This window comes from Capricornis sumatraensis, chromosome 5, assembly GCF_032405125.1.
Source record: "Capricornis sumatraensis isolate serow.1 chromosome 5, serow.2, whole genome shotgun sequence".
Lineage (NCBI taxonomy): Eukaryota > Metazoa > Chordata > Mammalia > Artiodactyla > Bovidae > Capricornis > Capricornis sumatraensis.
In genome coordinates this window covers 98,646,590-98,718,678 of record NC_091073.1, presented here as the reverse complement: position 1 = coordinate 98,718,678, position 72,089 = coordinate 98,646,590, and the positions used below count along the sequence as shown (strand labels likewise).

The window sequence follows — 72,089 nt, the reverse complement described above, 5'->3', positions numbered from 1 at the left end:
GGAAGTATTTGTAGCATATATTTTAAGGCTTAATATCCTTACTATGTAGATAGCACTTACAAAACTCTCCAAGTAAATATCTTGTAGAAAATGGACAGTCACAAAAATAGGCAGGTCAATCTCACACACATACAAATAAATGGCTAGTTTAGTCCAACATCTGTAGTAACCAAAGAAATGCTGTTTTAAAAACTGAGGTGCCATTTTCTTTTTTCACCAGTCAAGTTAGCAAAGTTGGGCTTTTGGCTATAGTGGATGCTGCTGCTTTGTTTTTAATGTTACCCAGAATTGATGAAGGTTTGGGGAAATAGGCGCTCGTGGAAGAGTGTACATTGTTACAGGCTTCAAGAGAGGGATTTAGCAATTCAAATCCAAAAACTTATAAATATTAACCTCTCACCTAACCATTCTACTTTTAGGAATTTATTCTAAAGAGCTCACCACAAATATACACGAAGATTTACCTAGTATTTATATTGTTTGAAATGGTGAAAAATCTTAGTGGCTTCTAACTGACAGTTGGTTAAATCAAATGGAACAAATCCACACCAACCAAAAATAAGGGGCCCATTAAAAATGGTGTATAAGAATAATAAGAAAAGGACTTTCCTGGTGGTCCAGTGATAGAAAATCTGCCTGCCAATGCAGGGGACATGGGTTCGATTCCTGGTCCAGGAAGATTCTACATGCCATGGAACAACTAAGCCTATAAGCCACAACTACTGAAGCCCACATTCTAGAGCCCACTATCTAAAGACTGTGCACCATAGGAGAAGCGAATGCAATGAGAAGCCCTTATATGGCAACTAGAGAGTAGCCCCCTGCCCTGCTCGCCACAGCTAGAGAAAGCCCGCAGGCAGCAACGAAGACCCAGCACAGCTGAAAAATAAAATAGATAATTAAAAAATAAAAGAATACTAAGAATATATATGGGAAATAGATGGGGAAACAGTGGAAACAGTGTCAGACTTTATTTGGGGGGGCTCCAAAATCACTGCATATGGTGATTGCAGCCATGAAATTAAAAGACGCTTATTCCTTGGAAGGAAAGTTATGACCAACCTAGATAGCATATTCAAAAGCAGAGACATTACTTTGCCAACAAAGGTCCGTCTAGTCAAGGGTATGGTTTTTCCAGTGCTCATGTATGGATGTGAGAGTTGGACTGTGAAGAAAGCTGAGCGCCGAAGAATTGATGCTTTTGAACTGTGGTGTTGGAGAACTCTTGAGAGTCCCTTGGACTGAAAGGCAATCCAACCAGTCCATTCTAAAGGAGATCAGTCCTGGGTGTTCATTGGAAGGACTGATGCTAAAGCTGAAACTCCAATACTTTGGCCACCTCATGGGAAGATTTGACTCATTGGAAAAGACTCTGATGCTGGGAGGGATTGGGGGCAGGAGGAGAAGGGGATGACAGAGGATGAGATGGCTGGATGGCATCACTGACTCGATGGACATGAGTCTGAGTGAACTCCGGGAGTTGGTGACGGACAGGGAGGCCTGGTGTGCCGCGATTCATGGGGGTCACAAAAAGTTGGACACGACTGAGCGACTGAACTGAACTGAACTGAAGAATATGTAAAGACATGGAAAGATGTTTACAGAATATTAAGGTGTTTTTAAAAATCCATTTATAAAATAAAACATGCATTCAAAATAATGATTATATAGGAAGGAAATACACTCAAAATTTAAACCAGTGATTTGGTTATATACTTCTATGAGGTTAACAGTAACTTTAATTCTCAATTTGCTTATAATTTACATTAAAAAAAAAAAAAAGACCAAACCTCCCTCTAAGTTGGGATGGGAAGAAACAGATCCTGGCGTCTTTCCTTATACCTTGGTCCCAACTGGGTTTGCCATCCTTACTGATACTGTGCTTTATAGACTTGGCTTTCCTTTTGGTCTGCAAGTTCTTGCTTTGGGTTCACCTTAATACTCTCCCATTTCCCACCTACCCACACTTCGGAACTCCTTAGAGCTCACCACCGTCTGTGCTGCCCTCACTTGCCACCAACAGACAGCCACTGCGTCAGCTCAGTAGGACCCAGTTTACACTGAGCCCTGGCCTTCCAAACACAACCTCTGCACTTGCTTAGGTCTAAAAGTCCATTCCACAAATTCTTGTTTATATTAAGTCAGGAAAAACAAATAGAAATTGGTAGATCATTTGCTGTTTTCAAACACCAGGCTCAAAAACCCTCCGATACAGTAACTATTTGTCTTTCTTCAGCTGGGAGATAACCACCCAACTCCATACTGTGAAGGTCTTCTCAGTCTGCACCAGGTTCCCATTGTGGTCACCCCAACTCAGGTTTATGAATGGATCCCTCATTTATGAAATAGCTACTATGTGACAGGCACTGATAAGCAGGACTCCGAAGATGAGCTGATTTTATCAGTTAAGAGCTCAGTGTCTGGACTAGCACTGTCCAGCAGAACTTTCTGCAGTAGTGGAAATCTATATTCGCACTGTTTCAAGTATGTTGCCACCAGCCACATGTAGCTATTGACCACTTGAAATATGACTAGTATGACTAGGGAACTGAATTTTTTATTTTTAATTAATTTTAACTCAAGTTTAAAAACTGAAGCAGAGTGTAAAATATTCTTCCTTTAAAAACAATGTAATGTTTCAGTAGGATATTTTAACTGTTGAAAATTTAGCATCCAAGTTAAGATATGCTGCAATATAAAGTACACACCAGATTTCAAAGACTTAGTATGAAAATTAGAATGTAAAATATGTTATTAATAATTTTTATATTCATTACATGTCAAAATGATAGTATTTTACATATATTGAATTAATAAATTATATTATTAAAATTAATCACGTTTCCTTTTACAAAAAAAGTTTTAAAAAACTACATTAAAAAATGTAGTTACTAGATAATTTAAAATGACATAGGTGGCTTGCATTAAATTTCTATTGAATAGCACTGATCTAGAGAAAAAAGGAAAGTGATATCTAAACAGTCTCTAACTAAAATACATTATGTGTTTACAATGTATACAATAGTCTAACACATAAAAGTTAAGCAATAGGCTTATCTGATATAACATGGTGGGGTAATGGTTTAATTCTCAAAACCTAAAAAATATTATAAAATCCATAATTTCAATATGCATTGAATAATAACCTTTTATTCCAATTGCAAAAGTAATTCATGCTGCTCATTAAGAATTGAAACATTACAGAAATAACTCAGAAAGTTGAGATATTTAACTAGATATAATTAACAATTTGAGCTATATAGAAACATATCATTATTATTGGTTATTTGTATAAGTGTGCTGCTGCCGCTGCTAAGTCACTTCAGTCGTGTCCAACTCTGTGCAACCCCATAGATGGCAGCCCACCAGGCTCCCCTGTCCCTGGGATTCTCCAGGCAAGAACACTGGAGTGGGGTGCCATTTCCTTCCCCAATGCATGAAAGTGAAAAGTTAAAGTGAAGTCACTCAGTTGTGTCCAACTCTTCATGACCCCATGGACTGCAGTCCACCAAGCTCCTCCGCCCATGGGATTTTTCCAGGCAAGAGTACTGGAGTGGGGTGCCATTGCCTTCTCCAGTATAAGTGTGAGATGATACTATATTTGGGGGAGAGCTAAACTGTACTCCATAATATGGATATAATTTATTTAACCAATCCCTTATTTATGACATCCAATTTTTTGCTATTTCAAAGCATAAGAAACACTTTTATATTGTATATTTTTTATGTATTTTTCTGCTTCTAAAATAATATTCTTATAATAAAATATCCATATATTGCTGAAAATTATAGCAAAAAAGTGACTACCTCTTATGTTGTCACCCACCTTATCACAATCTTCCTCTGATGATTATTGTTGTTGTTGTTTAGTTGCTAAGTCATCCAACTCTTTGCAACCCCATGGACTACAGCCCACCAGGCTCCTCTGTCCATGGGATTTCCCAAGCAAGAATATTGGAGTGGGTTGCCATTTCCTAATTCAAGGGATCTTACCAGTTGGTTATATACATTTTATCCGAATTATTTTCCATGTATATATTAACCAGGTTATTTTTTTCTTTTATAAAATTTTAGATAGACTATATATACTGTCCAACTTTTTAACTTAAAAATAAATTAAGCAACAAATATATACTATATATTTACTATAATATATATACTATATATTATGTTGTAATAACTTATAAGGGAGTATAATTTGCAAAAATACTGAATCACTATGCTGTACATATGAAATAAATGTAATATTGTAAATCAACTATACTTCAATTAAAAATGATAAAAAAAAAAACCCAAAGGTGAAGTCATTATTTTTCTCAACTCATAGGGAATATCAAGGGTTGAAACCTCAGAGGGCAGGCTTGGCCTTTATAAATCCCTGGGCTTAGTGTCCAATCCAGGCTCAGACATGGGTTCTGAAGGTTTCACTAAAACAAATAACTTGTTACATTTACTTTTCCACACTTCTTCCCGTCATATATGGAGAAGATCAGGCTCAGGGGAGAGCCTGAAACATGCTCAAACAGAAGATGCATTGTTCTAGGCTATTTCCCCTGAGAAAATCCAAATAAAAAAAGATATGTTTTTGACTTTCAGGCTAAGCTCTCATCTATACTCTCTTGATGAAATTGTCAAACAATGGTAATAGATATGTAATTTTTACACCTGTGGAATTTAGCAGTTGCTTTATTTGTATATAACATTTACAGAATTAAAATTTTTAAAAAGATGTCATTGACATTATTTCAATTAGTAATTTTCTTTCAAGATCTTCATCAAGACTATATTTTAAATGCCAAGAAACTTTTTTTGAAGAATGAAAAAAGCCTGATTTGCTCAAAAAATGTATTATTTGGGCAAAGGAGGTCAAAAGGTTTAAAAAAAAAAAAACTATAGTTGATGTAAAAGAGACATAGAATTGTTAATCAAATTTAAATTTAAGTAAGTAAAAGAGTGGATTTCTGGGTCCGAGGGTAACTCTATGTTTAACTCTTTTAGGATCTGCCAAACTGTTTTCCAAAGTGAGTGCTGAACATTTTTATAGGCATTTTGGAAAACACAGAAATGAAGACAATTCCTGCAATTTCAAAGGACTTACAGTTTACTGTAGATGGAGAGATGCAACTAACATGGACACATTAAAAGTATAATTATAATATATCTTATAATTAAGAACCAAACCATGCAACTCTAAAAGTTATACATTCTTGAGCTTCCCAGGTGGTACTACTGGTAAAGAACCTGCCTGCCAATACAGGAGACATAAGAGATGAGGGTTCAATCCCTGGGTCAGGAAGATCTCTTGGAAGAAGGCATAGCAACCACTCCAGGATTCTTGCCTGGAGAACCCCATGGACAGAGGAGCCTAGTGGGTTACTGCCTATAGGGTTGCAGAATCTGACACTACTGAAGCAACTTGGCACACACACATGTTTAAGAGAAATAGGACCTGACTGAAATTTTAAAACAAACCAAAAAACCCCAATACACATATTTATGAATTCTTAGAGCCGGAAGGGAAGACAAAAGAAATACATATACATTCTACATACACATGTATAACTCACTTGGACACTTTTCCATGTCAGTACATAAACTAAGGTTACCAAAAAATGCTCATCAATAAGAAACTCATTCAATAAATGATCAGTTCAGTTCAGTTCAGTCGCTCAGTCGTGTCTGACTCTTTGCGACCCCATGAATCGCAGCACACCAGGCCTCCCTGTCCATCACCAACTCCCGGAGTTCACTCAGATTCACGTCCATTGAGTCAGTGATGCCATCCAATCATCTCATCCTCTGTCATCCCCTTCTCCTCCTGTCCCCAATCCTTCCCAGCATCAGAGTCTTTTCCAATGAGTCAACTCTTCGCATGAGGTGGCCAAAGTACTGGAGTTTCAGCTTTAGCATCATTCCTTCCAAAAAAATCCCAGGGCTGATCTCCTTCAGAATGGACTGGTTGGATCTCCTTGCAGTCCAAGGGATAGAGCTATGCAATAGAATGCTTCTCCTGTGGCTTAGTGATAAAGAATCTGCCTGTAATGCAGGAGATGCAGGTTCGATCCCTGAGTGGGGAAGATCCCCTAAAGAAGGAAATGGCAACCCACTCCAGTATTCTAGCCTGGAGAATCCTGTGGACAGAAGCGACTGGTGGGGTACAGCCCACAGGATCACAAAAGAGTCAGACACAACTGAGTGACTAAACAATGGACTGCTATGTGACCATGAAAAAGATATGAGATAGGTCTTTATGAACTTAGATGGAATGATGTCAAAAATATATTTATAAGCAAAAAAAAAAAAGCAAGTTGTTGAATAGTATATATTAAAATTCAACTTTTGTGGAAAAAGATTCATACAATTATCTCTGGCTATCTAAATTTATTTATTTCTGAATTTAGACAGCAAGAATTAAAGTTTGGTTAGTAAATTTAGATAGTGAAGGATATTAAGCTTTCTGAATGTATTCAGCTTGTAAGTTTCAGATAGCTCATAAGAGTTGGGATGAGGAGAAATACATCTCAAAATATTTATCTGAATCCAACCCATTCCTAAGTTTAGAGAAAGCAAGGGTTCAACTTATTACATATGTTTATGTTCAAAAATGGCCTGGAAATAACATGCATTGAACTGTTAGCATAACTGTTAGTTATCATCTTTAGGGTAGAATTTTCTTTCCATTTTAACAAAATTGCATTATTTGAATTTCATACAATGCACATGAGTATTTCTAATCAGAAAGCACATAATAAAAATGTCATTTCTAAAAAGTAGATTTTGGGAATCTGGCAACCTAAGCAAGTATATAATACTTCAGTGAATATTCTTAAGTATGTATCTACATTTTTTTTTTTTTTTGCACATCTGAAAGGATGTTACCAATTCTTAATCATGGAACTGCTAGGTCACAGAGTATGATCATTTTTTATATTCCCAGGTTGTCCTCCAAACAAATTATACCAATTTTCTTTCCCACCAACATTGCTTTGAAAGGGCCTGCTTTCCACAGCTTCCCAATATTAGTATCATCACACATTAGGTCTACACAAATCTGAAATAAAAATATTTCAGTTTTAGTTTTTATTTCTTTAGTTATTTGTGAGGTTGAACAACTTTTTGTATACTTTTTTTTTGTCATTTGGCATTCCTCATCTATGAACTTTCTATTCATATACTTTGACCATTTTTCTACTAACTTGTTTGACTTTATCTTATTTTTAAAACTCTTTATATATTTGGGATATTAAGATCTGCCCTAATTTTCTTACAAAAATTTTCCCAGTTTGTCTTTTCATTTTACTTATTGAGTTTTTTTTCTTTTTTTCCAATTCTCTCTCTCTCTCTCTCTATGAAAGTTTAAATAGGTTTATTCAGTCCAAGTATCTGTCTTCTGCCTTAAGGCGTCTAGACTTTGTATTGTGCTTGGAAAAGTCTTCCCTACTTGAGATTAGGAAACTTTTTATTGGTGTGTTTTTCTAGTACTTTTGTAGTTTTCTTGTTTTGTCTTTCAATTTTGTTCCATCTGGACTCAATTCTCATATAAGGAATTAGATCACATCACCTTTCAGAATATATTCTTCAAGAATATATTTTCCAGCACCTTATATGTGTTCTTTAATTCTGACCTTTTTTTTCCCCACAAATAAGCAAAGTCAACAGGCTTAACCCCTAGACTGGAATAACTGATGCTAAAACATACCCCTTCAAATGTGTCCAGTGATTTCCAGCTTTGTCTCATGAACTAAATTTATGATATACTCTTCTTATCACTAACATCAACACATTCATTTTTTCATGTATAAATGTCAAGGAATAACTATTCAAATAGGTGTACAAATTACCAGTGCACCAAGATATTGAAATCATTGAACCTAAACAATGCATCTGAAATGTTCATTCATGAGCTCAAGTACAAAAATCCAAGTTCTGGGGTGTAGGAGTGTCAATGCATATTGTCCAAAAATTCCAATTTTTGAACATTAAACCTATGAGAGGAAAGATTGGGGGTTCATGACAACAAGATGGGCTATACATACACACATAGGGGTCTCAACTATGGGAACCCAACTTTCCTGGAAGATCCACAGGAAATGTTAGAGGAGTGAGCTTTGAGATTGGTCTTAAAATTGAGGGGCAGTTCAACATTTGAAGAGTCCAATATTTGAAGACTTGGTGACTGGTGTTTCAGGCAGAGCAATCAAGTGTGGGAAGGTGGCTAGGCTTGGAAGGGTCTTCTTAAAAGTCCTGATCCCATCTTTCTCCATCCCTCCCAACTTTCTATCTTCAAGAGGAGGGAAGGATCCGATGCCAGATTTACTGATTATTTGACCTCATTCACAATAAAGTCATTACTCAAACCTTACATATACATTTTATACCTTATCTTTAATTGTATAACAAAAGGTTTTTTTATCTTTAAAGGAACTTCAGACAAAAGCAAAGCAGGTCAGAAGATTTTACAGATTGTCAAATGACCTAATTTAGTCTTTTGTTGGAGTGGTGGCCAGGGGTACCAGGTAGCCTTAACTTTTCACCCCTAGGAGCCCTGTCCTCACTTGCAGAGGTGATTTTCTCTTTTTTATCAAGGCCTGTACCCTGCCATTACCCAGGTCACCCTCTTCCACATCTTCCCAGCTACACTCCCAGCCTCTTCCCCTTCCTCAGTCCAAGCTCCCTACCTCCCGCCTAGTGCCAACACACTCAAATCATTACAATACTTTAAAAAATATTTTTTTCAATATTTAAAGACTTAATCCTACTTCCTCTACTCCCTGAGTCCTAAGACTCTGCACATTTAAAATTAATGAAAAGATTTTATTACCAGAATTCCCAGCTTAGCAGCCTTTAGTATGTATCCCTGAACCTCCTGTTTAACATGGATTTTCTGAAAGGCATGCCCTATGATGTATTCGGTAGGCAGTGGCATACTAGAGCCTTCTCAAACCGGCTCACCAGAACCAAGGTGCTCATCTCTTCCCAACTCTACATTCAGTGATGTCTCTTTGGTAATTTGAAATAAGCTACAGTGGGTGTTTTCATATCATAGAAATCAGCAAGTGCTACAAAATCAAGGCTTTTAACAAAAACAATTGTTAAACATTTACCAGCATACCACTATTTTAAGCATTCTTTTAGTCTCTAGTAAAAGAAATTCACTCAAGTTAACATAAGCAAAAAGGGGAACTTATAAGATTCAGCTAGTGAAGTGTCATGATGCCTCTAAGTGGGCAAACAGATGAACCTTGGGAATTAACTGGAACCAGAGACTTGAAAACCATCAGAACTTTCCATTGCATCTCTCTGCCCTTCTCTGTGTCATTCTTTTGTTCTTGTTGCAACCTACTTTCCCTGGTTTCCAATCTACATAAAGGGAAATGTGAAAACTTGCTCTAAGTCCAGTCACCTAAAGAGACTGATCTCTTTCCTGTTCCCAATTCCAAATTCTCAGGAAGGAATTTTGATTGGAAGAAAGTTCTACTGAAATCAATACCTGGGTAAGATGAAGGGGTGGAAACAGGCAGGATCACACTGTAACAACATGCATGAGAATCAGGGCGGGGGTGGGAGGAAACTGATGGAAAAGAACAGGGATGAAACAGTCAACTCAAAAAACCCACAACATTTATAAAGATCTTTTCTCAGCTATTAACTGCTCTTACTAACACCACCACAGGCTCCATCAAAGGAGTACATGTCTTATTTAGCATTTATTTAATGTCTGAGCACTTTATAATAGGCAAAAGGAGTTGTTCTAAAAGTTATAGAGGAAAAAGATGACTAAGACTCCAAAACAGCTGCAAGAAAAGCCAACTTAAAATGTTTAAGGGAAAATTTCTTGCCCAACAAGAAGTCCAAAAGTAGGATGTTTCCAGAATGTAACTCAGCAGCTCGGGATCTAGGTTTTCCATAGTCTCACTCCAATATGTTTAGACTAATGTCCTTATAGAAACAGGTAGCTGTCACAGTTGAAGTGACAATTTCATCTGCTAAACAGAAAGGGACCATTTTGCCTTTTCTAAGACCAAACAAGCTTTTCCCAGAATGTCCCCACTAGCAAGTGTCCCTTTCCAGAATTAGGTCACATGCCACTCGGTGACAAGTGGAATGGAACCACCTTAATTGACTTAGACCAGCTGGGACCTAAGTCCTATGAGGAAAGGGGAAGAAAGGGACAAAATGGGAAGCTGCTAACAGAAGGAGAAGGACAATCAGTGGAGGCTACCACAGACTCTTGCTGTATCTGAAGGGGTGCAATCACAGAAAAGACACAAAAGACTCTGGCCCTAAGTCGCATTTCTCTAAGCCCTTTTGTCTCATTCAACCCTCTGACCTGCCACATCAGTCTTACTAACCCTGGCTGCAGCCCCTTCCACGGGAACCTGGTTTTTATCTCCCTGCTTCCCCCTTTTGATTTACACTAATTAGTAGCAGAGTTGGCTCCCTGCCTGATGTTCTCACTGCTAAATCAAGATTTTGAACACACGAAAACTTCATGGTGACAGAGGGCCCTAATAAACAAAGACAATTACAGACAACAGTCCCCTGTAATCAGGCAGACCGAGGATCTGCCTGTGAAAGAGGCCAAGCTCAGAAGATAAAAGATAAGAACTAGAAAACCGGATTGTCTGGGATTATAAAAATTTTAAGTATTTCATGCATTTCCTTTGCACACTAAGTGGAAATCTGCAGTGAGGGATAAGTTTTACAAAAAAAGAAAAGCATAATTTTTTTGTAATATGTGCTTTCTCTGCCAGCTTCTCTTGAACCCCCTCTAATAACTGCCGGAATGCATACAAAAAGGTTTAGTTTTCTATTTCCATCTGTAGCTTTGTTAAATTTAGATATAAATTGCAACTCTTCTTTACACTATAAAGTGCCTACAAATGAACACTTCAGTTGGTATATATTAGATACTGGAAAGAAAAAAAAAGACAGAGAGAAGGGGCCTTTTCTTCCTTTTGTCTCCTTTACTGCCCTGCATGTTTGTGCCTGATTTGTATTTCCTCTTACCCTCCAGTGCACCTCTGTGACCACATGTTCCTGACAGATAGAGAATATCCAGGTGGCCTGGTACTTGGAAACTTGTCAGATGTTATTCAAAGCAATAAAGAACACATCATACAAGTCTTTGGTATATTGTTACAGGGAAAACCTTGTTTAGAATTCACTAATTGGGAATTTGTGATAATTTGAGGAAGGGCTGGCTGAAGTTAACCTTTGTACTATCTATGGAAAAAAAAAAAGAGTTCACTGGAATTCTGAATAGTATAAACAAGATTGGAAAGGGAATAATTATCTACTTAAAAGAACCAGTTGTTTTGAAAAGCTTTAGAAGTATCCTTTTACATACAAACAGGGTAATTATGATTTAAACAAAGGCTGGCCTGTTTCTAAGGCTTCTTTGAAATGTCAATTACAAATTACTCCTGTTTATTCACCAAGGCAAAATCCACCCCAGTGTACCAAGCAACAGTTGGTTAGCTTGCTTTCACTTACTCTATTTGAAAATAATAAATCTCAAGTTCTTTCAAAGTCGTATAATTTAATTCAAGCTTTTCACTAATCTAGACAGTTGGTCCATCCTATAGGGTAAGTGAAGATTTACTAATTACTAGCATACAACAACCACGAATTCGTAGAGTGACACCTGCTTTCACTGACTTAGTGGAATAGCTGGCAAATACAGAAAATTGACCAAAAAAAAACTATTCCAGAGCAGTGGCTTTTATTTTCTATCCTACCAGAGGATAGAAATATCCAATCATTTTACAGTGATTGCAACTTGGTACACACACTGAAACAAAAACAATACTTATCCTTATTTTGTGTGACACTGTTACTTTTTGTTTATTTTTAAATAAATGTTAGTTACTACCAACTAAATTAATTTCATAATCTATTAATGGGTCACTGTTTTGGAAACACTACCCTAGAATCTGGTGGCACTAGTGGAAAAGAACCCACATGCCAATGCAGGAGACATCAAAGACGCGGGTTCGAACCCTGGGTGGGGAAGATTCCCTGGAGGAGGAAATGGCAACCGACTCCAGTATTCTTACCGGGGGAATCCCATGGACAGAGGAGCCTGGCGGGATATGGTTCACAGGGGCGCAAAGAGTCAGACAGGACCAAAGCGACTTAGGAAGCTCGCATGCACCCTAGAATCTGTTGGGAGATAGTATTCTTTTGTGAGAGAACTGGGTGAGCGGTGATGTCACCAGAAAAACCAGTTAAAAATTCCTAGAAAATAAAAATAAAATCTTGGTAATAAAGTCTAACCTTTTTTTTTCCCCACGTCTTTCCTTTCCTTTGTGCTTTGTCTAGTTTCACTTGCTCATGGAGTGCTGCCTCGCACCCATCACTTCAGCCGAGAGTTTCTATGCAAAATGGCTGCTCGGACACCTCAGCTCTGCTGGCCCTGTGCAGAAGCTCTGCTCCCAACACTGCAATTCAAGATGGCGGCAGAGTGGGCCGTGTGCAGACCCCCTGCTGCCGGCAGTGCAACCTGGAGCTTGGCGCACAGCAGCTGTACCCACGCTGCAAGATCTCCGCCCCATCACTGCTGACAAGATCCCTCTGTGCAGCCCCGCCCAGGGCCTCTTGGGAAGTGTGTGGACTCTAGAGGCACGAGTTGCCACCTCTCCATTCTTTGATGGAAGAGCACAGCGTCCCTCTACTTCTGAACCCAGCTCAGCCTCATTCTGTTGGTTCCAATGACACAAGGCAGGAGGACCCTTTTGGGGACCTGAGATAGGAGGGTCAGTAATAATAGAAGGAACTGTAGCTATCTGATTTTCTCCCCCCATTCTTCTCTCAAATCCTTGCCCATCAACCTCGCTGCTCTAGTCACTACTGCCTCCTGTTTCTCAACATTCACTAAAAAGCTCATTCCTACCTTCATCTACCCTTCCAGCTAAGTTTCTATTTCCCTTCTTTTTTCAAAAGTCTACCCTGAGTTTTTGCCTGATCTACTGATAGTCATCCAGGCTTACCCACTGCAGGTGAGACAAGATGATGCTGTCAGGCCTCTCCACTCAACAGTGTGGGCCCTTTCCTGCTTCACTTAATCGCTCCTGTCTCAGCTCAGTTTCTGGCTCTTGGCTCCATTTTCCATGAACAGTCCTTCTCTAGTCTCTGGACTCAGTTTGGTATTTGGTGTCTGGTCTCTCAAGTTCTTATCTAATTGCTCTCCATTAAGAACATGGATAATATGTTATCACCACCATAAAAACAAAATCTCTGGGATCAGACAAAATCCAAGACACTCACCAGCTACATGATCTTGGGTATATCATTTGATTTCCCTGAACCTCAGTTATATCATCCATAAAACTGGATGCAGGCTTGTGAAGGGTAAACTAACCCTTATAAAATGCTTACTTAATGCCTGGCATATAGCAAACACTCTCTAAATGCCATCTGTGATCAGTATTATTACTGTTGCTGTTATTATTGGTTTAACCTACTGGCTTGTTTCCCCTCCCACCCAAACCACAACATCCGGTCTTTGAAAGACAGAAAGGTTCAGAGTTTGAGACTACCTAGTGTAGCCATACTTTCCAGTTCCCCTACTCCCCAACCTCTCTCCAAACATCTCCTGTGTGTATGCTATCATTTTTCACTATATCTATCCCAGTTAGAATCTTCAATGAATCCCATAGTTCCCTCCTTCATGGTTCCTAACAAGAGTTGTGATGCTTGATGTAGGTGGACATTCCTACAAAGGTCAGTTCTGATCATTTAGCTGCAATGATGGGCGATAGATAGGAAGTAAGCCCAAGAATTCCACGCCTCCCCACAAGCAAGCCACCCAAACAGGTTACAACCTTCTACCATAAAAACCAGATGTGGCCAAATTTATCCCATTCAGCAAGGACAGACTGAAGAAGGGACTGTTCTAGAGCCCAATGGACACCCTGACAGCTCACACAGGCTCTGTGTACAATCAACACCAAGCCAAAACTAGTATTTGCAGCCTTAGTTTCATGAACTCTCTCCCACTTCACATGTTCTGTACCTCACTTATTAATACAGTTCCAGTGAGCCTGGCCATGCTTTTGCTCCTCACCCTTCCATGTCCTTGTCCTTGCCTTATTCCTTTGATTCAGTGTATTTCTCTCCTTGGCTTTGGCTGTCCTTCCAGCTATTTTTGGTCTCTGCTTTGGGTTTAATGTACTTACAAACTACCCTAACTAACTCCTTCATATTTATAACCCCTGATTTAACTTGTCCATGATTCCTTCTTCCAATATACAGCCATCACTCACCCCCAACTTTGACCTGAGACCATGAAAAGTAACAATCTTTGATATAAATGACTTTTTGGATAATAGTTCATCAGTTATATTTTTGGATCTACAAGCAAAACATCTGGGGCATGGTCACTTACTCTATTATCTGGAAAATTGTCATTGTCCTCCTTTTCCTGATGAGATTATATCAGCTTGGATATGGGGCTTCCCTGGTGGCCCAGTGAAAGTGAAGTGAAAGTCTCCCAGTCATGTCTGACTCCTTGAGACCCCATGGACTATGAATTCTCCAGCCAGAATACTGGAGTGGGTAGCCTTTCCCAACCCAGGGATTGAACCCAGGTCTCCTGTATTGCAGGCAGATTCTTTACCAGCTGAGCCACAGGGAAGCCCAAGAATACTGGAGTGGGTAGCCTATCCCTTCTCTAGGGGATCTTCCCAACCCAGGAATCAACCTGGAGTCTCCTGCATTGCAAGCGGATTCTTTACCAACTGGGCTATCAGGGAAACTCAGACGGATTGGTCAAGAACCCACCTGCAATGCAGGAGATCTGGGTTCGATCCTTGGGTTAGGAAGATACCCTGGAGAAGGGAATGGCAACCCACTCCAGTATTCTTGCCTGAAGAAACCCATGGACAGAGGAACCTGGCAGGCTATAGTCTATGGGTCGCTAAGGGTCAGACACAACTGAGTGACTAACACTTTTTTTTAAAATCACTTATGGCTGTGTAGGAGGTGGTAATTGACTTACCTTGAAATCAGGACTTTCCAGCTTCAGAGAATAGTGGTTAAGACCACAGTAATTAAGAGCCCAAATTCCAAAGTCAGATGACTCGGATTTAAATCCCGCTCCCGCAACTCACTACTATATTTTGAGCCTTTTATTTTTTCATTTGTTTTTTGGTACTTGGGGTTTGATTATTTGGGTGCTATTTAAATAAACAAGGTAACAAGCATCTTGATCATATCAAGTTAGAAATATCAGAATCATTCACTAAATTTTAGGTATTGGCTCCTCTGCTTTCTTTGCCTCTGCATTCCTCAGTTTCTCCTTTTTGCATTCATGAATTCCTTTGCATATTAATTCAACTAAATTATTTATCTATCATGTTGTTTGGCACTGTGCAGGGTCAGAGAGATACAAAGATAAGTCATGGACTGTACCTTTAAAGTTAAATATATATATATGTACATGTATATGTATATATATATGTGTGTGTGTGTATATGTATATATATGTATATGTGTGTATATATATGTATATGTCTGTATATATATGTATATATATGTATGTGTGTGTATATATATATATATTTATTTATTTATTTATTTATTTATTTATTTATTTATCTTCCCAACCCAGGGACATATATATAAATGACAGAGGGTCTTGCAAATAAATACAGGCATTAAAATGCTAAGAGTGATGAACTTCCCTGGTGGTCCATTGCTTAAGAATCCACCTACCAATGCAGGGGACACAGATTTGACCACTGGTCCAGAAAGATGCCATGTGCCACAAGGCAACTAAGCCTGTGAGCCACAACTACTAAAGCCTGCATGCCTGAGAGACTGTGCTCTGCGGTAAGAGAAGCCACCACGGGAACCCCATGCACCACAACTAGAGAATAGCCCCCACTCGCTGCAACTAGAGAAAAGCCCACACACAGCAACAAAGACTCAGCACAGCCAAAAATAAATTTTAAAAAATTTAAAAACCTCATTACCTACGAGCCCCCAATTTCCCTTTAAAAAAAAATGTTACAGGTGCTGAGATAGAGAACGTTTCAAGGTACATTGGAGCATAAGGGAGGGCACAGGTTACACCTGAGGGGACAAAGTGGAGGACAATATCAAGAAGTAAAGGAAGTCTTTGTGGAAAAGGTTGATTGCCCAGGTCAAATCTTGAAGCTGTCCTGCTTTTCACTTGCAGCCTCAGACCAATTCGAACCCTGAGGAAATATGATTAAGACAGTCTCTACAAAAAAGCTCAGAAATGTCACCCCGTGTCCTGGATTCCAGGGGCCTAGCTCCAATGGCTGGGGCTCCCACATCGCCTCCCTGGTCTCCTTGCTGGCATCAGTTAAGGAACCTGAAGTCATCAGGAGTAACTTCCAAGTCCACAGTCATAGCTCTGTTGTATCTCTCCCAATACCCCATAACTTGGTATTAACCTGCAGTCTTTATCAATGTGGTATCCAAATCTTTCCTGAACACTTAAGCCCTTCTTAAGTGAGCAGAGCCCTTGTGGCTTGTCTTTGTCAGATTCTTCTCTGGGATCTGGGTCTTATTTTGTATCCCAGTTGGAGTTCTGCCATCCTCCCAAATGGCCACTATCTACCATCCCTGCTTGAATTCCCGGCCCCACACTGGGGTCCCCACCTAACTGGAAAACTTAGCCCAAGTATATCTGGATTGAGACTCACTTTCAGTAAAGACTCTTTCTTTGACAAATTCTAGTTAGTCTCCTCTGAGCCCTCTTCTTACCCTGATCTCACCCTTGGTGCCCATCCTGCCTTTGGCTGCCCAGACCAGTTTTTGCAAGAATTCTGTTAAGTAAGTTTAGTGTTTCCCACCCTTGACATCTGATCAGTTCCTCATCCTCCACTTTTGATGTATAAGTCCTTGGTCTGCCTTTTGCAAGAATCATGCTAGGTCAATTTAGCACAAATTCTCCTACCTCTGGTGGCTCCTTGTAGGAATTTTCTATCCCATCCACTGATACTCTTCCCTTGGCTTCAAATCCCCACTTGAATTTGCTGATTTGGAGTTGAGCTTGATTTCTCTCCCCAGTTGCAATAAGCAAGGATAGCCCATGGCTCAGCTGTCCTTCTGGTCTACTGTAGGAATCAGGCCTCATTCCAGCTCCTTCTCACCAGCCCCAAGCTGACACATATGCAACAATACAGCTCATGTAGGGAATTTCCTGGTGGTCCAGTGGTTAGGACTCCATGGTTAGGATGCCATGCTCTCACTGCTGAGGGCCCAGGTCCAATCCCCAGTCGGGGAACTAAGATCTACAAGCTGCGCAGCCAAAAAAATATACAACTCAGGTAGACTCACCTGTAAATATGGATCTGGGGAACTGGGGCCAATTCTATTCCAACCAACATTCCCTAATTCATTCAGTCAACTGGATAATCAAAACATATGAATAAATTTAAGTGGTTTCTAAACATAAATATATTTTCAAAGACCTTCCTTATATGTATTACAGACATTAACAAAATACATACACTCAAGGCATAAAATATCTGTCTTGTGCTCTTTTGCATAAAAAAAATCATAGTGGATACAGATCTCTGATGCTTCAGTGGTGCCATAAACAAATTCACTGGCCTGTTTTTGGACAAAGAATTATCTGAAATTTTACCTCTTGGGTTCCAAGAATTTTTTTGTTGTTAGTAGAGAGACTTTATTGTAAAAGCCTCCTCATCTAGACCTCTGGTGACTTTTCATGTTTTATTCATCTCTTTCATTTGGCTTCAAGTGAGGTAAGGACTTGATAAAATTCAAAATTTACTGAATTTTGTCTTAATATCAGGTCCAAAATTTTCATCTCCCTTCATTGAGCTTGTTACTGAAGCATTTTGAAGGAAATGGCAAGTTAGCCATTCATTGGTTCTCATGGCTTTGCAGTGGAGGCAGGGCCTTTCCCTGATTCGGTAACCTCCCATATTCCTTTGCCTCTGAGTTGTTTTTATCTTCTTAATACTGGCTGGTGATGGGTGGGGTTCACTTTCACTCTCCTTCCATGAGGAGGCTCCAGAGTTAGATTCTTCACTGTCACACTCAGTTGTATCACCGTCATGTTGGGTCCGATTCACTTGATTGAATTCAGAATAGCGCCTTGCTCGTCTTTGTTCAAGACAGGCATTGACCAAAGCCACTTCTGAGTCAGTTACAGGGGTAAGTTGGCTCTGCTTTGGTTTTTTCATCATTTGCAAAGAATCCCAGGCACCCTCTTTGCCTCGCCGCTTATTGGAAATATCTTTGCTTTCTAACAACAATGAAAGAAATCAACAAGTTAGGCACATTTTTGGTTACTATAACCTCATCTTACCTAAAAAGGAAGCCTATGGTGTGGCTCACTCTTTGCTGCCATTTGCCAAGCCACCACTTTTCCCCACTCATTTGCAAGTGTTGGCAGCTGACTTCATTTTCCAGTGCCATACCCAAACTCCTAAAAACCAAAAGGATCAAACAGATGCTTGACATATTACCTTTGAAGTTTCATGGACCCTTGAAATAATATCAACGGAAAGGTCTCCAAACCTTTCTGAGGAGGACCCTTTTAACTTTTGCCTTGATGGTTTTTTTTTATATATTTTTATTTACTTACCTGGCTGCACAGGGTCTTAGTTGTGGGAGGTGGGATCTAGTTCCCCAACTAGGGATCAAACCGAGGACCCTCGTATTGAAAGATCAGAGTCCTAGCCACTGGACAGATTGAAGTGTGTATATGAATGTGATTTGGGTAGCAGAAAATGAAAAAGGATTTTCTCTGTATACACTGGTGTACTGGACTTGGCTTATACCAGCCAGCTCACAAGAAATGATAAACTTTCCAGAACTTTGCGAGACGGCTGTTAAATGTAGCCATTAGTAAAAATTAAATTATACATGCTTACCACTAAATCAATTTGCTACAAATAAATATAATAAATACTCAAAACTCATCACTTCCTTAATTATTTTACTACACTTCATTATGAGGTTTGCTCTTGAAGCTACTATTTATGTCTGTTCTTTCTGGATATTAAAAATACTATGTAATGATGTGCTGGTATACATCTCTTCCTAACTCCCATGTTCAGTGACATTATGTTGCTGCTGCTGCTGCTGCTGCTGCTAAGTCACTTCAGTCGTGTCCAACTCTGTGCAACCCCATAGACGGCAGCCCACCGGGCTCCCCCATCCCTGGGATTCTCCAGGCAAGAACACTGGAGTGGGTTGCCATTTCCTTCTCCAGACATTATGTTGGTAACCTGAAAGTAGTTTTGATGGGATAAAAATCAACAAGCACTAAGAATCAGGTCTTCATTTACGTAGATTTGTCTAGACAGGTTCTGTAGATCGTCTAGACAGGCTTCCCAGGTGGCACTAGTGGTAAAGAACCTGCCTACCAATGCAGGCGATATAAGAGACCTAGGTTCAATCCCTGGGTTAGGAAGATCCCCTGGAGGAGGAAATGGCAACCCACTCTGGTATTCTTGCCTGGAGAATCCAATGGACAGAGGAGCCTGGTGGGCTACAGTCCATGGGGTCACAAAGAGTCGGACACGACTGAAGCAACTTGGCACACAATGCAAAGTAGTGGAGAATATGTTACTGATGCAGATAACATTTAAAGGTATCATGTCTGCAGCTGCTATAATGTGAACAGCATCCAAAAATGAGGAAATATTCTTCCAGAGTATTCTAAAACTATTATCTAGCTCAGCAAAGAAGTCACTCACATCATTAACAACCAAGTTAAGTTCCAACATACCTCTTTCTGTTTCTTTCGTCCTATTCCTTAGTCATATTGGAACTAAACCCATTTATCTATTTGTAACTATAGGTTGGCTAAGGCTGAAAGTGGCCAAAATCAAAGAAGTACTTTGTGAGAATCAGTGGTCTATATGGAATTTAACATAAAGTATATTATATATTTTATTATTTGTAAATTATCTGATATACATACTTTATACTAGTAAAATTTTGAATGATATATACCACACACATTTTTGGAGAGCCAGTTGTTAAAGACTTATCAGCACACCACTGCTTGTGCGTGCTTAGTCACTCCAGTTGTGTCTGACTCTCTTTGACCCCACAGACTGTGGCCTGCCAGGCTCCTCTGTCCATGGGATTCTCCAGACAAGAACACTGGAGTGGGTTGCCATTTCCTTCTCCAGTGAGAAAGTATGAAGTGAGTGAAGTGAAGTTGCTCAGTAGTGCCTGACTCTTTGCCACCCCATGGACTGTAGCCTACCAGGCTCCTCTGTCCATGGGATTTTCCAGGCAAGAGTACTAGAGTGGGTTGCCATTTCCTTCTCCACCACTGCTTATAAGTTATTCAAAAAGATGTCATGTATAGCTCATAGTCTTCCAGAAACACTAGCAATAATTATGTGTGAAAGGCAAGCTGTGTGATGGGAGAATGCTGAGAAATGAAAAGACAGCTTGAGCTCTACCTACCAGTAATGTATAGCCTCTAGCAGCTCTGCTGAAGTAGCTAAGCTGTCCTTCTGCACCAAAGCAAAGTGCTCATTCATGGGCCACCAGAGGTCTGGGGAGGCTCTATAATGCTCTTGACTGTTTATCTCTGTTGTCCGCTTTCCACACCCAACACATATTTTTTTTTTCATCATAGTCCAACATCAAATAAGTACTGGCTCTTACCTTTACTTGGTGAAGTACTTGTCCCATTGTCTTCATCCTTTTTCTTCTCAGACATCTATTTCAGAAATACAGATTAGTAATAGTGATCTCAGTTGGTTGTTTTTCACTCATTTTTACTTTGACAGTCTAATTTTAAGCAGTCAGTGTGGTCCAATAAAAACTTATTGAGTTCCTATTATAGTGATCCTACTTCTGCAGCCCATTAAGAACCCCATGCTTTGACAGCATGATCTACCAAAATGTTTTGAACAGCAAAATGGAAAAAAGATTGAGAGAAAATAAGACCAATGACAACCTATAAGTTATAAAGTTTTCCTGAACTCACTGACATTATAGAGAAATACTGTTTAAATGTCATTTTAAAATGACTCAGACAGTAAAGAATCTGCCTGCAATGTGGGAGACTTGGGTTCAGTCCCTGGGTTGGGAAGATCTCCTGGAGAAGGGAATGGCTACCCACTCCAGTATTCTCATCTAGAGAATTCCATGGACAGAGGAGCCTGGAAGGCTACAGTCTATGGGGTTGCAAACAGTCAGACACGACTGAGCAACTAACACAAAACACAATCTTAAAAAAATGATAGTACTAGGATTAGTTTTAAATTACTTTTTAAAGGACATTTTATCAGGTCACATTATGATAATTCTTTAAGATCTTTATATGAATTTATAGACTTACTATCTCCTAAATCCTTCAGAAACATGCCTCCAAAATGCAAGCATAATATATTACTTGTGAAAATGGCAACCAGAAGAAATTGATTTCTTTTAATAATTCCAATTTCAAATATTCTGCCCCAATACTCCATAAATATATTTGTCCCATTTTTCAGATCAATATTCCACTTTTTGATGCTAAAAATTGTTTTGCCAAAAAATACACACACAAAGCAACTCTTTCAGAATATATCAAGTACTTTAGAAATACTCATAACACTTTTGGCACATAATAATTCTGGGAATCTATCACTCAGAAATAAACTCCAAAAGAAAGTTTAGTGTATAGACATATTCTCCCAATGTAATTAGGATAATATAAATACAAAATTCAAAAGTAGAAATAGTTAAATTATGATATAATCATATCATATACAGTTATAAAAATTATTATAATAAGGCTATGTCATAACATGAGGAAATAAATGTTATAATGTTAATCTAAAATCAAGATGCAAATTTGTATATGCAGTATGATCACAACTTAGCTAAAAAGATGAAAAGAAGAAATACTAAGGAATGTACACAAGAGTTAGCAATAGTGGCTTTGAGAGTTGAAACTGACTTTTTTTTCCATCTAATCCTTCCAACTGTCTACAGTTAGGGGAAAAATGAATGTATGTAGAAAGCCAAACTACCTTTGGATTGGAAAGTACCATTCTTGGGTATTTATAACTGCAGTCTGAGATCTTTGGCCCATTCTTTTCTTAATACTCCATCTTCACAAAGTTTGGTAAGTTTCTCTAATGAGGTACCTCTTTGTTTTTTGAGTTACTGAAATAATTTTCTGAGAATTTGGAGTGGAATCCTCTTTAAGGATACCTTTTGAAGAATGTTTTTGGGTGGGCTTATTTTAAATGTAAAATGTTTAGAGATGATTATGAAGATATTAGAAGTTTATGAACTTTTAAAAGTTAGGTTTATATTCTTTTCATGGAAAGCTTCCATATTTGAGTTGATGTCAAATCAAAATACAATCACAAAATCAAAAGAAAGATTTTACATCAAGCTAAGTGGAATCATATGAACTATGGTTACCAAAAGTATTTTATTAAGTGTCTCTGGGTGTGACTCAGTTGAGTGAAAACAGCAGAAGTGCCTGCCCCAAAGGGGAGGGTAGGACGGTGGGGAGCTCTGGGCTATAGCTCTGCCTTTCTACCACTGGGATTTTACCAAGCCACTTAACCCCTTCTAAGCTCCACTTCCACATATGCAAAAAGAGGAGCTTGGACTGGGACTGGGACTGTTTGGAAAAATACCAGCACTGTCTGAATAAACACTAAACATATACACTAAATATAGCATATATAGTCTATGAAAGCAAAAGGGTAAATGTGTCTTGCTGCTGCTAAGTCACTTCAGTCGTGTCCGACTGTATGACCCTATAGACGGCAGCCCACCAGGCTCCCCCGTCCCTGTGTCTTAAAAAGTGGCAAATCCAGAGGAGATCAGTGTGCTTTATGTTGGAGGATAATTATCACCACATTTCCATCATGATTTTACCATTACTTCAAGGTTTGTAAATAAAGGTTCATAATTTAGCAGAGAAAATTAAGTTCAAAGTGAAGGAAAAATTTCATCCTTTTTGACTAGCTCGAATGTGGTTCTCAGATTTCAAATCTGGGACCCTTTAAAAGAAGCAGTTGAATGGATTATAGCTGCCATAAGGGTATAAAGAGAAAGACAAAACCTCTAAGATAATTAAGGTTTTAATCAGCACTTCAGTTCAGTTCAATCGCTCAATCATATCCGACTCTTTTCGACCCCATGGACTTTAATCAGCACTGAATAGATATAATTCAACATTTCAACTATGCCATGAAACAAACAAATGATATGGCAGGAAACCTGGGTCTATTCTGTCATAACCACTCATGACATTGGACAAGTCGTTTAATCTCTTTGGGCTTTATCGATGGAAAAAAAAACAACAACAAACAAACAAAGGAAGGATACTGATATCTTCCTTGCCTACAAAGAGGAGGCTGGACGATATGCTCATTTGAGGTCCTTGAAGCTCACTGCTCTATGACTCCGAAAAGCTGGTGCAAGTATGGGAGCAGAGAAATAGCTTAGACCTCTCAAATGGTCTTCATGATGAAACTGTCAAGAGTCATTTTCAATTTTTTATTAATTTTCTAAAGTAGCTTTTCTTGTCAGTCTAGACAAATTCAGTGTAGTTAGCTAGGGAGTCTAAGACCTGTATAAGTTACCAGTATTCTGAATATTCTTTTGGCAAAATATCTACCTTAAGCATATAGACTGTAGATAAAACTTCTTTTTACGGGGAGGAGGTAGAGAATAGTCTTTGATTATTATAATGGAATCTAGCTGGCACAGACAAAATATGCCTCCTCCTCTCCATCCATCTAGAGCTGACATAGCACTCAGTCTAGCTGACCATTGCCAGACCAGTGCTCTCGCTGTAAGGCTAAATGGTAGTGGGTTTATTAATCATCAGCCTGGTAATAATAGCCAGCAAGGATTCCATATCAGTGACTTTTAAGACCTCGGTTACTCATAATATATGGGAGCATCAGAGCTCTGATTAAGTGGACTATCTCACTCATGTGTGTGTGTGAAAGTTGTTCAGTCACATCCAGCTCTCTGTGACACCATGGACAATAGCCTGCCAGGCTCCTCTGTCCATGGAATTCTTCAGGTAAGAATACTGGAGCAGGTGAAAGAAATAAATAAAGAAAGAAAGTATAAGTCACTCAGTTGTGTCCAACTCTTTGCAACCCCACGAACTGTAGCCTACCAGGCTCCTCCATCCATGGGATTTTCCAGGCAAGAGTACTGGAGTAGGTTGCCATTTCCATCTCCAGGCAATCTTCCCAACCTGGGGATCAAAACCAGGTCTCCTGCATTGTAGGAAGATTCGTTACCATCTGAGCCACACAGAAGGCCAAGATGGCATTTTCTTCTCCTTGTAGTGGTCCAGAGGGGCGACTTTAGCTCTGTTTAGTTTAGTTCTGGATCTTATTCTGTGTGGATAATGTACTGCCTCATTCCCACAACATGTATCCTATAAATATGACAACTTTGGAATCTTTGATTAGAATTACATGGTAACAAAGGGAATTTGGAGGTCATTAACCAGCAGGGAAGTTTTATCCCAGCTTACTTAGCATGTGGAGAACTTAGCAACTGAGAACAATCTAAATGTCTCAAAATTGCAGATTTGCTATGGTGCAACCATAAGACAAAATTATTCAGTTATTAAGAGTGCTTCTTCTGTGTGAAAATAATTTGATGAAGTATTACAACATAATGTTAAGTTTATAAAAGCAAGATATGAAAATCTATACAACATAATGCAAACCATCTAAGATAAAAAATAGAGATGAAGAGAGATATACTATGATACAAAAAAAAGAACTAGAAGAACATACTCCAAAATGTTAACAGTGGTTATCTCTAGGAAATAAGAAACAGTAGATAAATTTTTGTCATCCGTTTCTATATTTTTGGATCCTCTAGAATGATACTCCATTATTTTCAAAACTAGAAAACAAACTTGTAAAAACTAGTTTCACCACTGTAAAATTTATTTTATGGAAATTCCCTAGTATACAGTAAATTTATTTAAATATATATTGTTTAAAATGAAAAATCATATCCTACCCAGACAGAAGCCCGAGAGAAGAACATCAGGACCAGTATAATGACAAAATACCAAAGCAGGAAGTTCCCTATTACCCCACAAGAGTCATCCTTCCGGCATTCATAATCTTGATTTGGGATGGTAAAACTTATAGGAATGGCAGGAGGATCCACCTCCCAAAATAAAGAAAAAAGATCTCCCATGATGACTTCTTGCTTTGAAAACAAAACACGCTCATAGGGATGAAGATGACTAGGAAGTACTTGAGGTGTATGACAACTTCCTTGGCAACCTATTATGACATATATACTTCATTAATTGTGACAGGAACTGACAAACGTTTCTTGTAGTGCTAAATTTTTGGAAGGTTTGTGTAAGTCACATCTGTGAAAATTTAAGGTAATTCCCCATACCTCAATATGGTGTGTTCTGCCTTAATCGTTTTGTGTGTCTTGAAACTTGTATACATGGTATTTTCTTTACGTAAATCTAAGTCTCTAAGTTTCTAGTTTCATTTTTCAGTCTCTGTGATATATATCATACCATTGTAATTTAACATACATAGTTCTAATGTGTTGTAGACTGAACTGCGGTCCCCAAAAAGCCTATGTTGAAACCTCAAGCCCCGATTTGACTATAATTGTAGATAGAGCCTGAAAAGAGATAATACGGTTAAATGAAGTCATAAGGATGGGGCCCTAGTCCAAAATGACTGGTGTTCTTATGAGAAAAGGAAGAGACATCAGGAATGTGCAAGCACAGGGGAAAAAAGAAAAGGCTATGTGAGGACACAGAAGAGAGCCATCTGCAAGCCAAAGGACACAGGCTCAGGAGAAATCAATCCTGCTAGCACCTTGGTCTTAGATTTCCAACCTCTACAACTGTGAAAAGAATTGATTCCTACTGTTTAAGCTATGCAGTCTGTGGTATTTTCCTATGACAACCCTGGAAAACTCATACATAATGCCAACAATGTATCTAAATTAGGTAGTAGTAGTGTTCCTTTCTGGAGAAGGCGATGGCACCCACTCCAGTACTCTTGCCTGGAAAATCCCATGGATGGAGGAGCCTGGAAGGCTGCAGTCCATGGGGTCGCTGAGGGTCGGACACGACTGAGCGACTTCACTTTCACTTTTCACTTTCATGCATTGGTGAAGGAAATGGCAACCCATTCCAGTGTTCTTGCCTGGAGAATCCCAGGGACAGGGGAGCCTGTTGGGCTGCTGTCTATGGGGTCGCACAGAGTCGGACACGACTGAAGTGACTTAGCAGCAGTGTTCCTTTCTAAGCCTTGAATAAATGCACGGTAATTCACAGATTACATTAAGAGGGAAAACAGATGTGTCTGTTGTGAGTTACATCAAACATGTACAGTTTCTTTCAGACATGTGTTGGGGAGGAAACTGGTATTCCAATTTTGTGTGTGTGTTAGTTTTTCAGTTGTGTCCGACTCTTCTTTGCGATCCCATGGACTATAGCCCACCAGGCTCCTCTGTCCATGGGATTCTCTGGGCAAGAATACTGGAGTGGGTTGCCATTTCCTTCTCCATTCTAATTTTGAACATTTGAACAATTTTCAAGTTAGTTCATCCCTAAATCTAAAACTAGAGTAAACCACGGTTGCTGCTAAGGCAATCTAAAAATTATAAAAACTCCACTTTAAAAAAATTGGTTAGATCTTTACGAGCATAGCATACCTGCCGATTTTCATTAACATGCAATACCACAAGAAAACTTCATTTTCTTCTGTTGGACCTTAGAAGCATTTTAGGAAGGTTTCTGGCCATTGAGACGTGCTGTGACAATCCACTAGCTTATCAGGACACAGTGTGATGTTTTTATTAGAGGCACGCTTCTCTGCATCCCCACAAGCAAGTCTCCAGACCTTGTGCATCCTGAACCTTGACTGTTTCAGGCCCGCGTCCCCTCCTCCAGGAAGCTCGCGGGGATCTCTGGCTGGGCCCGCCACGCTTCCTTGGGGCTCACTGCACTGCACCTCACCTATCTTTCTAGTGCACCTTCCCGCCTCCCCATTCCACCCCAATCCCCTCTCTGAGCTACTCCAGGCAGAAACTAGGGAAAGTTTTACTTTCACATTATCCCGCGTGTGGTTCAGCGGCACATTATATTTGTTAAATAAAAGCAAACTGAACTCCCTGATGAACCTTTTCCTCAGGACCAGAAATTCTTCCAAAGAATATGCATGAAAAGTAAAGACTGTTTCTTTTTAAAACCTCAAAACCACTAACAACTTTAACAAAACACAATTTGGTTTTTCTTGTTACTACTGCAACCTCATTACACGGATATTTAAAATTTTACATGGGGTCAGGACACATAATTTTTTTTAACACAGAGGTGTGAAAAATGCTTTCTCATTGCTGACGGTGTCTGGACACATTACCAAGTACTCTGCATCCTACAATTACCCACATTGCTTAATAAAATCTGCTCAAAAATATGAGTCCATAAACGCCCAAAGGAAGCTAAATGATATTAATATATAGAAAATCAGCTTGTTATAGTTATTACTTTTTAACTGTGGGTTCAGAACCTGGTCTGAATTTTTGCTGCTCAGCTTTCTCCCCGCAGCAAAGTGGGAGCCACAGATGCGGAGGCTGTTTCCCTGGTAACGCTCCTAGCCTCCTTTCCCCCGCCCCTCCTCCTCTTCCCGCGAGAAGAGACAGTCCCGTCCTTCCGGTAACTGTAGACGCACCAGCGGGTCGATTTTGCTGTCGCGCTTGGTTTCGCGCATGTGCAGTGGAGAGTGGCGCGAACCCGCCGCTTCCGGCTGAAGAACACGGTGCGTTTTCGGGGTCATCTTTGTGCTTCCTGGACTAGGAGTCCGCGCGGGCCGTAGGAGTTTCGCGCCTGCGGACCTGGGGAGGGTTCAGCCAAAGGGGAATGTGGCCAGACCACCCACTGCCCGTAGTGGAAGGGAGGCAAGAAGTCATAGGAGTTGCTAAAGTTTGTACTGGGACAGCCAGGGAGGGAAGCTTTCTGCACTGGGGAATATTGACTCCTGGTCAGGGTGGCAGGAAGGGTACTGGTCTGTACTTAATGGGATATGACTCCCTAGAGCAGGAACAGGCCTTAACACTTGTCTGCAAAAGACTGGCCCTAGCGAAACAGAGGAAGTATACATCCCAATGTGGACCAAAACTGCTCACTGTCCCCACTCACCTTTACTCCCTTCACACCGCGAGTACTCGCCCTTCTAAAACTTAAATCCTTATACTTTTATTAGCAACACAAAACAGAGATGGCCTGGGTGCAGAGTTGGTAAAGATCGTAGGCAGTTAATGATTTCTGCACAAGCATGTAGCAGGAGAATAATGACATATTTTATTTGGAATATTTTCTCACCAAACTTGGTATTTTGGATTTCTTATAGGTCTTGGCCTGGTCCTTGTTACACATTCCAAAAATACAACACTAACCCTTGAATTGCAAAGTAAGACGGTTTTCTTTATTGGAAATGTTATTCTCTGAAGGGACCACCCAGTTCTCTGTTGAGTACACTGTGATGCCAATGAAGCTGTCATTTAGGATTCATTTTTCATATTAAAGGGTATTAATTAATATTAAAGGGTATTAACATTAAAGGGTAAAAACAACTTGGAAAAACATTTGAAAGATGAGGAAAAAGTATGTGCAATTTTAAGTTACCCACTGGGTGACTGAACAACTGTAATAGACACAAGTTTAATTTCTTACATGGAGCAGTAGTTCCGTTTGATTAATTCCTAAGCTTTTTGATTTTGAACAGATGCAAGGGGAGCCAAACCCAAGTGCTTCCCTTATTGACAGAACCATCAAGATGAGAAGAGAAACAGAAGCTAGGAAAGTGGTTTTAGCCTGGGGACTCCTGAATGTGTCTATGGCTGGAATGATATATACTGAAATGTAAGTTAATTAGCCAAAAAAAATGGGAAAAAAGTAAAAATTGAAGAGGCCAACAGTTGGTTCCACAGGTTTTGTGTTCTGATTTTTGGGGTGTATGTATCTTTGTCTTAATATTAAAAAGCCTTTCTGATTTTTTTCAGGACTGGAAAATTGATTAGTTCTTATTATAATGTGACATATTGGCCCCTCTGGTATATAGGTAAGTAATTTTCACTGTGATTTAGAGTTACTCCCAATGAAAAACTGCACTCAAGTTGAATTCAACTTAGTATTCATTCCTTCATTCAACACATATTTGAATGCCTGCTATGTTCCCAAAACTGGGAATACACCAGGAAGGGAACAAGGTCCGTACCCTCATGGGAGGAATACTCTAGTAGAAGAGACAATCAAGTTAATAAACAGTACAATTTCAGGTAATCATGAGTTCTGTGAAGAAAAATAAACTTTGGAACTGGTAAGATTTGTATTTGTTATTCTCCCTGAATTGCCTTCCTTCTCTACGTTTTCACCTTTCAAGACCAACCAAATTTTTTTCCCATTGATACCTTCCTCAGTTTCCTCATTCCTTCCTCTCTCTGTTCTTAAGTAGTCCTTAGGTATAAAGAATCTTTGTGGCCATTAAAATAAATTCCAAAGTCTAATACATACATTAAAGTCTGTGATAGGGAAGTGATGGGGCAAGTGGAAGAGCAAGAGTTCTGGAATCTATATACCTGAGTTAGAATCATGGCTTTAGTAACTAGCTGTGTGCTATTGCAAAAGTCACCTGACTTCTTTACAACTGTTGGCAGAACTAAAATAAAGGTGAAAATGTTTATTGTAAAAGGATTAATGATAATATTTTGAAACTCACTGGTAAATGCCCTACACATAATAGACATTCATTAAATGTTAACTGTTAATGAGGAATAAGAATATAGTTTTTAATTTTTTTGTTGTTAATTTGCTAAAGTATGCATGGTTTTGTTTCCCCCATTTAAATGTTCCACTCCCCTTTTAAAAAATAAATTGTTCTCTTTCAGAGCTTGCCCTTGCATCTCTCTTCAGTCTAAACGCCTTATTTGATTTTTGGAGGTATTTCAAATACACTGTGGCACCAACAAGTCTGGTTGTTAGCCCTGGACAGCAAACACTTTTAGGGTTGAAAACAGCTGGTAAGTGTTTTATACCTTTTGCAAAGGTGAGGGGAAAGTTTGGCAGTAAATCTCTCAATTTAATTTTCTCATAAACTCAGCTAGAAGGGATTTCTAATGCCATCTGATTCAACTCTATTAAACAGTTTTACAATAAATTGTCTTAAGATCAATGATTATATTCCTATTTATATAAATTAAATAACATAGCCTCATGGAAGTTTGTTCCATTGTTTAATTACAGTTAAAATTAAATGACTAATTTTTGCTGCGTTAAAGCCAGTTTCTTATTTTTAACTTGATGGAAAATGGTACACAACCTTTTGTGATATTTTGGTAATACTACTTTATGTAATTTAACAACCAAGTCACACTTACTTGCCATTTCCCTGACCAAAAAAGATTCAGTTCATTGCATTTGTTTTCATAGAAACTTTATTTACTGTATGTGTGCTCAGTTGCTCAGTCGTGGATACTTTCCAACTCTTTGAAACTCACTGGTAAAATTTTTGATCTATGGACTGTGGCCCTCGGGGCTCCTCTGTCTGGGGAGTGGGTTGCCATTTCCCCCTCCAGGGGATCTTCCTAACCCAGGGGTTGAACTCTCATCTCTTGTGTCTCCTGCCTTGGCAGGCGGTATACTTAACACACGGTTATTTGTTCCTTCTAGTTGTACAGACTACTCCTCCACGTGATCTGGCAGCAGCCCAAATCCCTCCCTCTCCACCTTCTTCAATTCAGGGTCAGAGTGTGTTAAGTTATAGCCCATCTCGCTCACCCAGTACCAGCCCCAAGTTCACCACCAGCTGTATAACTGGATATAGCCCTCAGCTGCAGGGTCTGTCGTCAGGTGGCAGTGGCTCTTACAGCCCCGGAGTGACCTACTCACCCGTCAGTGGTTATAACAAGGTAGGACTCTTATCTCCTACTATTTTACTTACTGCTTCTCTTACTACTACTATTTTGATTACTATTTTAGAAGTGGGAGGTTTGAATTGAAAATCACCTAGTGAGTCAAAACTCCTTTTTTTTTTAATCAAGAAACCCAGAACCAGTGGGTACTTGACTTGCCCAAATTTGCCTATTTAAGAGGCAAGAATAGGGCTTCCCTGGTGGCTCAGTGGTGAGGAATCTGCCAGCCAGTACAGGAGACATGGGTTTGATCCCTAGTCTGGGAAGATTGCCGTGAGACAACTAAACCTTGCACTGCAGTTACTGAGCCTGCCCTCCAGAACCTGGGGGCACAGCTACTGTGCCCATGTGCAGCCACTGCTTAATAAGAGAAACAACTGCAATGAGAAGCCCACACAGGAGAGAGAAGCCCCCACTCTCCACAGCTAGAGAAAAACCTGCTCGCACAGCAGTGAAGACCCAGCACAGCCAAAAATTCAAAAAAGAGCCAAGAATAGAACTCAGTTAGAAGTTCTTTATATCACATCTTAAAAGAATCCTCAAAAAAAAAAAAAAAAGATTTAGCTTTTGCAAAAGACAATGTACTGAGGGTAACCGTCTAGGATTTTTCTGCAGACTCTTTATTTATTTATTTGTTTAATTTTATTTGGGGGCATACAGCATGGCATGTGGGGTGATGGTTCCCTAATATCTCTTGTTAAATGAGGAGTGTCTGGCAATGAAAACAAGACCTGTGTGCAAGTCTTTGTATGGATATAGATTTTCAGCTTTTTTGGGTAAATGCGAGGGAGCAGGATGTTTGCTATTGTATGGTTTAGTTTTGTACAAAAGTGCCAAACTGTCTTCCAAAATGACTACTGTTTTGCATTCTTACCAGCAATGAATCCAAGTTCCTGTTACTGTACATCCTTGCCAGCATTTGATGTTGTCAGTGCTCTGGATTTTGACCATTCTAGTTGGTGTGTTACTTTTTGAAAGTTCAAAAACCAAAACAAAGACATATCAATTAAAGAGAAATAAAATGAAGTTCTTTTACTTTGTTCAGCTGGCAAGCTATAGTCCCTCTCCTTCTTCTCCGTATCCTACCACTGTTGGTCCAGTGGAGAGCAGTGGATTGAGATCTCGCTACCGTTCCTCACCCACCGTCTACAACTCCCCTACTGACAAAGAAGACTACATGACCGACCTGCGAACCTTGGATACTTTCCTTAGAAGTGAAGAAGAAAAACAGCATAGAGTTAAGCTGGGTATGGATATATTTTACAAATATACATATTTGGGGTGTTGTGCTGTTGTTCATCCATTATTTTTATTACTTTGGTCCCATGCATGTTTTAAGTCTTTTTACTAATACACCTTGTGTAGCTTAGCAGAGGAATTTATTTTTTGTTTTTGTATTTTGTGCTGTTAGAATCAAGTTCACCAAAATTTAAGACGTAAAATAGAACTGAGCTAGCAGAAATCTTAAACCTTTCATTAACGATTAAAACTTTTTCATATAACGTAATTTATAATTTGTTTAAAAGTTGGGGTTATAAAATGTTTTTGAATGGTGTCTGGCAGGGCGTGGTGAAGTGAGGGTGGTCTCTTTGGGGTAGTGCTTGCGAAGGTCGGTGTAGCAGGGAGAATGGAGGAAGCATGGGTTTACACCAGACATGCTGCTTTTCTTCAGAACATTTTTTAACTTGTCTCTCGTTTACCTTGGGAAACAATGTTAGCAAATCTTAATCTCTTTGGGGTGGATTTGATTATTACAAAGTCAATTATTTGAAACCAAATTAGGTTATCGAGCCGAGTAATGATTTTTCCCCCTCAGGAACTTGCACAGACAGCGCCCTCGGTGCTAAAGCACGGCCACAGCGAGGAAGCCCGTTATTGGGCCATGGCTCTTTGTGTCACTCGAAGTCTCTCTATTGATTTTTAATTTAATTGTGCCTGAAAGTGCCACAGATGTCAAAGAAACAAATCAATATTACCTTGTTATTTGTCGATACATGCTTTTTCTTCTTTTTAAATTTGGAAATATTTCAAGGAAACCGAAAATTGTAGAGTAAAATTCAAAGAACCCTGTGTACCCTCTACATTGCCTTTGTCACAGCCAGATATTTTCTGGCTTCCATTTTTATTTCTTCTTTGACCTATACAAGTTATTTAGCAATACTGTTGGGAAGTATGATGGGTGATTGGTGTTGCTTTGAATTTCCAAATATGGGAAATGGAAGGCTTCGTTATCTTTTTTTTCCCCTCTCCTAAGTTAATTGTACGGTGACTAGAGATTTTGGTCTGTACCCTATTAATTTTTTCATAGTTTTTGAAACTTGTACCTAGGGCTGCTATTTATGACCACTTTTTGTGAGTGGATCTTCGTGTGTTGAAAAGAATGCATAGTCTATAAATATTGGGTTTCATGTTTGTTCGTTGAGTCAAGCTTCATAATGGTATTCTTAAATTCTTTATTAATTTTGATCTGCTTAATTTGTTACTAAGAAAGTGTACTAAATGCACCCACTGATTGTTTCCCAATAAATGTCTCCCTGTAACTGTCAAATTTGCTAAATATTTATGCGATTATGTTACCTGCATGTAAATTCAGAATATCCTTCTAGTCAGTTACTCCTTTTATCTTTATCTCTTAGGCTTTTTGCCTTTGAGTCTGTTGTGTCTGACATTAACAGCTATACTGATTTTCTTCTGGGTATTTGCCTGTGTATCTATGTCCATCTGTATACTTTTAAGCCTGCCGGGCCCATAGGTTTTAGGTAATTAAGTATTTTGTATGAATTAATCTGTATTAGTATTTTGTGGAAAACTACTTTGAAACTATAAATGTCCTTTTCCTTATCAGATTTTCACTTAATGGCTTTAATACCCTTTTAAGATTCTTTTCAAAGTTAATTGTTACTGGTTGTCATGGTACTTCTCTAATTTTTTTCATTCCTTTTTTTATTTATCCCTTTTTTGTTTTTTATAAACTTTTTTTGTGTGTGTGGTTAAATTTACAAAGAGTTTCCATTTTAAACATCTTAAGTGTATCATTTAGCATTATGTACATTCAGTTTGTTGTACAGCCACTTCTTAAATATCTATATTTGTTAGTATTCTCCTGTAAGGTAGAGCTTCTTTTCTCCAGTTAGGTTATTTATTTTGATGCTTAGATTGTCTCAGATTTGGCTAGTATGATTGTCTAGCTTCTGTGTTCTTCTGGTATCATTCTTTGAACACTCCTCCCCCTTTCCCCAACCCTACCCCCAGCCCACCTCCCATAAGATATTCCAGGCTCTTTCTCTAGTAACTAGCTTTGGAATTAGTCTGTTTTTCCAGGGGGTCATGTTTGCTTCTAGTGGAGAAAGATATCTCGTAATTAATGTCTGTGCACTGGATATGCCATGGTTAATCTTAAGTCCACTGAGCAAGACAGTTAGGAAACATATGGAAACACACTCACACACACACACTTGTATATTTCTCCATCCATCCATGAAAGTGAAAGTGAAGTCGGTCAGTTGTGTCCAACTCCTTGCACCCCTACAGACTGTAGCCTACCAGGGTCCTCTGTCCATGGGATTTTCCAGGCAAGAATATTGGAGTGGGTTGCCATTTCCTTCTCCAGGAGATCTTCCCGACCCAGGGATCGAACCCAGCTCTCCCACATTGCAAGCAGACTCTTTACTGTCTGAGCCACCAGGGAATCCATCTATCTAAAAACCATGAATTCCTATGATACCTCCAATTCCAGTCCAACTATACAGGGTTTGTCTTAGCCTCCTTCCTTTACATATTTATAACTCCTTTCTCCAGTAACGAGAAAATGGACACTCACATATACTCTTTGTTGTTCAGTCGCTAAGTTGTGTCCGACTCTTTGTGACCCCATGGACTGCAGCACGCCAGACTCCTCTGTCTTTCACTATCTCCTAGAGCTTGCTCAAATTCATGTCTGTTGAGTCAGTGATGCTATATAACCATCTCATCCTCTGTCATCTCCTTCTCCTTTTGCCTTCTGTCTTTCGCAGCATCAGTCTGTGCCGTTGAGATAATTCTTTGCATGAGGTGGCCAAGATATTGAAGCCTCAGCTTCAGCATCAGTCCTTCCACCGAATATTCAGGGTTGATTTCCTTTAGGATTGACTGGTTTGATTTCCTTGTAATCTAGGGGCCTCTCAGGAGTCCTCTCCAACACCACAGTTCAAAAGCATCTGTTCTTCAGCGCTCAGCCTGCTTTATCATCGAGCTCTCACATCCATACCTGACTACTGGAAAAACCACAGCTTTGACTTATACACACCTTTGTTGTCAAAGTGATGTCTCTGCCTTTTGATACACTGTCTGGGTTTGTCATAGCTTTCCTTGCAAGGAGCATCTTTTAATTTCATGGCTGCAGTCACCATCTGCAGTGATTTTGGAGCCCAAGAAAATAAAGTCTGTCACTGCTTCCACTTTTTCCCCTTCTGTTTGCCATGAAGTGATGAAACCAGATGCCATGATCTTCACTTTTTGAATGTTGAGTTTTTAGCTAACATTTTCACTTTCCTCTTTCACCCTCATCAAGAGGCTCTGTAGTTCCTCTTCATTTTCTGCCATTAGAGTGGTGTCATCAGGATTTATGAGGTTGTTGATATTTCTCCTGGCAATCTTGATTCCAGCTTGTGCTGCATCCAGCCCATCATTTCACATGATGTACTCTCCATAGAAGTTAAATAAGCAGGGTGACAATATATAGCCTTGCCGATTCCTTTTGCAATTTGGAACCAATCTGTTGTTCCATATCTGGTTCTAAACTGTCGCTCCTTGACCTGTACACAGGTTTCTCAGAGGGTAGTTCACATGCATCTCCTAAGAACAAGGACATTTTCCTTTCTGACTACCATATGATTTTCATATTTAAGTTACTACTGTTCTTCATGTTTACATTTCCTCCAGTGGACCCAATAATGACCTTGGTAGCTCTTTTATTGATGGAGGATCCAGTCAGGGACCACATATTTCATTTAATTGTCAGGCTTCTTTAGTCTTTTTTCATCTGGACCGTTTATGAATGTGTGTTCTCTTTTTTGTCTTTTATGATATTTACATTTTGAAGATACAAGGCCAGTTTTGTAGATTTGTATTTGTGTGATGGTTTTCTCATTGTTAGATTCATTTTAAATATTTTTTGGCAAGAATAAAACTTAGCTGGTGGTATGTTCCTTTCAGTGCATCACATCAGAGGATACATGATATCATTTGTCCCTCTATTGGCAAAGTTAAATTGGATCTCCTGGTCATAGTGATGGCACAGTTTGTTCACAGTAGCTTGTCCCTTCTGTAATTTATAAACAATCTATAGTATGATGCTTTTGAGACTTATGACTATCCTGTTCCCTTAAGCAGTCTTTTACTCCAGCAGTTTTAGCATCCATTGATGATCCAGTGAGTTACTACAGTAGTACTTGCAAAATGGAGACTTTCTAATATTTCCGTTTCTTCAGTGTACATTTAGTAGTTTGGCATTCTGCTATAAAGAAGAGCATTCTGTTTTACTCCTCACCCCACAATTTGTTTTATCCAGTTAGGACCGATGGTTCTGTCTTTTTAATTTAAACTTTAAACTGCTGTTTAACTCACTGAGTTTTTTAATTTGTCTTTTTTTTTTTTTCCTGGTTTCAACATTTTATTTGCTTCTCTTTGATATATGCCTGATTTATTTTAGAGTATCTTGCTTTGTTCTTATGTTTTCCATTCTTTTTCTTATCTCAGTCACTTTAAGCATACTTTAAAATTCCTGTCCAATAGCTCCATTATCTAAAGTTCTTGATTACATACTAACATTTTTTTTCTTGTTGATGCATTTGCTTGGAGATAAGTTTCTTTGTGTTTTACGCATTTTTCATTTTTGGTAAGCTCGTCTTCGGTAGAGTTTCATCTGTGCTTTTTTTGTCCTAGGCAGGCTGGATGGAAGCCTTTCGTTTCCTCCTAGCAGTTTCATATTTGCCTCTTTCTGGTGATTGAGGAATATCATTGATCCTGAATTAATTTAAGTAATTTCTGGGCTTGGAGGTTCCTGGACCTTACAGGGAATGTAAATGGGTGCTGTAAACCCACATGAAGGCGGATCTGTAATTTTTAAATCTCTGAGGATTTCTTTTTAAAAACAACCTAAGAGAGACAGGCTTCCTTGTTACCTGCTGGTGTCAGTGAACAGATGTTCTCTTCCTTATCCACTGAGAATACAGCCCCTTGAGGTCCTCAGCTGTGTGCCAGGTGCAGGGAATAGAGGTGGGAAGGAGGTCTCAGTCTAGCCCGATACCTTGTGCACGTTTCCAGTTCCCAGGCACTGAAATCCACACTGATAGGTTTCCCAAAGCCTACAAAATTCTCCAGAGCAACCGCAGCGTCACTTCACACACAGACCACTGGCCACTCTGATTTTCAATTCCCTCTTCATTTTTAGCGGCTATTCCCATTACATATCTGCAAGCTCCATTATTCATTTAAATTATATATTTTATTATTCTTACGTCTTTGGGGTTGTCCAGCTACGGATTTTGTGCTGTTTTGGTGGTGATGGTCATTACAGAGAGGCCCTATTGTGTCGCTTCTTGCTATATCTTTTCCTTGTACTTTAGCTCATGTACAACAGATATAAAAATGTATTTCTGTCATCTACATAGAACTTTTGTCATCTAAAGCCAATCTTCTTTGAAATTTTCCTTAAGTTCAGGTTTCCCCTCAGAAAGCTTGATTACCATTTTTAAAGTTAACAGTCTAAACAGTTAGTCAAAATAGGGTAAACTGTTTGCTCTTATCATGACCCCATGTCTCTTCCTTTTTTATTCCCTATTTATTCAGTCGTTGTACTTGTTTAAAACTTTTCTTGACATTAATTCATTCCGCTAAGTCAGTGTTGCCAGAAGTTCTACTTGGAAATATCATACCAGGTGTGATGTTTCTTTATTATACGTAGCTATTATTTTTATGCCAGTATGGAGCATACTTTCACCAGTGCTACCAGCATAAGACTGGCTCGCCTCCAAGGTTTTGATGCTGTGACTTGAAACACTGCCACATGTCCCTTTCACGATTTCTCATCCTCCATGCCTCTAAACATCAAAAGGAAACCAGTTGTATTATTTTACAGTCATGCCTTTTAAAAATACTGCTAAGATTAAAAAAACTAGTCTCTATTTGTGATTTCTCTGTGAGGGTATGAAATATCAATTGATATTTTGACATCAGTTAAACTTCGAAAAAAATAAACTCTTCCTAAGTATCAATGGACGTGAGTTTGACCAAGCTCTGGGAGATGGTAAAGGACAGGGAAACCTGGGGTGCTGCAGTCCATGGGGCCACGAAGAGTCGGACATGACTGAGTCAGATAGGACTGAGTGACTGAACAGCAACAAAGTATCATATGATTGTCTTGAAAATTTGCTGTTTGCTGAGGAATTGTGCTAGATGCTGGGCTTCCCAGGTGGCGCAGAGGTAAAGAACCCGCCTGCTAGTGCAAAAGACCTGGGTTCAGTCCCTGGGTTGGGAAAATTCCCCTGGAGTAGGAAATGGCAACCCACTCTAGTATTCTTGCCTGGAAAATTCCATGGACAGAGGAGCCTGGTGGGCTACAGTGCATGGGGTTATAAAGAGTCAGACATGATTGAGCACACATGTGCTAGATTAAACTAGGGAAAAAAATACTCCCTGCCCTCAAGGAGCTCAGATTTTGTTTGGGAAAGGAGATAAACCTTAAAGTGTGGTTAAGTACTGTGGTAAAGTCCCTAAATGTGACTGTTTATGTTTCCTAAAAGTAAAATGATAAACTTAGAAGTGTAATCAGCAGACAGTCTCTTTTAATACAACACAAGAATTACTAATAGACCACAGTGTAGTGCTGGGAAGAGTTAAGTTTAGCTGCTAGCCAAAAGACTAGTATATTAATAGGAGGCTGTAGTTATCCCATTCAGAAAGAGCTTCTAAAAATTCAAGCAAGAACTTAGCCTATTTATTTCCTGATGAAATTTGTCTTTTGTTTCTCTCTGAAGCATCGGAAAGTCTTAGAGAATGAAACAAGCTTAACTTTACAACAAAAATAAGCAGACACTTTCAACCACTTAGAAATCTTATGGCTGTTAAAGTGATACTGCTCAGGAAAAGTTCTTTTTAATGTTTAGCACAAGCACTCCATTTCTCTAAAGATAATGTTGGGAGGAGAGAAGGCTTTGTCTTGGGTTGCCATTGCATAGGTTCCTAGATAGCCAGAGCTCATATACCAGCCCCTGGTATCAAAATCAGTACGCAACACTGATACTCCTTACATGCATCATTGTAGGAAGCCCAGATTCTACGTCGCCGTCCACCAGTCCTACTTTCTGGAACTACAATCGTTCTGTGGGGGATTATGCACAGACTTTGAAGAAGTTTCAGTATCAGCTTGCCTGTAGGTCTCAGGCGCCATGTGCTAACAAAGATGAAGCCGATCTCAGCTCTAAACAAGCTGCAGAGGAGGTAAGTGGAAAATAAAAGTGACTTGATGTTTGTGATTTACAGGTTGTTCAGAAGTCTTCTTTACTACTTCTGGAAGTTGTTTTCTGTAACATCCGCTTTTACTGGCTAGAACTGTAAATCTGGCACATGTTATACACTAGAAAGGGGCTTTCCTGCTGGCTCAGATGGTAGAGAGTCCACCCGCAGTGTGGGAGACCTGGGTTCAATCCCTGGGTCGCAGCATCCTCTGGAGAAGGGAATGGCAAACCACTACAGTCCATAGCGTCTCAAAGAGTCGGACACAACTGAGCGACTTCACTGTCAACTTTCTCAAACACTAGAAAGACCCCTAGCTAACTTGTGTACTGAAAATTGAATTATATTCTACATTTTACTCTTTACGACACAGAGTTAACATTAGTGTCCTACCTAAAACAAATTTTGTGGCACTCATTCATAAAAAGATATCTCAGGTATCTATTTGTACTTAACATATATAAGATTCTTGCTCTTAAAATAACATTTGGATTAGAACATTTGACTAGAATATACATTTGATACAGAATATTTTGTAGTTTCATCAGTTTAGTAGCAAATAAAGGATTTTGAATTTTCTTCTTAAAAAAAAAAGAATGTTTAAACATACCAATGTAAGGAATTTTGAATGTATGTGCATGAATAGCAGCTACTGCATGTTAATCAGGTCAGTATTGATGATCATGAAGTTTTTTCCAAAGTATTCAAAATATTTCTGAGGTTGGGGGAAGGGATGACTGATAACCTGGCAAGACTTTTCCTTACTGATTCTAAACTTTTTTTTTTTTAACAGGTTTGGGCAAGAGTAACTATGAATAGACAACTTCTTGATCATATGGATTCATGGACAGCTAAGTTCAGAAATGTGAGTTTTGACATTACTCTGTGGACAGTATTAGTGCCTCTTCATATACAAAGTATGTTATTAGCATATCAGTTAGAGATGTTAGTTATTAGACTATCAGAATTAAATATTACTAAAACTGCCCTATGGGTGACACACATAAGGATAAACATGACATTTACCACATGGTATCTGCATTCTTGGGACTTTTTCCCCCTCACTACTTAGCAAATCACCGTATTTTGAGTGGATAAAGGAACAGTATATTTAGTTATTAAGATCTTCCCTTTCCCAACATCTCAATTTTGCTTTTCAGAGAGCTTTCCTATCAGAGCCTGTTGTGTGTCTAGACATGTGAGGGAAGCAAAAATGAGGTCATTATTCTCTGAAAACTTCAGTGTTAAAGACCATAACATATACTTGAAGCTACTTCAGATTGTATCCTTTTCTTCAATTTTTCATGAGAAGAGCGTTCTAATCTTTGGCCTGGAGGTTGGCAAAAGCCAGCTCTCCCACATACAGAGTGAGTGAGTTCCCTGGTTTCAACCCTACCTCATTCTATTGCTCTCTGTGGTACCCACATGTCCCCCGGTCTAGGGGGTAAATTGGCCCCTCCTCCACTACGGGAAGCTCCACTTAGACTCTGTAGAAGCTTATTCCACTGTTTCATCCTCCACCATTTACTCACTGACTCCCCATCTTCTAGAAATATTATATATTGAAGTCATTTGTACTCATTTTTTGTTCTTTTGCTATAATTTACATAGGGTGTCAAGAGAAGGTATGGTGAAAATAGTAGGCTACTTTATTGAGCCAGAAGCCTGGTTGGCTTTTTTGAATAAAAATTCCAGAGCCAGCCCTAGAACTACTCAGTGAGGCCTTCTAGGAGTGAGGCCTGGATCTCCCTCCTGCATCTCAGACAATTTTGTTGCAGCCTAAATGCAGCTGGCAAGTAGGATACATTTAATAAATGTTGGAAGAATGAACAAGTGAAATGATTTCCTAGAACTGTATTTCCTTTTATTTCCACTTATAGGCTTATCTAAAAATGATAATATATTTAAAAGACAAAGCCTTGGTCAGGAGTATTAGCTTGGAAGAAATGCAAACACAATCCTTGATCTGAATTCCTTAGGCTACAACGGTCTGAAATTTAGGGGATTTTGTGTAGTTTCTTTTGAAAAGCAGTGTATACATATACCATATATTTTATAATACACTAGCAGGATCTTTTTAGTACTCAGTAATCAACCACATTATTGTTTCTGCAGCAAAACATATGAGCAATCATGCTGAGTAAGATAAAGTCTAAAAATAGTTCCATAGGAATTCAATTCAGGTCTTGCCAATATATCAAATTTTCTTGCTAACTAAATTATAAAAACACATCATTTTCAGGGGTTTTTTAATTCAAAAATTTTATTAAGAATTGTATAACTTGTATTTGATCTGAAACTTTTTCTCATCCTTCTGCTTTATGGTTAAACAGAAATGTGGAAGCAGAAAGGGTAGTTGAAGTTGGTGTTGCACACACACCCAAAACCCATAACACACAAACCAGGTTGGGTGTGGATTCTTTGAACAGTCTTTTCACATACCAGGATGAGTTTGATATCAGGCATGCAAAGTGGTGTTTGAAATTCCTAGTCCTAAAGTGAATAGTATAATAGTCACAAACTAGTTTTAATATAATATCAGTTTTCCACATGGTTAGGGAATTGAGGGAGCCTGCTGAGAGAGAATCAGTTATGCTCGTTTTAAAAACTATTATACTAATCACAAACCAGTAAAAAAATGCTACATGCATAAATATGTGACAGATTACCCTGGAAATATAAACTAAAGATGATCCTTTTAGCTAAGTATTAATATATAATCATAGAAAGAAGAATTTAAGAAAAACTTAACATGTAACCGTAAATTTTATATCGTCAAAAAACAGGCAAACAGGCATATCTGATTTAAGAGTATAACTTCATTAACTTACATTTTGTTAGCATATTTACTTAACTCTGTAGACTCTGGGTGCTGTTACTTCCATTCTCTTTTACTATGTGCTCTATTAATATTAGTGTACAAGACAGTAAAAAAACTTTCATGAAAATAATCTTTTGAGAAATGCTTTAAAATTATGTGTGTAAAATTGTTCATCTCATTTCTCCCTAGTGGATCAATGAGACAATATTAGTGCCGCTTGTGCAAGAGATTGAGTCTGTCAGCACGCAGATGAGGCGAATGGGTTGTCCAGAGCTGCAAATAGGAGGTATGTGAGAACAGAGCCCAGCATTTGAGTTCCTTCAGTGAATCTGCCAAGTGGAAAATTTCTTCTTGTAATGGGCTATTTAACAGCATCCTTTGTTACCTTTTTTTCTTTTCTTTTTTTTTTACATTTTCCTGATGGCTAATAATACTGAGCATCTATTCATGTGCTGGGCCATTTATGTATCATCTTAGGAGAAAATACCTTTTCAGATCTTTTACCCATTTTTTTTCCCCCTTTACCCATTTTTAAATTGAGTTGTCTTTATTATTGAGTTGTAGATGTTCTTTATTTATTCAAGTTCTTTCTTTATACAAGTAGCTTATTAGATATTAATTACAAAATTGTACAAAGCATAAAAAATGTATAACAATGCTAATTTAAAATCCTCAATTTTCAATTTATCTGCTAAAAATAAAACTGTTAAAGTTTAGTGTAATATAATTTGCCTAAAGTATATATACTATAACTTACTTAGTGCTAAGTAGTGAAGTTTCAAAAATACAAGGAGTATTTTAGTCAACCAGATCTTTCTAGAGAACGGATTTCTCTTTGAAATATGTAAAAGCTTTGGATTGCAATTAACACTTTCCATTTGCTTTGGGTATCTTTTCATCCGTCTTTATTCTCTGGGTTAAGTATAGAATTGTACATTGCTAAAGTACTGGCATCATTGACTCAGTGGACATGAGTTTGAGCAAACTCTGGGAGATAGTGAAGGACAGGAAAGCTTGACGTGCCGCAGTCAAGGGGTCACAAAGAGTCAGATACAACTGAGCGACTGAACAACAACATTTACTGAGTACCCCAGTTTTTTTGTTTATTTATTTATTTGGCTATGCTGGGTCTTACTTAGTTGCAGCATGTGGGATCTAGTTCCCGGACCAGGGATCAAACCTGGGCCCCCTGCATTGCGGAAGTCCCCAGATGTTTTATATGTAATGTACACAACATTCACATTAACCTTGAAAGCTAGCTTTTAGTGCCTATTTTATGGAATAGGCTGCTAAGACTCAGAGAGGTAAAGTAACTAGCCCAGTGTCACAGAGCAGTGATTTGAGGCCAGAGCCCTCTGACTCCAAAGTTGGAAGGGTTACTTCCTAGGTCTTGGTAGTATTATTTGAACTTACAGTTATCTTTTTTGAGATTTTTTATAAGCTATGAAAATAAGTATCTTTCACATTTTACCAGTGTGATGTGCTTTTTAGAAAAGAACAGCATTGTTTTATGACTGCAAAAACAACATGTGTATGTTCATTGTAGAAAATTTGGAAAGTGGGCTTTCCTGCTGGTAAAGAATCCACCTGCCAGTGTAGGTTCAATCCCTGGTTTGGGAACATCCCCTGGAGAAGGAAATGGCAACCCACTCCAGTATTCTTGCCTGGGAAATCCCATGGACAGAGGAGTCTGGTGGGCTATAGTCCATGGGGTCACAGAAGAGTTGGACACAACTCAGCAACTAAACAGCAACAACATAGAAATACACAAAGAATATTACCTGTGATTGTACTTCAGGAGATAACCACAATCTGTCAGTTGGTTTTTTGTTTTGTTTTTTACTTTAATCATGAAAACTGTTCAGTTTTAGTTTTCATAGAAAGATCTTTCAAGAAGGAGGGGACATATGTATACCTATGGCCGATTCATGTTTTTATATGGCAGAAAGCAATAAAATTCTGTAAAGCAATTGTCCATCAATTTAAAAATAAATTAAAAAAAAAACATGGAGAATCAGTCAGTTTTAGTTACAATTGTATATTCTTTTTTTGGAGAAAGATACTATGATACTGTATATATCAGTTGTATGTTATAATTTAAGAACATTAACATGTGGAAAGTATGTATTTGGGAGTTGAGCAAATAGTATGTATGTGTATATATCTTTAATTGAATTAAAGTCATACCTCCTTTTTTCCCTCCACTTTTTCTTTTTGTTAAGTATTCTCCAGTACTATTTTTATGGCTAGTTTATATTTCTTTTCTATGGATGTAATATATTGTATTTAACTGATCTTTGTTATTTAATAGAAGATTTTCCCCTTACTAATAGTGCTGTGAGTAAATGTCCTTTTACTTAATATTTGTGTACATTTATAATTACTTCTTTACAGTAATTTCTGAGAGGTAAAGTTGTAAGTTCAATAGGTATAAATGTATTAAGCCTTTGTACGTAATCCTTCAAAAAGCTTAAAATGAATTTATATTCTAGCAATAATGTCACCTATAAGAAAGCCTCTTTTCTCAACATTGTATAATAAGGTTGGACATTTTGAAACTTTCTGTTGGTTTATTAATTTCTTTGGATAGTAGTCTTTCATGAAATGAAGAGAGAAATCACTGTCATAAAGTTTTCACTTGTTAGTGGCATATAGACATCTTTTAATTCAATCTGATTTTGAAAGCTATTGTGTATCTTTTTATTAATATATATACCCCGCAAGAATCTCCTGTGTATTAGTTGTTTATATAATTGCCACCTTGCCAGAAATGGTCAAGTAAATTGTAGGTAAAATAGATAATGCAGGTTGTTAAAATAAACTATCGTTGCTTTTATTTATTCCTTCAACATCTATTCAGGGAAGAGCATTTGAAGTTTTTTTGAAGGTCGACATGAAGAATAACCTGTGTGTCCTGTGTGTTTTAATTTTAACAGAGGCTAGTATTACTAGCTTGAAACAGGCTGCTTTAGTCAAAGCTCCACTTATTCCAACTCTGAATACAATCGTGCAGTATCTAGACCTCACTCCAAATCAGGAATACTTGTTTGACAGGATCAAAGGTAATTATTGATTTGAAGAGGGAAAAAAATGAGAGCTCTTAAAAATGGTCAAAATAATGTGGTTATCCTTGAATACAGTAATAATTTTGTCCTATATAGGGAAACTTAAATATGACTAAATGGGTTTACGTGAATATTTCATTCATTTTCTATTCTTAAACCACCAAGAGTGGATGCCACAGTGACATTCTTTATAATTTTAGTATGCTGATCTTATTTCTCTCAGTTTTGATAGGTCATGTGTAATATGTTGCTTCTTTATATTTCTGTTATATCCTGATTATTTGGGGAAAATAACCCTGGTTATTTTCCTGGGTTGGGAAGATCCTCTGGAGAAGAGAATGGCAACCCACTCCAGTATTCTCGCCTGGAAAATCCCATAGACAAAGGAGCCTGGGCGGGCTGCAGTCTGTGAAGTCTCAAAAGAGTCAGACATGACTGAGTGACAGAGAGTGTGCACATATACACACGTACACAATCTTCTCAGGAGACTGACTTGAGAATCAGGATATTTAGCCTCCCTGATACCCCCACATACTCTGTTTATGGCTCCCTACATTTGTCTGGATAGACTCTGTAAAATGGTCTCATCACTAAAACAAGTTTTAGAAATATTATTTCACTTTTTAGGTTTATCATAAATCTTAATTTGCAAGTGTTATGTTGCCCCTTCTGTATTCTAGGCTTAGACTAGGGTTCAGGAATAAACATGTATCATGACTTTTTTTTGAGTATAATTGCTTTACAATGTGTAAGTTTCCGCCAGACATATGAGCCTCCCTGGCACCACTCCCCGCAGGTCTCACCCACCTGGGTCGTCACAGAGCTCCGAGCTGAGCTCCCTGCGCTGTGCTGCGGCTTCCCGCTGGCCAGCTGCTTGACAGTGTATGTCAGTGCTACTCCCTCATTCACCCCATCCTCTCCTCCCCAGGAATGTTCTGTATGAGGAGAATCCAGACATACTTAAAACTAGACACGAGAGTCTGCTCAGCCTTCTTCTACCCAGCACCCAGTTCTAGCAGCCATCAGTCCCTGCGCAGCCCTCACCCTTTCCATAGTCCCATCTGCCTCCTCCCTTCCTGCATTCTTTGAGGCCAGTTCTGTATGTCATCATCAGATTATCTGCAAGGATCTTGATATGTATCTGTAGAAGAGGATAAGGCCTTTTAAAAAGAGAACCACAAACAGTGATCACACCTCATACTTTTATATTATGAAAAATATAGCTTATATACATAGCCAGGTGGTGCAGAGATAAAAAATCCGCCTGCCAGTGCCGGAAGGCCCAGCTTTGATCCCTGGTTCGGGAAGATCTCCTGGAGGAGAAAATGGCAACCCACTCCAGTATTCTTGCCTGGAAAACCCCATGGATGAAGAAGTCTGACAGGCTACAGTCCATGGGGTTGCAAAGAGCTGGGCACAACTGAGTGACTAACTCTTCACTTTGCCTCATAGTTAACAGGATAGTTATACATCCAAAAAAAGATGTGTGTGTGCACATATATACAGAGTGTGTATACATATATATATAAAGTTTTATATGTCAAGTATAAAAATGTTTAAAAAACACAGTGAACATTTATATGGGGCTTCTAGATTGAACAGTTACCATCCTTTTACCATATTTGATTCTCTCTACATATACGTACACACATGCATTTTATATATACACACACACTTTTTTTGCTCTTAACATTGTGGACATCATTACTTCTCAGCACATGAGTTCCTAAAAGTAAGAACATCCTGAAAAGTGAAAGCGAAGTCGCTCAGTCGTGTCCGACTCTTTGCGACCCCATGGACTGTAACCTACCCGTAATACAATTATCAGACCTTAAGAATGAATATTTCTATATCTGATGATCCAGTTGATATTCAGATTTCCCCTTTGTCCGGAGACTGTTACATGCCCTTTTTCCCCGAGTGGAATAGTTTATGCTCACACATTACATTGTGCTGCTTTCTCTTTTCTTTTCTGTCTAAAACATTTCTGCCAGCTTTTCTCTCCCCATGTGACATTGCCTTTTTTAAGAATCCAGAACAGTAATCTCGTCTTCCACTGGATTTATCTTATTCTTTCTTCATGATGCTATTTAAATTAATTTTTTATATCGTGTATTTCTTTGTTGGAATGTTTTGATTGGGTTTTTAAGATGACATACTTTCATTGTTGTAACCCCTTAGCCTGTTTCTTCTTTCTTATACATTCTTAGCTTTTTAAATTTCACCTATGTTGCTACAGAACTTTCTCAGGGAGGCTGTATGAGCTCGTTTCGATGGAATAGAGGTGGAGACTTTAAAGGTCGCAAGTGGGATACAGACCTGCCCACGGATTCTGCTGTAAGTCCTCAGTTTTATTTTTATTTTTACTTATTTTATTTTATTTTTGTTTTATTATTTATTTATTTTTATTTTTCTCAGTTTGACATTTTTGTTATGGGTTTATTTTTCCATTATAAAATAAGCATTAAAAGAACATAGAGGGAATTCCTTGGTGGTCCAGTGGTTAGGACTCACTGCTTTCACTGCTGTAAGCCCAGGTTCAATCCCTGGTCAGGGAACTAAGATCCTGCAAGCTGCATGCCATGGCTGAAAAAGAAAAAAAGAAATTTTTTTTTAATAAAAAAACTTTAGAAATTAAGTAGAAATAAAAAATTAAAATTGTACTGGCATCTTAACCCAACCACTGTTAATATCTTGGTGTATTTTCTTATTTTTTCTTTACTTAGATTGTGCTATTTTTAATGTTTTTTTATCATAGATGTAATTGTAAAATTTGTGTCCTGCTTTCTTTCACTTTTCAGTGTTTAAGTATTTGCATTATTACTCACTGTCATTTAACTGACCTGAAAGTTTTGGAAATATGTAGTGGCGGGGGCAAGGGGCAGGATTTTTGTTTTTCTATCTTAAATACCGTTGGGAGTAACATAATGCATGTTTCCTTCTAATTTGGGGTTATGACTTTAAGAAACATTCCTAGAATTAGATTTATGAGATCAAAGATTGTAAAGTTTTGAGCATTTAATAGTTTCTCAGAATTATGTTTGTTTTCTTAAAATGACTGTTGCATGTGAAAATGAAGTTTTAAATGCTGATATTCAAGAATTAAATATATGTGTATTTTATCTTGATTTTGCTGTTAATTAACTATATGAGGGTGAATAATCCACTTACCACAACATTAGGAATGTCTTTTATCTTTTCATTTTATAGATTTCATCTTACAAATATAACCACTTAAAAGCATTTTTGCTAATTCTTTCTCTGGGGAACAATTTAAAAATTGCAATCATTATAAACAGATGTTTGAAAAGTACCACACATAGGTTTTCATGCTGACTTTGAAAAATTATTTCCTTGTCTTCAGATCATCATGCATGTATTTTGCACCTACCTTGATTCCAGATTACCTCCACATCCTAAATATCCTGATGGAAAAACATTTACTTCTCAGCACTTTGTTCAGACACCAAATAAACCAGGTATAAACAACCTCTCCTAAAAGAATGAGTTGAGCTTTTCACGTAAAATAATGTAGTGGGGGCTTTTCGTTTGGTTTTTAATGTAGCCTGTTTCCTTTACAGATGTGACAAATGAGAACGTTTTCTGCATTTATCAGAGTGCTGTCAACCCTCCCCATTATGAGCTCACCTACCAGCGCCATGTCTACAATCTTCCAAAGGTGCTTCTAAATAGAGCAGTTGCTATTACTGATGTCATGGATGACTTACTTTGATATTTCTTTTAAAATTAGATTCTCTTTATGAAATAGGTAAACTTCTTAAGTTAGGGGGAAAGTGCTATTTTTATATCCCTTTTTTAAAAAAATTCTGAAAGTAATATATACTTAATTTGGAAAAGTATGAAGAAAAGGAAGAAAAATTCATTCCATTATTTAGAGGAAGCTGTTACTATTTAGTGTTTTTTTTTTTCATTTTGGTTTTCTCTGTACTTTTTTATGGGTTGAAATCATATTATTTGTATAGTTCTATATCCTTTAAAAAATTAACATTATAACATAATTTTCCATGACTTCAAAAGTCTTCATAAAAACACTTTTTAATGACTATTTTAAAACTTCATAATAAAGATATAATTTATGCAACCACTCCCTACAGTTGGACATCTTGGATGTTTCTAATTCTTCATTGTCGTAAATACCTTTATGCATATAACTGTCTATATTTTGGGTAATTTTTTAGCTCAAAGTCAAAAAATGGAATTCTAGGTAATAGAATATTTTCAAGGCTGTTAAAATATATTATCAAATTACTATATGAAAAAATTTATTGTACCAGTTTATACTTCTATCCAGGCATTTTACTCTTAATTATAAACGTCAGTTCTGTTGATGACCTTTGTGGTTATTTTGTTACCAGCATCTTTACTAAAGAAATTTTACATAGACTAAATCATAAATTATATTCTTCATTCTGTCAGATACCCAGGAGAGAATATTTCATTTTTTTTTAGTTTAATATTTCAGCTTTGTAAGTGTAAATAATTTGGGCCATTTAAAGAAACACTGTCTTTAAAAATCATATATCCTAAAGATATTTTAGGCAAAACACTTAAATCAGAGTGGACAGGTATAAGTTAATCAGTAAACTGAAAATCTCGATCAGGAGCTGTCAATAGTTTGAGTTTAGTGCTAGCAAAATACTGCCTTGTCCCTTGTAGATAAAATAAATTTACATTTAATATATTACTTATACTGTTATATATCATAATATATTTTAAAGTGTGATTAAAGGTTTTTTAATCTCAAAACTTTTGTTTAAACTGTTGCTTTTGGGGGTAGTGTTTTGTGTGTAGGATACAGAGGTACCAGCTTCAGAGTATCTCTCATCCAGTCCTTCGTAAATGCTGCTCCCCTCGTGTGGGAACTTCCCAGTGTGTTTATTTCTGCTTATCTTTCAGGTCTCAACTTAAAAATATCTCTTCTCAGGGAGGCATTGCTTCACTGCTCTAGTTTTTATGTATTTGTTCCCATGGCACCCTGCACCTCCTCCTCTCTCATAACATTCATCACACGTTAGTTCTGAGTTTCCTGTCTGCCTTTTCCTTCTGCTAGACTTTAAGCTCCTTGATTACATGGATCCTCTCTGTTTTATTCACCACAGAAGTCCCACTTATAGCACAAAAGTAGGTACTTTGTTTAATGAATGAATGAAAGCCTGAATTACATGGAATTCTGAATTAGTAGAATATAAATTGATAGGATCCACACTTACCACTCAGACTGAATTTTTGTCCTGGTTTGGTTTAAATCTTGGTGGGTTTTTTTGTCTTTGTTCCAGGGCCGAAATAATATGTTTCATACACTGTTGATGTTCCTCTACATTATAAAAACCAAAGAGTCAGGAATGCTTGGGTAGGTATTAATGCTTTAAAAATACAAGTACTTATTTTATACACTTTTTCTTATGTTCGGATTCTGCAGAAGGCAGCATCATATAGTGAAAAGATTTGTGGACTAAACAATACAAGATATGGTTTCTAGTACTAGCTCAGCGCTTTCACTAACCATTTCTGCCATCTTGAGCAAGTCCATTAATCCATTTCCCTATTGATAAAAAGACAATTCGACCACATTATTGGCTTTTACAGTGGTGTTTCCCCAGAGGGAAAATTCAGATATATCAGGCTCTCGCCACTTTAAAATTAAAAAAACAAACAAACCAACTGGAGTCCTGTTTGTTTAGGCTATCCCATTTCAGACACAGAGCCTTCTGCAAAATATTTACACTTCCAAAGAGACTGAGTCAGCACCCATTCCATAATACTGTTAATTGGAATGGAAAAATGGTCAGTTGAAATTATTTACTTTGTGTCTTCTAAATACTTAGTAATGAAGATCACATACTGTTACAGTAAACTCAAAATTGCTGTCTTGTCATTTTGGTGATTTGAAATTTCAGCGCTTCAAAACAGTATGTGAAGTAAATGGACCCCAGCTAATGCTGGGTAAATCTGGTAATGCATGGGCTGGAAGTCTGAGAATCTGGGTTCTGGGTGCATCTCTGCCTGCACTAAGTAACCTGAGGCTAAAAAAATGAAAAGGAAAGAGCTGAGTAGAAAGCATCAGTCTGTTCAGCTCTGATCTGCATGTTTCTGTTCAGTTCTATTTACGTGTCCTATTTAATACAGGTTTAGAACGGCACTGTCCCACACAGCAGCCACCAGCCACATGTGTGTGGTATTGAGCATTTGAAACATGACTAGTCTAGACTGAGATGGGCTGTCAATGTAAAAGGTCCCCTGGAGGAGGAAATGGCAACCCACTCCAGTATTCTTGCCTGGGAAATTTCATGGACAGAGGTGCCTGGAGGGTAGCAGTCCATGGGGTTGCGAAGAGTCAGACACAACTGAGCATGTGCACACGCACTATAGTGTGAAATATGTAGACTAGAATTTAAAGACCTAGTATCAAATCATAAAGTGAAATACCTCTTTAATAATTTTGTGTATTGATTACATGTTGAAATAATATGTTGGATATACTGAGTTAAATGAAGTATAAAATTATTTTCACCTGTTTCTTTTTACTGTTTAGTTTTTAATCTTTCTGTTGGACAGCACTGCACTGGAGAAAGACAAATTCCTATCTTTCTGTTGTTTTTTTTTTCTATCTTTAATTAAACATATTAGATGCAAAGATTTTAGGACATAAACTGAAATTTATAAACAGCTTTCTAAGAAATTTGTCAGCTTCCTATAGCATGTATTTTTTTAATGTAAGAAAGATTAAATAGGAAACTCACTTTTGTCAGGCATCTCTGCTACCATGGTTCTTTTTTATTTTTTAATTACAAAAATAATGCATGCTCAATATAGAAATATTTAAACAGTACAGCAGTGTATAAACTAGAAATTGAAAACTCCCCTCTGATCAACTCTCTCTCAATGCCACTCCTTCAAGGTATCCACTGGGTTATCAGTTTGAGGTGTATGTTTTTCCAGTTACTTTATGGGGAAAGTTGATTCTGTTTTTCTTTCTCATATTGTTTAAAAATATATTGTACCCAAACATATTACCCTGTGAGCTGCCTTTTAATCTTATGGTGTAGCTTGGATATTTTTCTGTGTCAATAAATAGACTTTTTTCCCTAAATTTTCTAGCAGCATTTGGTTATAGATACACATATATTAGAAAGATGGGATGTGCTATGGCTTTGTAATTCTTCATTTAAAAGTGTTTCTGGAAGGCTCTTTTGAAGTGGGGAATTAATTTAGCAGTATTTTAAATAGTGAATATTTTAATTGAAAATTTATCTTTTCCTCTAAAAATCTAAATTGATAACTGATACAAGTTTGTGTTGAATGCCATAGTTTAAAGTACTTAGTGGGACAGTGATTTACTCAGAGGCCCAAAAGAATTGATACAGTTCTTAAAGTGCTTATTTTCTCTGAATGAGCCCCTTATATGTGGAAATATAAGTGAAACATTTTAAACTAAAATTAATCTGTTATTTATTTGATTTTTTTCAATCCAGGGGAAAAAAACTGAAATTACTAGCTTTTAAAATATGATTGATCTTTTTAATACATTGTAGAACAACCAAATGTTAAAAACTGCCCTCCTGTGTCATAAAGGAAATAAGCAAGTGGCTCAAATATAGTCCACTTGGGATCATGCCCATAATACAGCAGATTGATACAAATACATTACCAATTCAGTGCCACGTATTTGTGCAGTTACTAGAATGATATGAATGTTTTACTTCCAAGAAGGAAAAAAATCTAGACAGAATTGACTGCACAGTAAAGTGTCCTGTTTAGCAAAAGACACCATAAATAAAGTTTGAAACTAAGTGACAAACTGAGACAAAGCATTATAATTGTAATTTTTTTTTCCCTATCATACTGAAATTTCTCATTTGCCATGTTGTTGAGGGTATGGAGAAAAACACAGTTGATGAAATTACCCTTTTTGAAGGACATTTTTGGTATATTTAAAATTTTTTTATTAAAAGTAATACAAACTCATAATTTTAAAAGTCACAGTGTGCTAAAATTTCATGACAGAAATAAGGCATTCCCAGTATTCCCCAAGCCCACCTCCCAAAAGCAACCACTTAAAACTCTTCTAGCTCCAGATAGTGGAGATGTGTAGTTCTCCTTTGTCATCCTGTTGGATGAGTCACTGTTCTCTTTTGGCCCTCTTCTGCTTCCCTCTTACTTTGAATACAGTTGTATTACTCTAGGGAGTAGATTTTTCTTTATATTATGTGCAGTAAGGCTTAATTTAAGCTGTATTAGTAATACCTGTATTTACTGAAGCATCCCAAATAATTAGAAAACTTCTAATTGAAATCAAGTATGTAAAGTTCTCTAAAAGGCCTAGCATCTCTAAATCTCCATTTTAAAAAATTTAATTGACACTTTTACTTACTTGCTAAAATTGTCCTGTTAACTCCATCTGTTATAGTATTTCTTGAGTTCCACTGAAGAATTAATTTTCAACACTCCATAAACCATTTGTTCTAAATTTGGGTTTTAAGCACAGGTAAGAAAGTAATAACTGTTACTAGAATTCATCTGATAAACCATGTATAACATAACTGCAGAAAAGCACTAAATGTCAATTAAACTTGTATTCCTTGTAAAGACTCCTGTTATTTGGGGGGGGGGAAATACCTTAAATGCTTTGCAATCAATTTCACTAATTTTTTTTTTTTTCTTTTTTTAGGAGAGTTAATCTTGGCCTCTCTGGTGTGAATATTTTGTGGATTTTTGGAGAGTAGTGGATAATTTAATTCCAAACATTTGGACTTCATTTGACTGAATCTAAGCATCTGAGTCACTGCCTCTTCTGAAATAAGATACTATGTGTATGTTACAAACTCTTTAGATGTAACAGAAAATAGCTAGTGTGAAACATATTCTACACCAAGAAAAATTACCTTCAATTTTTTATCATTTCAGAAAAAACTACAACCCTTCAGATTTTTGTTGACACAAAACAGTGTGGTTACCCCTTAATTAATTTGAGTACTTCTTCATTGTAACCGCCAAATAAGAATCATTCACCGTATTGTTCCCCACAAAATTGTTTTTTCAATTGAATTATTTAGTATAAATAATTAAAAAGAAACAAGCAAATTGCTCACTTTTTTTAATGTCTATATTTCCCCAGTGTTTGGCAAATCAGCCCAAGGCCCAGATTTAAAGAAATGAGATAAACTTCTAAATAATGTTAATTCATGTGTATTTTAAAAATATTATTGAAAGAATGGTATGAATGTTTAAAAAGTCAGCTCTCTATGAAGTTCATAGTTTTTGAACATGGATTGAAAAATGCTGCATGGTCTTCTCTGTGATGCCCTCAACCCCTTCCACTCTAGTCTTGCCTTGCCTCTCTCCTTCCCTGCCCCAGCCAGACTGGCCCTCTCAGTGGCTCCCACGCACTCCCACTGCCTGAGACATTCCTGCCCCACTCTTGGTCTTTCTGACCCTCCTCAGCACCCTTCTAAGTTCTGCCTAAACGTTGCTTTCCCAGGGGACTATCCCCTCCCCATCCCCTTTCCATTCCCACCACCGCCACCCAAGTCCCCCAGACCCTCTGACTGTTACCTCTCCTGGTACCTGTCAACTTAGCTTCTTATCACCAAGAAGTGGTTTGAAATCACATGTGCACATGTATCTCTTTATGTCTCTTTACACCTGAGCTGTTCAATTACAGCAGCCACCGAAGGCTATTAAGCACTTGAAACACACCTTGTCTGAATTGTAATGTGCTGTGAGTGTAAAATTACATCAAAGACTTGATGTGACTAAAAGACCGTAAACTAAACAGAAAAATAAAAAGTCAACTTGGGTTAAATTTAGCTGATAGAATTAAACTATTTAGGTCTTAGTGAAGAGACTGAAGACATCAAGAAAACAATTGCCTTGGTTTTAATAACTCAGTTTCACTATTCCCTAATATTGAGTTCCCTTCTTTAAGATCATATTCTATCTTATCTGTTTAAATTTCTTAGATGTGTTCAAAATATCTGGAAAGTAGGAAATTACCAAATTTTGTAAGTTTTGCTTGACTCTCCATCTATTTTTTTAAATGTATAAGTAGTATATCTAAGGCTAGCTAGCATCTGTATATGTTTTCTGGGTTGACATATTAGAGACTGCTTTACCTGGGAAACCAGTACCTTCTCAAAAACTCCATGTCGGTGTTATATATGCTGCTGCTTTTGTATAATTTGTAAATCTTGTTCCTGTTTTTAAAAAGTCAGATGTCCAAAAGAAAGGAGGTTTCTATCTTATAACTGCTTTTGATATGTGCTAAATTTGTTAGGATACAATGCCAATTAAGCATGTTAAATATAAGAACATTTTACAGTCTAAGTCTACCATTTCAAAAGTTTGTGTATCTACTTCACAATTATAAAAAATAAAAGATAATATGTCATTTCTTATATTAAAGTTTATGTGTCAAAAATGCAACATACAGTAAATATTTCACATGAAGTAATGGTACTTGTTAAAAAAGGAAAGATTTTGTTTGCCTACTAAGGGTGGTATGGGTTACTATACTCTGGGTAGCTTTCATATATTAATTTGTCTTCACAAATGTTTCAGCCAACATATACTTACTATAGCTTTTATTAAAAATATTTTAATGAATTAGTTTGACTTCACACTTCAAGAAGACACTGCATTGCAAATGTGGTAAATTTTTTGGTACTTCTGTTAAAATGAGTAAATAATCTTTTCTCTAATTAAATGTTATTTATAGTATATTTCTCACAAATTTTTCTTCACTTGACTCATCTTTATGGGGTCAAATACACTAATCTTTTAGATTATGTTCACTGTATCATTCTTTCTTCTTTATGAACATCAGCCTTTTCTTCAGCCAGATTTGTTTTAGAAGCATGTTTAGGTGTTTATAATTTAGTTCCTACTGTGACATAAAAATACTGTGTTGCTTGGCTTTCTCAAACAGATACATACTTTGAACTGATATTTCAGTGGTGAAGACAAGCAGCATGTATATAGTTGACACTTCTAAACTCAGCTTTGTAAAATATATATGTATATAAATCCTTTGAATGCAGGCATTCCTTAAAGGTCAGGCTTTGGTCCTCTGTCTCACTGTTTATGCTTTTCCTTAAAGGTCTCATTCATTTTATGACTTACTCTGCACTTGATTCCCAAGTTCATCACCAACCATAACTGTCTCTCCTGAGCTCTAGTGTTAAATTTCCTGTGACCTGTTAGACATTTCCACTTAGATATCCTGCACATTCTTCATGTGTGGCACTGGGTTCATATGTACTGAAACAGCTCCCTCTTCTCACATCCCTTTCTCTGTTCATTGTCCTACCAGTCGCCCATGCTCAAAACTCTGCTTTCATCTTGATTCCTTGAGCTCCCTGGGTCCCCGGTCCAATCAGGCAGCAATCTCATCCATTCTTTCTTAACAATGTCTCTCGCAGCTGTCTCTTTCCATCTCTGCTGCCACTATGCTCATTTATATCCTTATCAACTCACATAGGACTACTACAACAGCCTAATTAATCTCACAGCTTCCTAATTGTTGCCATGCTTCCAGATTTTCCAATTTATCTTGCACGTCCTCTTCAAATTCATCTTCCTAAAACACTTGTTTGATCGGTTTCGTTCTGGTTAATTGCTTGGCCTGACATTTAAAGCCCTCCACAATATGGCCCCAGGCTAGCCTTATCCACCTGGATCCTTGGCTTTAGCCAGTGTAGGCTGCTCCTTGCTGGGCTCTCTGCACATGTACCTCCTCTTCCTGATCTCTGGGGATGTCTCCTCCCCCTCTGCCTTCCCTTGAAACTTTGCTCTAATTAAACCCACTATTTTGGGGAGTTGATCCTGACCACTGCAGCTGGCATTAATTTCTCCTCCAAAGTGATTAGGTCTTCCCCCCTTTTTTGGCACTCAGCAGCCATATAAGTGAATCCAGAAGTGACTTATAGTCTTGGTGGGTTCTCATAGCTTGTCTCATTCTCATGAAAGACTAGTGTTCTACTAGTCTGAGCTGTGCTGCTGTTCAGGAAGAGTTTGACGATGGCTAAAGCTACCTTTTGGGAAAGGCTTGAGTTCTTTTTAAAGGATGTCTTTTGAGCAGCAAGAACCACTGGTTTTCCTTTTGCAGCTAGACTGTAGCCTGCTAGGCTCTTCTGTCCATGGAATTCTCCAGGCAAGAATACTGGAGTGGGTTGCCATTTTCTTCTCCAAGGGATCTTCCTGACCCAGGGATCAAACCCACAGTCTCCTGCATTGCAGGTGGACTCTTACCATTTCAGCCACCAGGGAAGCCTGTAACACTAAGAAGGAGGAAACATTTCTCAGGCCTGAAGAGCTGCAGCGGGGACACTGCCTAAAAAGTGTAGGCATTAGGAAAATATACAGCCAATTCCTTGTACTCGGGAATCTTCCTTAATGACCTGGGGTGAGGTCGATGCACTTAGCAGCAGCATATTGGCCCAGATGCTACAGGGTCCACTGTGAGGAGCTGGGAGAGGTCAGCTGGCCCAACCATCTGTCCAGGTGGCTTCAGTCATAGCACTCCTCAGGTTATAGAGACGGCCAAGCAGCAGAGGGCTGGGATCTCTAGCAAAAAGCCTTTCGGGAAGGATCTGGGAAGGGGCGGAGGGAACCGGTGGTTGTCTGGCCACTTGGAGTGAGAGCAGGTTGCACAATCAGCACCTGTGCTTCTTAGGTCCCAGTGACATTGCCACGTCTCACTGTGTATGCCAGTGGCTTTGTGCTGAGACTGCAGGATTGTTAGGCATTAGCTCTGAGCCATGTCTCTAATTTGATCCCTGAATGGTTATCAGTAATTCCATTTCCACACCAAATGAACTGCACTGGCCCGGGGAATAGGTTATGGATTCTATGGAGGGTGGCACCTCAGTCGGCCTTAGGAAGAAGAGTCCAGTATGGCAGTATAGGTATGGAGAACAACCTCACGTGTGCCCAGAATCCTGTTTACCCCAGACAGCAGTGACCCCAGAGATACTACACAGCAAAATCAACATGCGAACAATCTCAGCCACTGCTAAGGATGAAATGTAGTTATAACTAAATCCTTTCATGCCCCCAAAGCAAATTGAATATTCCACAGTCCATCTGGCTAGAAGAGCCACTGGCTTGAACCAGCTGAGACTTGGGAGGACTGAGCTCTGTCACTGTTGGGGCAGGGCAGTTAACCTTTTACACTGATTTCTGGGCATAAGAAAGATATTCATACCTCAGTGATCACTGAGAAGCTGAATGAAAATAATGGATGACAGTGTGCTTTAGGGTAAGGGAAAAAATGGACTTAAAAAGCCTTTCAGGGGACTTCCTGGTGGTCCAGTGGCTGAGACTCCATGCTCCCAATGCAGGGAGCCCGAGTTCAGTCCCTAGCCAGGGCACTAGATCCCACATGCTGCAATGAAGATAGAAGATCCCACATTCCTCAACTAAGACCTGGCATGGCCAAATAAGTGTTGTTGTTTTTTTTAATAAAAAAGTCTTTCAGAATAATGTTAATATAAAACTAGGAAATGGCTCTTTGGCATTGTAAAGCAACCCTCTCATTCTTCAACTGTGCTGAGATGTATATAGATCTTCATGCCTTGACACACTCACACCCACCCCTACTCTCCTAGCCCAGCCGTATCTGCCTCCTGCTTCCTCTTTTCTTCCCCGACCCCAGACCTGGCCATTCCCCAATCAGAGACAGTACTGCCCTTGTATCTTGAAGGTTGGGGTTTCTGGTCTACCAAGAAAACACTGTCTCCCTCCTTTACCATTTCTAAACTAGAAGGAAAAAATAACAACCCTGAATCAGACTCTGCTTTCATGAACTGCATCCCACAGGAGGAAAGTCAGAAGGTGGCAATCTGCTCTGTTGGGGGCAAAATTTGTTTTTTCAGGAGTCAAAGCCAGGCATGATTCTTCCTCAAATACATGGTGTGTAGACTGGAACCAGGAGCTCTGTGATAGTTTTGGCCGGGAATACAAACATTAACTGGCTGAGCTGCAACTCCAAAGAAAGGCCCCTTTTGTTCCTAATGGGGAGGGTATCATCCACTGGACACCCTGAGGGTCAGAGGAGTAGTCCCGTTAACTTGTCAAAGTGAGACTTGGCAGAAGGGAGTCTGTACTAAAGCCATCAGTCCCCAGACCTGGTGGTTTGAAAAGGTGTTTTACGGCTTCCATCTCAAGTTAGTTAACCAACATTAAAAATAAATTCACTACAATGCTCTGCTTCCAGTTAAATGCTCTGCATGAATTCTTTAAAGTTTTTTTATACCATCTTGAGAATTCCTGGAGTTCACTGCCTTAAAGTGGTGGTTAGACTCCACTTAGACCAAGTGCCTTGGATAGAACCTGGAGGCAAAGTCCACATCCTAAAATACAGTGTCTCTTCAATAAAACACTAGGGTTTTTTTTCTGTGTAGCCAGAGAAATGATTTTTCACTTAAACTACTGTATGTAAGTTGCTACTTTTTCCCACCTCACTGTTGTTCAGTCTCTCAGTCGTGTCCAACTCTTTGCGACCCCAGGGACTCCAGCACACCTGGCTTCCCAGTCTATCACCATCTCCCTGCTCAAACTCATGTCCATTGAGTCACTGATGCCATCCAACCATCTCATCCTCTGTTTTCCCCTTCTCCTCCTGCCTTCAATCTTTCCCAGCATCAGGGTCTTCTCCAGTGAGTTAGCTCTTTGCATCAGGTGGCCAAAGTACTGGAGCTTCGGCTTCATCATCAGTCCTTCCAGTGAATATTCAGGGTTGATTTTCTTTAGGATTGACTGGTTTGATCTCTGTACTGTCCAAGGGGACTCTCAAGAGTTTTCTCCAGCACCACAGTTTGAAGGCATCAATTATTTGCTGCTCATATGCGTCAAAGAGCTCATTTCCAGCTTTCATATCCATACATGACTACTGGAAAAAAATCATAACTTTGACTATATGGACCTCTGTAGGCAAAGTAATGTCTCTGCTTTTTAATACATTGTCTAGGTCTGTCATTGTTTTTCTTCCAAGGAGTAAGCATCTTTTAATCTCCTGACTGTAGTCACCATCCACAGAGGTCTTGGAGCCCAAGAAAATAGCCAATCAGTTTCCATTGTTTCCCCATCTATTCACCATGAAGTGATGGGACCGGATGCCATGATCTTAGCTTTTTGAATGTTGAGTTTTAATCAAGTTTTTTTCACTGTCCTCTTTTTCCCACCTCACAACTCTTATTTTCCCACACATCCTACCTCTCCACTCAACCAACCCCAGGCTGACTTGACCTCTTGACCCTGACCTGGCTCTTGTAATAGTGGGGCTATGCTAGAACAAGTACCCAAGGATAATGTTGATTGGACAGAACTCCCATGAATGATGAAGCTTCTGTTAGACTGTGACTTCCTTATCATTCTTGAGGGCAGGTGCATGTCAGGTGTTCAGTAAATATTTGTTGAATTAACACTTGGGTTAAGTAGACAGAATTCACTTGAAAAGCAATCTTTTTTTTTTAACTAGAATTTTTTTATGAGTGTGCTTTCTATGCTAAAGACCATCATTGGGAATGCGGGCAGAAGGCCCACATGTGGCCTCTACATGCGACCTGGGCTTCCTCATAACACAGTGGCTGAATGCCAAGGGCAAGTATCCTGAGAAAAAGGGGAGTAGGTAGAGGCAGAGCATATTACTTTTTACAGTCTGGGCTTGAAAGTTCTGTGTTTCTTCCACTGCATTCTGTCGATCAACATAGGTACAACTGAACAGTTTCAAAGGGAGAGGACGTAGGGAGAGCTCTCTGGCCGGAGAGTCGAAGTATGGCAGAGAAGAAAGGAAGCAAGAACCTGGCAACTGGCAGTGGATCGAAACTTGCAGAAGGAAAGGCGGAGGGCCAGCTCTACATTTCCATGCATTCCTTTGTGCTGGGCTCTATGAAAATTGATTCAATAGTAAAGAGTAGGCATGGCGGTGGGAGAAATACCATCTAGATATATATCTAGTTACACAGTAGTTTCTCACTAGAAAGCAAAATTGGTGGCATCGTGCAATCCCTTACAGCTGGAGCTGTATTGGGAGTGGCTGTAAGGTTTCAGGGCTGGGAACACTCTGATCCATTATCAGAGTGGATACCATTATCCCGTTCCCTGACACACTGTATAGTTTCCTCCAAGCCTGTGTGTAATTGGACCAGAGCATGTGTTCTCTGAGCTGCTTCTCTGGAATCTGCTTTCTCTAATGAGGAAACCAAGATAGCTTCAGTCTACTACACGGTCAGACTCTGTGCTTCCTGGCCAGGACAGTGCATACCCTAGTTACGTATACTTCTAACAAATGTACAAATGGATAAACATTTACCAAGTGCCTGCTAAGAACTGAGAATAAAAATGCAGTGATGTATCCCCTCAAGGAGCCTACAGATGAGAACCAGAGAGGAGACTTGCAGACTTTGAGATCAATGCCCACAAAGAGGCCACACATCAGGGCTCATGAGGTTGTGGTGAACATGCAAATTACTACAAATCTTTCGGAACAACATGGGATTAACTATGTGTGTGTTTCAGCCACTTCTGCTGCATAACAAATTACCCCCAAACAATAATCATTGGTATCTCTCTCTGTGGATCAGGAATTCAGATAGGATACAATGGGGATGGCTTCTCTCTTCTCCACAGTGTATGGGGCTGGATGACTGAATCATCTGAAGGCTGTTCACTCCCACGTTCAGTGGTTGATTCTGGGTATTGACTGGGGACATCACTGGGAATGCAGGCACAAAGCCTACATGTGGCCTCTACATGTGGCTTGGGCTTCCTTATAACATAGTGGCTGAATTCGAAGAGCAAGTGTCTTAAGAAAGAGGGGGAGATAGAGACAGAGCCTATTATTATAACCTGGGCTTGAAAGTTCCATGTTTCTTCCACTGTATTCTGTTGATGAGATGGTTGGATGGCATCACCGACGTGATGAACATGAGTTTGAGTAGGCTCCAGGAGTTGTGATGGACAGGGAAGTCTGGAGTGCTGTAGTCCATGGGGTTGCAAAGAGTCTGACATAACTGAGCAACTGAACTGAACTGATTCTGTTAATCAACACAGGTATAAAAAAAAATGAATGGTTTTAAAGGGTGAGAACATAGATTCCACCTCTCAATGGAAGGATATCCCACATCATAGCATGTGGGATGGGACATATATCGATATGACCATTTTTGAAAAATACAATCTGCCACAGTGTGCAAGGGCTTCCCAGGTAGCTCAAACGGTAAAGAATCTGCCTGCAATGCAGGAGACCTGGGTCAGGAAGATCCCCTGGAGAGGGGAATAGCAACCCACTCCAATATTCTTGCCTGGAAAATCCCAAGGACAGAGGAGTCTGGCAGGCTACAGTCCATGGGGTCGCAAAGAGTTGAACATGACTGAGCAACTAATACTTTCACTTCACAATGTGCAAAGCCCCCCAGAATGTTAATTTTGTATTAAAATATTTTGTATAAGATGTTAATGCTCTTTTAGCACTCTTTGGCTGGGAAAATATTCAACAGAAAAAAAGTTATGTCTAAGGATGTTCACTGTGTGCATTTGTTTATTTATCCATCCACCCAATAAATACTGATTGAAGTAGTTAGCTAGGTGCTAGGAATAGAAGCCTTAAGATTTCCTTTTTACTTTGAAATAGCTTTCTAGTCTATAACTAGCTCGGCTATAACAAAACCCATCAAACATCAGTGATAGATGGTCTTACAAATTATAGTACATCAACTCTGTAAGACCCTTGGAGGTGGTGGTTTAGTCACTAAGTTGTGTCCAACTTTTGCCACCCCATGGACTGTAGCCCATCAGGCTCCTCTGTCCATGGGGTTTTCCAGGCAAGAATACTGGAGTAGGTTGCGATTCCCTTCGCCAAGACACTTACAGACTTATTTTGACCTCTTTTTAAAACTCCTACAACTTTGGAAAGACTGTGGAAAGATGGGGGGAATGTTGGGTGGAAGTGAAAACAAATCAGAATTGTATGTCTACTATGATTACAATTTTGTAAAAGTATGCATGCAGATCTCCAGAACTAGAAAAAATAGCCAAATGTGAAATCAACTTGTCAAAATAGGAATATGGATGATTGTTTTTCCATTTTCAGAACTTTTCTCAATGTTATATTCCTTTTACAGTCACAAAAGTCCTGAAAAAAAGGTGACACGAAGAGGATCCTGTAGGTCAAAGGATGAAAAAGCTCTGCTGAGCAAGGAGCTGAGGAAAGGCTTCATGAGAAAGGTGGCAATCGAATTCCAGGAGGAGGAAGAAGCAGAAGAAATCAAGACATGAAGACAGGAGAGGAAAAGCTGTCTTTGGAAAACTGCAAAGAATCCAAATAAAGATGTACTTAGAAGAGCATGGGAAGATGGGACCAGAAGGAAAGGTGGACCCTAGTGACTAGGCTAAGGATTGCAGACTTTATTTGTAGAGACTCTGAAGCTTTCTGAGCAGAGGAAGCCAAGGTGGTGCTGCAGGAAGATGACTGAGCACAGTCTTGAGGATGGACAGAAGCTGGAGCAGCTACAGGCACGGAGACCTGCGAGGAGGCTGCTGCAGTAAGCCAGGGTCTGGATGCCAGGGGTGGCAGAGAAGACTGGAGAGCATTTGTAGAAGAAAAATGGTCACAACTTGGTAATCTGATGCACACAATGCCAACATTTCAATTTAGGTTATTATGATATGAAGATAGTGGCACCAACAGAAACAGAGGAAGAGGAACTGGTTTGGAGCAGAAGAGAAATCTTAAACATGTTGAGTTTGAGATGCTAATGGGACATCGAGATGGAGATAACAACTGATAGTTGGAAATACAAGTCTGTTTCTCAAGAGACTTCCACGTTTGGCAGAACAATTTGACTGTATCCCTTTCTCTCAAATGTTCTTACCCCAGCTATCTGTAACAGCTACTCCTTGTCTTCACTAAGCCCTCTCCTCAAAACTCACCTCCTCAGACCCTTTCATGTTACCCTTGAAATTGCATCCCTGGCACTTATCATCCCCATACCCCACATGCTCAGTTCTTCTTCATTGCATATACCTGAGATTTTACTTATTATCTGCTCCCCCCACTAGCATCCTCTTAGAGATGGAATACTAGTCTCATCTTCCTGTTTGAGGAACTATACACTAAAGGGCACCTATGTATCAATTAGGCTTCCCAGGTGGCGCAGTGGTAAAGAATCTGCCTGCCAATGCAGGAGATGCAAGTTGGATCTCTGGGTCAGGAAGATCCCCTGGAGTAGGAAATGGCAACCCACTCCAGTATTCTTGTCTGGGAAATCCCATGGACAGAGGAGTCTGACAGGCTACAGTCCTTGGAGTTGAGAAGATTTAGACATGACTGAGCAACTGAGCACACACCACATTTATCAATTCACTCCTAAATAAATTTCTACTGTGAAATGATAACAACTAATAGCATGTATTTTTTCTTCAGATTCTAGTCTAAAAGTTTCAAACTTTTCTGCAATGTTACAGAAGTAAAAACACATACCAGTGGGGTGGTTGCACACACATCCCACTGACCAGCACTTAATCACACGGACAGGACTTCCCTGGAGGTCCAGTGGTTGGGACTCCATGCTTCCAATACAGGGGGCACAGGTTTAGTCTCTCGTTGGGAAACTAAAATCCCATATGCTGCATGGCATGACCACAAAAAACATCACACAAACATAACTAACTGCAAAAGAATCTGGGGAAAGTTTTTTTTTCCTGGCCATGGCCAGCTAATAATCCTAGCACTACAGAAGAAGCAGATAATGGGTATCAGACAACAGTAGTAGTCTTTCCCTGCAGGAGATGTCTGAATCAATCTCCAGAGCCCTGGCTGCACCTAACTCCAAGAACAGTAACTGTGGATGCAGAACTCCTGGTTCCCTTGAACAATTTAACTCTGATCAAGTGCTTCCTTAATTGCCTCACCCTCTCCGCCTCGCCCGGGTAACTGAAAATGAGGAACTGTCCAACATTTCTGTATTCCAGATGCCACAATTCTATAAAACAAAAAACACTGCAGATTTGTCCATGGTTCTCCTTGACCAACGTGTAGCCAGCATCAGCGTCACAATTGCTGGATCCAGTGTAAAATAAAAATGTGGGGCCCTTGCACAAAACTTATCAAGACTTTTAAGACAGCCACAACAGAGCATTAAACCCAACACAGGGCCGTTCAAAGTGTGGGGTTCTGTATGACTACCCAGGTCACAGGCCTGTGAAGTCATTTCTCTATTTAGCCTTTAACAAAAGAAAGGAGTTGTTATATATCGTGAAACCCACAGGTAAGTAATGTTGGCTTTTCAGCCTGCTTCAGCTTTTAGGGGAGGTTTTTTTTGTTTTTGCTTTTGTTTTTCTTTGTCATGGCCCTGAAACTGCCCTGGGAATCAAACAGTTGGACTGTTTGATTTTACAGAAGCCCAGAGAGGATCTTGGGGCTTCCCTTATAGCTCAGTTGGTAAAGAATCTGCCTGCAGTGCAGGAGACCTGGGTTCAATCCCTGGGTTGGGAAGATCCCCTGGAGAAGGGAAAGGCTACCCACTCCAGTGTTCTGGCCTGGAAAATTCCATGGACTGTCCATAGGGTTGCAAAGAGTCTGACTTTCACTTTTACTACTTTCACTTTCAGAGAGGATCTGTGAGTGCCTGGGGTGCAGCTGGGTGCTGGTACCAGAGTCCACTCTAGAAGTCTGCCCCCCACACTGTGTCCCCTGGGAGCCCTGATTGCATTGCAGGAGGGGGTCACTTTTCCCATCAGGCAGGCTCTGTGGTGTCAGGTCACAGGCACAGTCAGTCTTGAGACCTCCCATTGCTTACTTGGGCTAGACTCCTCTTCCCACCTCTGGTCAAAGCAGAGAAAAAAATCAACCAGAAAGTCACCTTGTTCTTGATTCCCTTTAGGGAAGTACTGCTAGTCATGGAAAGGCTGAGTGGCTGGCCTGAGAAGGAAGAGCTTGGCCACTGCGCTCCCAGGCTCCCTCCTCATATACCTCCTGGCGGTGGGTCTGTGCCCCTCTAAGTGGGCAGAGAGGTTACAGGAGGGCTGCCTGACACAGCAGAGGGCTCACCCTGACGGACACTCGCCGGGGTGAGGTATGGGCAGACAGACAGTCATCCTGGCGGAGGCTGGAGCAGGAGGCAGCAAGCTGGGGAGGGCAGTGTGGGGGCTGCGCAGAGCAGAAGCAGGGGCAAGGACAGATGACTGCGTCACGGAGAGCAGGCGCGCGAGTTGTCAGATGGGCACGCTTTTCTCCAGGGGAAGGAAGGCTGTGCGAGACGCGAGAGGGAGGAGAGTGGAGTGATTAGCAAAGCAGGGATTGAGTCACGCGTCCAGTCCCCAGGGCAGCGTGTGCAGGCTGCGGGCTCTCCCGGGTGCAGACGTGGTGGCAGGCAGCCCAGCAGGCTCCGGGAGAGGTGCCAGGCTTCCTGCGGGGCCTCGCGAGGTGGGGCCTGGAGCCTGGGGTCTGATGGCCACCTGGCTCCTGGCTGGGATCCAGAGTCCGCGGGCATCTTTGCCTCTGGGCGTCCTCGCTGGCCTCAGATACCGTCCCAGTGAGCAGGCCTGATGTCCCTCCCCCGCGCCCCCTTCCCCTTCACACTCTAAGGATTCGGGGTTTCTGAAGAGCTCGAGGGAGGCAGAACTACCCCCGAGGCTCCCTCCCAGCACCACTCTGGCCCAGAGGACAGAACCTGCACCCCGTGGGTGAAGGAGAGAGCGTCCAGGTCTAATACACACCGAGGTGCTGGCGATCGTGGCCACACCACCGCGGGCAGACCCTGCCTCTCCACGACTGCTAGGCCTGTGTCCACTAGGTTTCTGGCGCCCTGGGGAGTTGCGGTAAAGAAACCCCACTATTGCTCTTCCCCGGAGGCTGGAGAGCTGTGAGTGGCTCCCCATGCCACCAGGCCCCTCATCGCCCGGGTTCCCGGGTCCCCACAGCCCCGGAAGATGAACGTCGTGTGGCCCTGTTTCTAGAATTCCCTTTTAAGAGCCGATGGCCCCGCCCCCCTGGGCTCTGCTTATGGGGGCTCATCAAAGTTGGGGAGCACGGAGGGCCGAGGCCGGGGGTGACAGGGAGCCCACGGGGAGGGGCTGTTCAGAAACGCAGGGCCGAGCGCACTTCTGAAGCCGTGCCAATGTCTCCTCGAGGACCAGGGAGTTCTTCACACCCTGGCCTGGTCACTGATGCTCGCCCCTCTGCTGCCAGAAGCTTCTCTGCCCTTGCTGAGGAGGGGTGGGGGTGGGGTGGGCGTCCAGGAGGAGGAGGCCACATCTCTCCGGCCCCAGCAGGCGAGGGCGGGACTCTGTCCCGGGCTTGACCCCGCACGCGGCCCTGCGTGTCCTCTCCCTCCTTTCGCGTCCCTCGCGGAGGCATGGACCGTTCTGAGGCTGGGGCTTCTGAAGCTGCTTTCACCTTCCGCTCACGTTCCCCGCCTCCATTTTCTCTGTCTGCAAAATGAGATCAATACATCTCGGCTGTGAGGTAAGAGGCCCTCCCAAGGCTTAGCTTGGGACGGAACAACAGGCCCGCCGCTCCAGGCGGTGACGTGCTTTCTCTCCAAAGACAGAGCGAGCGAGCCGCCGAGCCGGCCTCGTGCTGCTGCCTCGTGCGTCACCGGCGTGGGGGGGCCAACTCCCCAGCCTCGCCCAGAGGCCGGGACAGGGGGGAATGGTGCGCGCGCACGTGTGTGTGTGTGTGTGTGTGTGTGTGTGTGTGGTGTGTGTGTGTGTGTGTGTGTGACAGGGGGGAATGGCGCGCGCACACGTGTGTGTGTATGTGTGTGTGTGGTGTGTGTGTGTGTGTGTGTGTGTGTGACAGGGGGGAATGGCGCGCGCACACGTGTGTGTGTGACAGGGGGGAATGGCGCGCGCGCACTTGTGTGTGTGTGTGTGTGTGTGTCTCTGGCTGTCTCCCTGTGTCGGTCCTTGGTATACGTGAGGTGTGTGTGTGTGTGTCCCTGGTGTATTTGGGATGTGTGTCCCTGGTATATTTGGAGTGTGTGTGAATGTTTGTGTCCCCCTGGTATATTTGGGGTGTGTGTGTGTGTCCCTGGTATATTTGGGGTGTGTGTTTGTGTGTTCATGCACGTGCCCTAGTATATGTGGTATGTGTGTGTTGTGTATTTTGTGTGGTATATGTGGAGAGGTGTGTGTGGTGTGGTGTGTGGCTTGGATTAGAGGCTGGGACAGGGGTGAATGGTCCTAGTATATCTAGGACCCTAGTATATCTGGGATCTGTAGGGGGTATGTATTTCGTGTGGTGAATGTAGAGGGGTGTGTATGGTGTGGTGTGTAACTTTTCTGTGGTGTGGCATGTGTGTCTAATGTGGGAGTGTGTACACAGCTAGTACTAAACCGTTTATGAAATAGAAAGAGGGCAGGAGAGACTCTTAAGAGGCCATGGGGGTCCTCTTCCCTGCGCTGTCCCCTCAGCACCTTGGTCTGCCCCCCGAACCCTCTTCATTAGATGAATGTTGGAGAGGAAGCAACTCCTGACAGACCTAGAGCAGATGTGGGTGCAGCTGGGGCAGGGCAGCAGGTGGCCGTCCTTAGCTGACACGCCCTGGGTTGAGAGCCGGGTTCGGCACGCCCACTGCTGGTGGGCTGCCAGGAGCTCTTCTGCAGGGAGCAGGACCTGAAGCTGCACCCCACCATTAGACCCCCAGGCAGCAGGATTTGGGGGAGGGTGCAGCACAGCCTCAGTGCCCCCCTCCAGGATTATATGCCAGGCAACCCTCTGGGAGAGCAGGAGGAATTCGAGGTTTTCAGGGTCAAGTGTCTTGACAGGCTCTTAGCCTCCTTCTCCCCAATCTGTTGTTGTTTAGTCACTTAGTTGTGTCTGACTCTGTGACCCCATGGACTACAGCACGTCAGGTTTCCCTGGCCTTCACCATCTCCCCAAGCTTGCTCAGGCTCCTGTCCATTGAGTCAGTGATTGATGCCATTCAACCATCTCATCCTCTGTCATCCCCTCTCCTCCTGCCTTCAATCCTTTCCAGCATCAGGGTCTTTTCCAATGAGTCAGCTCTTTGCATCAGGTGGCCAAAGTATTGGAACTTCAGCTTCAGCTGGAGATTAACTCATGTTATAGCAAAAGCATTTAGGTTTTGCATTCAGAGCTCCAACTCCCCTGCTTACCAGCTAAGTGGCCTTGGGCAGGTTTCTTAACCAAGTCAGATTTTTAACTGAAGCCTGTGAAGCCCAAAGTCATACAGAAACTATTATGAGAGCTTTCTGGAAAATAGAGACTGACAACAACTCCCTACAGGGAAGAGCTGTGAAAGTCATTCACGGCTCACCAAGCCCTCTGGACAACGAACTCCAGGGCACCTAGCCAACAGCATCTCCATCATCTGTCCTATATGAGTCCTCTCCCAATCCTGATCTCATGAAAAGGAAACCAGAAGGGCTCTATTACTTTGCTTCTATCTGGCATCTTGAGATTTAAGGACTTTAATCAGTAGAACGTTTAAGAGTTAAATAGTTAAAATAACAAGAAAGCTGCCAGCTGGCCCTTCCAGTGACCTTGCCAGAATACGAGGGAAATGGATGGCACAATCTGAGTTTGACTTCCCTCCCGGGGAAAAGTGAGTGACTGCAACACTTTAGGATCCAAGTTTACCCAAAGATAAGCTATGGTCCCAAACAGCTTATATCTAAAGTATCATCTGCGTCCTGCACCCCAATGCCCCCACCCCACCCCAGCCCTCCTCCATGCCCTGTTCCAGGTCCACAGTTCCAACATGGCATCTTTGGGAAGGGCTTATGGCACCACAAGAGGGCTCCCAGGGAAGAAATGTGGAAAAGTCTTAAAAAGCAGGAAGTCAACAACACTGGTTGAAAAGACAAGAAAAGGGGTGAATTTTTTCCTCAAGTCCAAGTCCAGGATTTCCCAGGCCTCTTCTGGAGGTCATCCTGCTGTCATTGGGGGAACTTACAGCTAAATCTGTGAAGGAAAGATAGAACAATCTTCCCAGCGGTGACCGTCGAGGCAGGAGCGGGAAGGAGTGTTCCTTTTTTGAGGAACCACTGACAGGAAGCCTGAATTTGGAGACTGGGAGGCCGCCCCTAAACTCCCATGCCCCCCCCAACCCCAAACCTCAGCTATGGCTGACTAGCCCCTGCCCCACCTTGTCCCTGGAAAGAAGAGGCTAAGGGAGCAGAAAGAAGGCAGGATTGAAACTCCAGGCTCTACTCTTGGAAGCACTACCGTAAGGAAGGGGCTGGGCTCTTCTCTCCCAAAAGAGTTGTAGGTGATGCGGCAGTTTGGGGGACATTTCCCCACTGAAGGACACACTGCAGCCTTGCGCCGCTTGGCCAGCTTGCCCTCTCACCTCGCTGCCCCTCAGACTCCTTTCTTCAGCCCTGGAAGCTTTGCCGCCTTTGACTGGTAGGACACCACAAGCCGGCCCTGGAGGTCGTCAGTGTCTCGGCCACTCATGCCCTTTCTGAAGGAACTGACCGTCCGTCATCCTCCCAGGGAGCAGCTTGAGCTACAGAGGTTGGGGTGGCCTGACTGTGGTGGGAAGAAGTGGTGGTGAGGAAGAGCTTGCTTCCTGAAGCATGAGAAGGAAACCCCGGAGAGAGAGCCTCATGAGGTCAGCAAGGGCTTGAGGTGGGAATGAGGCGGCAGCTGGGTGGATGGTGCGGCTCCTGAGGCTGGGACCAGAGCTCCTCCCAGGCTGTAAAGTATGACATCAACCACCCAGGAAGAATCTAATCAGATACCTGTTGACACTGGCACTTTACAGGTCACTCTTTTTTCTTCTTGGGCTAGGGTCTCATAACCTTTGGAGGGCAGTTTCTCTCATTTCAGAGAGGAGGAAAGCAAGGTCCAGAAGATCACATTCTAAATAGAATCATGAAGACTCAAAGTCACGTTTGGTTTAAAGCTCATGTAACTAACCCCCGGGGCCTGGCCAGCTGGGTCCAGGTGCAACCAGGGCGTCAGGGCCCACTCAGCTGCTGGCTTGTCCTTTTCAGGGCAGGCCCTCCAACAGGCGGAAATCACATGACCCAAGGCTCAGCACCACCCATGCCAGTAAAAAGACACTGAGTCGTCTTTTTTAATCCTTTAAAAGAAAGTATAGAGAATACTCTTATACTTATTACTCAGATTTGTCTAATACCTACTACTCAGCCCTGAGTTGGTGTTGCAAAAAATTTTTTTAAGAAAAAACATAATAGATAAACTGTAGTATATCCAGATAGAGGAGTATTATTCAGCACTTAAATGAGCCATCAAACTATGAAAAGACATGGAGGAAACCAAGTGAAAGAAGCCAATCTGAAAAGGCTACATCCTGCATTACCCCAACTATGACATTCTGGAAAAGCAAAACCATGTAGACAGTGAAAATATCAGTGGTTGCCAGGGGATGAGGGAAGGGGAGGTGCATTGGTAATGCACAAAAGATTTTTAGGGCAGTGACATTATTTTGTATGATACTGTGATGATAGATACATGTAACATGTATCTCTTTTAAAATATGAAACACTTCACAAATTTGCATGTCATCCTTGAGCAGGGGCCATGCTAATATTCTCAGCATCATTCAAATTTTAGTATATGTGCTGCTGAAGCAAGCATTGTAATATATATCTTTAATTTTAAAAAAGTATTTTTTAATAAAATACATACAAGAGTGAACCCTAAGGAAAACTGAATTATGCCTGCTTGTGACGTGTCATCCTTTGCAACAAAAGTACCCCTCTGGTGGGGGACGTTAATAGTGGAAGAAGCTGTGGCTATGTAGAAGCAGGGAGTATATGGAAAATCTCTGTACCTTTCTCTG

General features: G+C 40.1%; 2 protein-coding genes and 1 non-coding gene across 4 annotated transcripts; 1 reads left to right on the top strand and 2 right to left on the bottom strand.

Moving 5' to 3' along the window:
* Nucleotides 1-17,762: 17,762 nt before the first annotated feature.
* SSMEM1 (serine rich single-pass membrane protein 1) lies at nucleotides 17,763-25,164 on the bottom strand. The gene is made up of 3 exons (XM_068973467.1): nucleotides 24,982-25,164; nucleotides 20,638-20,692; nucleotides 17,763-18,250 (listed from the first exon to the last, which is right to left on the bottom strand). The coding sequence occupies exons 1-3, from the start codon at nucleotides 25,162-25,164 to the stop codon at nucleotides 17,763-17,765; spliced, it is 726 nt and encodes a 241-aa protein (XP_068829568.1).
* A 3,141-nt stretch (nucleotides 25,165-28,305) lies between these two features.
* On the top strand, nucleotides 28,306-55,792 carry TMEM209 (transmembrane protein 209). 2 transcript variants are annotated; one of them, XM_068972836.1, is made up of 15 exons: nucleotides 28,306-28,415; nucleotides 28,731-28,867; nucleotides 29,008-29,066; nucleotides 29,893-30,024; nucleotides 30,674-30,912; nucleotides 31,961-32,162; nucleotides 39,218-39,393; nucleotides 40,202-40,273; nucleotides 42,419-42,515; nucleotides 45,166-45,291; nucleotides 47,534-47,631; nucleotides 48,659-48,773; nucleotides 48,876-48,973; nucleotides 50,592-50,665; nucleotides 53,984-55,792. In XM_068972836.1, exons 2-15 carry the CDS (start codon nucleotides 28,731-28,733, stop codon nucleotides 54,036-54,038), a joined length of 1,680 nt encoding a protein of 559 aa, XP_068828937.1. In that variant the 5' UTR covers nucleotides 28,306-28,415; the 3' UTR covers nucleotides 54,039-55,792. The 2 variants fall into 2 exon arrangements, with proteins under 2 accessions (XP_068828937.1, XP_068828938.1); XM_068972837.1 differs by lacking the exon at nucleotides 45,166-45,291.
* A 15,985-nt stretch (nucleotides 55,793-71,777) lies between these two features.
* On the bottom strand, nucleotides 71,778-71,880 carry LOC138080516 (U6 spliceosomal RNA). Its single transcript, XR_011144976.1, has one exon. It is a non-coding gene; the product is annotated as a U6 spliceosomal RNA (small nuclear RNA).
* Nucleotides 71,881-72,089: the final 209 nt, after the last annotated feature.

Coding starts and splice junctions, on each gene's coding strand:
- SSMEM1 (XM_068973467.1), bottom strand. CDS start 25,164: ATGGGAGATCTTTTTTCTTTATTTTGGGAGGTGGATCCTCCTGCCATT. Junction 20,693..24,981: donor TCTCTCGGGCTTCTGTCTGG/GTAGGATATGAT, acceptor TTTCTGAAATAG/ATGTCTGAGAAGAAAAAGGA. Junction 18,251..20,637: donor AAGTACTTCACCAAGTAAAG/GTAAGAGCCAGT, acceptor CATTGTTGTTAG/AAAGCAAAGATATTTCCAAT.
- TMEM209 (XM_068972836.1), top strand. CDS start 28,731: ATGCAAGGGGAGCCAAACCCAAGTGCTTCCCTTATTGACAGAACCATC. Junction 39,394..40,201: donor CTAAACAAGCTGCAGAGGAG/GTAAGTGGAAAA, acceptor TTTTTTTAACAG/GTTTGGGCAAGAGTAACTAT. Junction 42,516..45,165: donor TCCAGAGCTGCAAATAGGAG/GTATGTGAGAAC, acceptor TAATTTTAACAG/AGGCTAGTATTACTAGCTTG.